The sequence below is a fragment of the Oryx dammah genome, unplaced genomic scaffold, assembly GCF_014754425.2.
Source record: "Oryx dammah isolate SB20612 unplaced genomic scaffold, SCBI_Odam_1.1 HiC_scaffold_11232, whole genome shotgun sequence".
In the NCBI taxonomy this organism is placed as follows: domain Eukaryota; kingdom Metazoa; phylum Chordata; class Mammalia; order Artiodactyla; family Bovidae; genus Oryx; species Oryx dammah.
The window spans coordinates 778390-850478 of record NW_024080625.1 but is presented as its reverse complement, the minus strand read 5'-3'; the positions used below and the strand labels follow the sequence as shown (position 1 = coordinate 850478).

At 38.8% G+C, this 72089-nt stretch overlaps 2 protein-coding genes and 3 non-coding genes across 6 annotated transcripts; all 5 read right to left on the bottom strand.

Annotated features, from left to right (window-relative positions):
• Positions 1 to 8259: 8259 nt before the first annotated feature.
• Positions 8260 to 26708, bottom strand: LOC120861295 (KAT8 regulatory NSL complex subunit 2). Of its 2 annotated transcripts, none has more exons than XM_040236929.1 (10): positions 26619 to 26708; positions 25774 to 26040; positions 24615 to 24793; positions 24001 to 24115; positions 20727 to 20890; positions 20384 to 20550; positions 19361 to 19457; positions 15696 to 15847; positions 9665 to 9784; positions 8260 to 8989 (listed from the first exon to the last, which is right to left on the bottom strand). In XM_040236929.1, exons 1-10 carry the CDS (start codon positions 26672 to 26674, stop codon positions 8858 to 8860), a joined length of 1449 nt encoding a protein of 482 aa, XP_040092863.1. In that variant the 5' UTR covers positions 26675 to 26708; the 3' UTR covers positions 8260 to 8857. The 2 variants fall into 2 exon arrangements, with proteins under 2 accessions (XP_040092863.1, XP_040092862.1); XM_040236928.1 differs by having other exon boundaries at positions 15594 to 15847; positions 26619 to 26707.
• Positions 9200 to 9338, bottom strand: LOC120861357. Its single transcript, XR_005720529.1, has one exon. It is a non-coding gene; the product is annotated as a small nucleolar RNA SNORA2/SNORA34 family (small nucleolar RNA).
• Positions 10750 to 10881, bottom strand: LOC120861362. Its single transcript, XR_005720533.1, has one exon. It is a non-coding gene; the product is annotated as a small nucleolar RNA SNORA2/SNORA34 family (small nucleolar RNA).
• Positions 19134 to 19269, bottom strand: LOC120861360. The gene has a single exon (XR_005720532.1). It is a non-coding gene; the product is annotated as a small nucleolar RNA SNORA2/SNORA34 family (small nucleolar RNA).
• Positions 26709 to 30738: 4030 nt separating the features above from the next.
• LOC120861294 (cyclin-T1) lies at positions 30739 to 71608 on the bottom strand. The gene is made up of 9 exons (XM_040236927.1): positions 71361 to 71608; positions 67421 to 67502; positions 53055 to 53183; positions 50908 to 50968; positions 49373 to 49435; positions 47884 to 47929; positions 46550 to 46713; positions 46315 to 46385; positions 30739 to 36711 (listed from the first exon to the last, which is right to left on the bottom strand). The coding sequence occupies exons 1-9, from the start codon at positions 71519 to 71521 to the stop codon at positions 35308 to 35310; spliced, it is 2181 nt and encodes a 726-aa protein (XP_040092861.1). The 5' UTR covers positions 71522 to 71608; the 3' UTR covers positions 30739 to 35307.
• Between the last annotated feature and the right edge of the window lie 481 nt (positions 71609 to 72089).

Here is a 72089-nt window from a genome sequence, read left to right as displayed (position 1 = left end):
GATAGTCTCCAGTGCCTGGACTCCACCGTCTAGAAATTGGGGCTTTGGAATAAGAACACTGGGGTTCAAAGCTGCTCCACCACTTGGATGGCTGTTAAAAGCAAAACGAGCCTGTTTTCTCACGTGTAAAATGGGAACACATTGGAAAAGACTCTGATGCTGGGAGGGATTGGGGGCAGGAGGAGAAGGGGATGACCCAGGATGAGATGGCTGGATGGCATCACGGACTCAATGGACATGAGTCTGAGTGAACTCCGGGAGTTGGTGATGGACAGGGAGGCCTGGCGTGCTGCGATTTATGGGGTCGCAAAGAGTCGGACACGACTGAGCGACTGAACTGAACTGAACTGAACTGAGACTTCTCTCAGGGTGTGTGTGCTAAGTCACTTCAGTCATGTCTCTTTGCGACCCCATGGACCGTCTCTTAGGTCTCCTGCATTGGCCGGTGGGTTCTTTACCACTGGCCTCACCTGGGACGCCCCCTCTGAGGGTGGGGAAGAGAATTAAAAGTGAAAGTCGCTCAGTCATATCCAACTCTTTGAAATTGCCTGCCAATCTCCTCTGTCCATGGAATTCTCCAGGCAAGAATACTGGAGTGTGTAGCCATTCCCTTCTCCAGGGGATCTTCCTGACCCAGGGATCAAACCCAGCAACCTTCAAACACACAACACTGGGTTGTTAGCTACAGTCACCCTGATGTACATTACATCCCCAGGATTTACCATAGAGCTGGAAGTTTGCACCTTTTGACCATCTTCACACATTCCACCCATTCACCTCAACACCCTGCCTCTGACAACCACCAACTTGTTCTTTGTTTCTATGAGTTCAGTTTATTTTGTAGATTCCACACATAATTAAGGTCATAAATATTTGTCTTTCTCTGACTTATTTCATTTATCGTAATGCCCTTGAGGTCCATCTATGTTGTTGCAAATAACAAGATTTGCTTCCTTTCTTTATGACTCAATGCGATTCCATTGTATCTATCTATTGCATTTTCTTTATTCATTCATCTGTCGATGGACACTTAGGCTGTTTACATATCTTGGTTATTATAAATAATGCTGCAGTGAATATGGTACAGGTATTTCTTTGACGTTGTTTTTGTTGTCGCTAAGTCATGCCCAACTTTTTTCGACCCTGGGAACTGCAGGATACCAGGCTTCCCTGTCCTTCACTTCAACAAGGGAAGTCTCTGCTTTTTAATATGCTGTCCTTCCAAGTAGCAAGCATCTTTTAATTTCATGGCTGCAGTCACCATCCACAGTAATTTTGGAGCCCAAGAAAACAAAATCTGTCAGTTTCCGCTTTTTCCCCTTCTATTTGTCACAAAGTGATGGGACCAGATGCTATCATCTTAGTTTTTTGAAAGTTGAGTTTTTTGTTCTCCTCTTTCACCTTCATCAAGAGGCTCTTTAGTTCCTCTTCACTTTCTGCCATTAGAGTGGTATCATCTGCATATCTGAGGTTGTTGATATTTCTCCTGGCTATCTTGAGTCCAGTTTGTGATTCATCTAGCCTAGCATTTCATATATGGTACCCCACTCCAGTGTTCTTGCCTGGAAAATCCCATGGACGGAGGAGCCTGGTAGGCTGCAGTCATGGGGTCGCTAAGAGTCTGACACGACTGAGCGACTTCCTTTTCACTTTTCACTTTCATGCATTGCAGAAGGCAATGGCAACCCACTCCAGTGTTCTTGCCTGGAGAATCCCAGGGACAGGGGAGCCTGGTGGGCTGCCATCTATGGGGTCGCACAGAGTCAGACACGACTGAAGTGACTTAGCAGCAGCAGCATTTCATATGATGTACTTTGCATATAAGTTAAATAAACAAGGTGACAACATACAGCCTTGACATACTCCTTTCCCAATTTGGAACCAGTCTATTGTTCCATGTCCAGTTCTAACTGTTGCTTCTTGACCCACATACAGATTTCTCAGGAAGCAGGTCAGATGGTCTGGTATTCCCATCTCTGTAAGAGTTTTCCACAGTTTGTTGTGATCCACACACTCAAAGGTTTTAGTCAATAAAGCAGATGTTTTGTTTTGTAATCCCCTTGCTTTTTCTATGATCCAACAGATGTTGGCAGTTTGATCACTTGTTACTCTGCCTTTTCTAAATCCAGTTTGTACATCTGAAAGTTCTCAGTTCATATACTGTTGAAGCCTACCTTGAAAGATTTTGAGCATTACCTTGCTAGCATGTGAAATGAGGGCAATTGTATGATAGTTTGAACAATCTTTGAGATTACCTTTCTTTGGTATTGGAATGACGACTGAACTTTTCCAGTCCTGTGGCCACTACTGAATTTTCCAAATTTGCTGACATATTGAGTGCAGCACTTTGACAGCATCATCTTTTGACATAGTGATTTCACTTCCTTTGGATATATTCCCAGGAGTGGAAATGCTGGATCACATTGTCATTCTAATTTTTTGAAGAAGTTTCATACTATTTTCCACAGCTACTGCACAAATTTGCATTCCCACCAACAATGAGTTTCCCTTTTCCCCACATCCTCACCAACACTTTCTCTTGTATTTTTGATGACAGTCATCCTGACAGGGGTGAGGCAATACCTCGCTGTGGTTTGGATTTGCAGTTCCTTGATGATGAGTGATGTTGAGCATCTTTTCATGTGTCTGTTGCCCCTCTGTATGTTTTCTTTGGAAAAAACGTCTATTCAGTTCCTCTGTGCAATTTTGAAACAAATTTTTTTTTTTTTTTTTTTGCTGTTAAGTTGTAGTTCTTGATGCTGTGCTGCTGCTATGCTTTCATATCCGACTTTTTGCGACCCCATGGACTGCAGCCCGCCAGGCTCCTCTGTCCATGGAGTTTTCCAGGCAAGAATGCTGGAGTGGGCTGCCATTTCCTTCTCCAGGGGATCCTCCCAACACAAGAATCTGATCAGTGTCTCTAGTATCTCCTGCGTTAGCAGGCAGACTCTTTACCATTAGTGCCACCACAGATGAGTGATGAATGGGCCACATTTAACATACGATTCTACTTTTTAATTATTAAAATATTACATACACATTATTGAAACATGAAATTTCACCTAAAGGAGAAGAGATTGGTAAGTCCCATCCCCAGAAGTGACCACTATGACTGTTTTTGTGCATATCTCTCAGGCTCTGCTTCTCTCCTCTGTCTCTCTCTCCCTCACACACAAACAGATTCATTTACATCTATGTTGATGTCACATAAATGTGGTCTTATAGATAGGATCCTGGGTGCAGACAATTGATCCATGTACATACACAAAGAGAACCCTGAGGTCTCCTTGTCATCAGACAGAGACCTTTCACCCACTTTCTTAGCTGCACAGGATTCGTCCATCCATGTGGACTAAAACTGATGGATCGCATCCCCATCTCCATGAACATCAGTGTTGTTGCCAATTTCCTACTATTTCAACCAGTACTGTAATGGATCTTTGAAAAATTGAGCAAGAATTTTAGTGGGGCCAGCTCTAAGGGTCAGCACTGCTATACAGAAATGCATGGTGGGACTTCAATGGGTCCTGCACACTGTTCTTTCACAGGAGTGTGTATTCACTCTTCCATCGAGGGGATCTACCATGGCCTCTGAGTCTTCACTTTGTCACCAGGGCTGGTTGTCACCAGACTAAAACTGATCCAGTTTTCTTTTCCTGGAGCCATTACTGACACTTTACCCCATTTTTACAGTCTGGATGGATTTAAGTCCACTAAACTCCAGTACTTTGGCCACCTCATGCGAAGAGTTGACTCACTGGAAAAGACTCTGATGCTGGGAGGGATTGGGGGCAGGAGGAGAAGGGGACGACAGAGGATGAGATGGCTGGATGGCATCACTGACTCGATGGACATGAATCTGAGTGAACTCTGGGAGTTGGTGATGGACAGGGAGGCATGGCATGCTGTGATTCATGGTGTCGCAAAGAGTCGGACACAACTGAGCGACTGAAATGAACTGAACTGATCTGAACTGAGATGAGTATGATCAAGCTACTCTTTATCTGTGTGGCTTCTTTCACTTGGGATGTTCATCCACGTGGTAACATGTATCAGTACTTCATTTTTTTCACTGTGCTTAAACATACATAACATTTACCATTCAAACCATTTTAACTATGCTTTAAATTCAATGGCATTAACAACATTCACATTGTTAGACAAATATCCTTACCATCCATGTTCAGAACTTTTCAATTTTCACTAGTGAAACTCTGTAGCCATTAAGCTCTACTTATCCTCAGCTCCTGGCAACCAACCACATTCTATGTTCTGAATTTGAATTTGCCTTTTCTGGATACCACATGCATGTGAAATCACATTTTTGTCTTTTTGTGAGAGTTATTTCACTCATCATCATGACTCCAAGGCTCATATACATTGCAGCATGTGCTGGTATTTCCTCAGTTTTGAAGATTGAACTACATTACTTTGTATATGTGCCACATTTAGTTTACCCGTTCATCCATCAGTGGACACTTGGGTTGCTTCTAGCGTTTGCTCTTGTGATTAATGCTGCTATGAATATGACTGTACCCATATCTGTTCCAGTCTTTGCTTTCAGCCTTGTTGGTATATATCGTCATGTGAAATTGATCATACATTAATTCTGTGTTTAAGTTTTTAAAGAACTACCATACTGTTTTCCACAGAGGCTGAACCATTTTACTCTATTCCTCCTATGACAGATAATAATGCTGTGTATGGAATCTATCCCATTTTTGTTATCTTTTGGCCACACTGTGCAGCACGTGGCATCTTCGTTCCCCACCAAGGAGTAAACCTGCACGCCTGCACTGGAAGTGTGGAGTCTTAACCACTGGACCATCAGGATTCACTCAACCTCTGGATCTGCTCCTCTTTGCTGACCTATTTACCCACTGATGGCATCTGCACTGTTTCTGCCTCTGGGCTCTTGTGAACGAACAGTGGTGCCATCAACATACATGCGCCCAGCTGTTTTCAGTTCTTTGGGGTATGTATCTGAGGGCAGAGTTGCTGAACCCATGCTAATTGTACATTTATGTTGTAAACATAGGTTGTGCCTTTTCCCATTTCCCCAATTTTTAAAGTTTCCAATTTCTCTACATTGTTGCTAACATTTTAGTTTTCTTGATTATAACCATTTTAGAATATGTGGAGTTGTTGAATACTGATTTTAATTTGCACTTTCATCATGACTAATGATATTTGACATCTTTTTTTCTGCTTGATGACCATTTGTATCTCTTGTGTGGAGAATGGTCTATTGAGGTCATTTATCCATTTTAAAACTGGGGGTTTTGTCTTTATGTTGGCATACTCTGGATAACGTTTCATCATATATTTAATGGGCAAATATTTTCTTTCATTCTATGGGCTATATTTTCACTTTCTGAATTGTATCTTTTGATGCAAACAGATTTTTAATTTTGAGGAAATCCAATTTATTTTTTCATTGCTTGTGCTTTGCTGTCAGATCTACAAAACTGTGGCTAAATCCAAAATTATGAAGATTTATCCTCACGTTTTATTGGAGCGTTTAACAGTTATCCTCTCGTATCTGTGTAGTTGATTCAAGGACACTTGGGCATACCAAAATCTGCATGGTATTTGCATATAACCTAGGGATACCTTCCTATATGCTTTAATCCAGCCTTCAGTGAAAAGAGAAAAACATCTCAGTAGATGAAGATGTGAGCAGTGCACTTGGCCATCTACTTTTTGTGGAAGGAGACACGGCCGGAGGTAAGAATATACAGATTCTTAAGCAGCGACCAAGGATCTGGCTGACTGGTCAGGAAATTGGAAGAAAAGGGACTAGAAGACACAAAGAGGGTCAGGTAAAGATACATGACAAGACATGACAATATGAATCAAACATGAAAATGTTTCTCTGTCACTTGTTAACACCCACCAGAAAGCATTCTCCACTTAAAAATGGCACTGGAAAACCAAGTAGACAAAGTGACTTGATCAGCTGTTAACCATCCTTCATCATCACCCTAGAACCAGGACAGATACATAAACGAAGTAGACATAGATGGAGGTTATACTGAAATGGACTCCTAGTTATCACCTGGCTACTGTCCCCTCCAAACGTCTAACCCGCCACCAAGAGAGGCAATACTGAGATGCACTATCCCTCAACCACACCACCTTCTCGGCAGGAAGCAGGATACACCAGGCCCTTTCAGTCCTTCAAGAGCAAGTGATACAACCTCACAGGGATGCCTATTTCAGGTACGGGTTTTGCCTTTCCTGTTCACAGGGCTTCAGGCAGCACTGCAGGCATGAAATTCCACATGACGTATCACCTAAGGAATCCACTGCACAGCGAAGGAGAATCAACTGATCATATCACACACTGCACCATCCAGAAGCAGCTGACCTTAGACAGCCCTGAACAGCCTACTGAAGGTACAGTTGAAAAACACCAGCATGGAGGAAATACTTTTCAAGGATGGGTGCTATCCTTCAGGACATTTGTTCATTATTTTAGTCGCTAAGTTGTGTCCCATTCTTATTGTGACCCCTTGCACTGTAGCCCACCAGGCTCCTCTGTCCATGGGATTTCTCAGGCAAGATTACTGGAGTGGGTTGCCATTTCCATCTCCAGGGGATCTTTGCAACCCAGAAATCTAACCCGGGTCTCCTGCATTGCAGGTGCTGAGCCTCTGTGGAGGCCCTCTTCTTCAGCATGCACAACATGCACTAAATAAGAAATCTCTATACTGTTATGTTCCCCTGGGAATTAAAAAAAATGGGCTTGGGACCAGGAGACAGAAGCAGAGTAGCCCTGCTTATTACAACCAGGACCTGCTGGGGTATTTCCACCTGACTTTAGGCTCTGCAAGATTACAGGTCCTGATCCCTAAGGCACTCTTGCCAGGAAAGATAGGATCTATTCGTTGTTCAGTCACTCAGTTGTGTCCAACTCTGTGACCCCATGCTAGGCTTCCCTGTCTTTCACTATTTCCTGGAGTTGGCTCAAACTCCTCTTCATTGAGTCAATCACGCCCCCAACCATCTCCTCCTCTGAAGTACCACCAGGAAACTTCAAACTCTGTCCAGGATAAGGAGCTCCATATCAGGATAACTGACTGATCAGCTGAAAATAGTAGGGCTCCAGCTCCATCTTTAGATCTACACTGAGGCCACAGCTCCCTCAGGATGCTGCCACTAAAGGCAGGCCATGTCTTCTAACAGGTAACCTTTGCTTAGGGACTACCATGCAACAGCATTTCCTGAGCTATAAATGCAGCCCAAATAAAGTCTCTTCCTACCAAATCTTTACAGAGGATAAAACCTTGGAGGAGAGTAGTAGCTATGTGTAGCCTTTTCCGAACGCTTCACTTTGCATTTGCAGACAAGTGGCCATCAGAATCTCTGGGTTCCAGGACAGGTTCCATGGCCTCTACTCCACCCTCCGGCCCCCACCAAAGGTACCTGAACCTGTTAATTTATAAAACCACCAGACTGAGTGAGGTGGATGCTAGCAGTTTGCCAATTAAAAACAATGGGAAGACGGGACTTCCCTGGCAGTTTATTGGTTAGTACTGTGCACTAGCACCCCAGGAGAGCAGGGGTCTCATTGGGAAACTAAGATCTTACATGCTGTGTGGTGGAGTGAAAAAAAAAAATGGAAAGAAGATATTTTAATCCCTAATCTTGTTGCAGAAGTTTTTCAATCTGCATAAGGGATGTTCGTGAATAGTGTAAAAAGTACTAGACAAGAAAGCAGTGGGAACAAATAAACTGGAGTATACAGCAAGCCCTATTAAAGGTGATCTCAGGATTCATCTGACAGGTCTTCTGAGTCACTTCCTGACCATTCCCAGGAAATAAACCAAAGCCAAGGTGATAATGTAACTATGTAACTTTTCTCCATTCCAGTTTTTACAAAGGGTAACGTTTTGGCCTCCTTGTCATATTACACTATGGTGAGATCACACAATCCTAGCTTTACACACACAGCCACCCACACACCCACACCCACTCCTAGCCTTAGAGGATTTTGAGACAACAATCAGCCATTAATTGTGAGAAAAAAATGTGAGTGGGAGGAAGGAGCACAGAGGATGAAAAATTCCTCCCATTTGGGAGGAATATGCAGAAATATAACTAGACAAGTAGGTTTTAATAAGGGAGCCCTTTCCATTTACTTATTACAGGTTTTTAAATCTTTGATATCTGTCTTCTTTTCCCTTTCCCATCAGACAGCTCCCAACCCACCCCGCCCAACATATAGACACCACACTCTCAAATACAAACAAAACATGCATTCAATTCCTTGTTTTATATTTTCATAACACTTTAACATTTAATAGAAACTATGTACAATAATTTTTTATTGTATCTTACATAAGATAGCCACTACAGAAATTTACATAGGTTAGAAGCAAGATGGATGGTTTAAGAAGGCCCAGTTCTGTGGGCTATTTTCTCAAAGACTATGGGTCAGAGTTCACTGAGGAGAGGAGCTTCAGAGTACCCAATAAGGATGAGAGGTGAGGAAAGGCTAAAATACAGGCTGCTAGACAGAGATAACCAATCACTGGGTCCCTCAACATCCCAAGACTTGGGAAACAGCATTACAAAAACCTCTCTTCCCTTAGGCACAGTCTCCAGGACTCTCAATCCCAGCAGCTCTGATGGGAACCACCTACCTCTCCCCCTTGCATGGAGTGGGAAGACATCCACAGCTTGTAGACACTATTGGTCCCTGCCCCCAACATCTGACTAGAGCACTCGATAACCCAAAAGAAAAACAAGGTAGTCTGGACTGTCCTTTATAGTGAGAGACGGGTCAGAAATACTTGTTTAAAGAATGGGAAATACAAATCCTCCAAAGTCAACTGGTTCCCAGAACAAGCTATCAACTAACAGAAGTGGGTTCCGGCTTCCCATTTGCAGTAGCTATTCCACTCTGAGACAATGGTGCAGGGGCTTTCTCAGAATTTCGAGGTCCCTGTGATCTGCACCCATCTCCAGCCATCTGCATCTGGCCCTGTTAAAACAAAGTCAGTTTGGTTACAAACTCATTCGTTGTGGCCTGCAGCATGAATCTGACTTATATAAAGCCCATGTACAGTAAGCAACCAGAACAAGACAGCAGATATAACTATGTAGTTGCTCTTCCCCATACTTGACTATTCCTGACCCCTGGAGTCACAAATCATTACTGGCAGCATTCCCGAGGCTCAAAAGGAAAGCTGTGGGTTGTTTCTTCCAAATGAAATAGCCATTCCCTGCTGAGGTTCCAGAACAACCGACAGATCACACAGGAAGACAGTGCTCTGGGCCTCTGTTTGAAACCAACAGCTATAGTGTAACTGCAGGTCTTCAGTCAGGGCCATGAGTGTCCCAGCCAAAGCTCAAAGAAACCAAATCACACTGCTTGTGCTTAACTTTATGATGAAAACAATTCTAATACTGAACTCTCCCTTAAATCAACAATTTACCTACATTCCTTGCCTCAACCTTTCCTAGTTAACCAAATAAATTTATGTCCTTCTCTCCCAGATAAGGGGACCAGGGGCTAGTAAACGTTCTAAGGCCCATCTGGAAAACTGCAACCAGGGGCACCTTCACAGCTAGTGATGACAACCTCAACCCCCGGGAGTACATGCCAGGCAGGGCCAGCATGGAGCTCTCTGCCTGGCTGAAGTTATTCTTCACTTGCCAAAATATCCATTGGGCCTTCGGCAATTTCTTTGACTGGATGATCTTCAAGGGTTAGTGAAGGATCAAAAAGCAAGGGTGAAGGAGGGCACTGCATACCGTCACCCACAACATCCAAATCCTAAGAAAAGAAAAAGAAAAAAACCTATCAGCAACACCGAGTGAATCAACAAGCTAAAGTGTGCCTACTTTTAGCAACTCTCACAGCAGTTCTCCCACCCTTCCCTCACCCCTTGTCTACCTTTAAACAGTAACAAATGTTCATGCAACAAATGGGACTAGATCAAAAAGTACTGATTCTTGTTGTCAAATATAAAGTGCAGACCACTATAGTAGCTTTTAAGAGTATTTTTTAAACAAGAAAATTCAGGGACAGAAAGTAGAATAGTAGCTACCAAGGGCTAGAGACAGAGGCGATGTGGGAGTTACAGTTTAATGGATACAGTCTCTATCCGCACTGAGAAAAGTTCTGTGGGAAGTTCAATGGATATTGATCATGGTGATGAATGCAATATAATTTAAATGTACTTAATATTACTGAATAGTATGTTTTAAAATGGCAAATCTTACATTATAAATATCTTACCACAATAAAAAGTATTTTAAAGAAGCATATACTGGGAATTCCCAGGCAGTCCCGTGGTTAGGACTCCATGCTTTCTTTCACTGCCAAGGGTGTAGGTTCAACCTCTGGTTAGGGAACTAGACCTGTGCAGCACCCCGCCCTCCCCAAAACAGGAATTACTTCTAAGACTAGTTGTAGTCAACCTCTTAAGTTCATGAGTGATGCATCTAAAATGGACAGCAGCATAATTATAAATTAAAATGAAATACTGCCTTAACAGATTGGACAATATGAGACGACTTGATAAATATTCTAACAGCCACAAAGCCAGCAAGTGAGTAAAACAGGAAGAGGTATAGGGAAGAAAAAAGAAAGACAATAAAACTCAAAAGTCCTTCTGAATGGCCAGGAAATATTCTGGTTAAGTCATTATGCCCACAGAGAGTAAGTTCCTGATTTTTAAACCTAACATAATCCAACTGCCTTTTAAAATACACACACATGACATTATATCCTACAGACTATGTTTCTTCCAATTGAACTGGCTATTCCCACTGGAGGGCTGAAGCCAACAGACCATAGGAAGACAATGCTCTCGGCTCCTGTCTGAAACCAACAGCTACAGCAAACTACTGGTCTTGATTCAGGGCCTAAAGCGCTATAAAAGCTCAGACAATGTGTCAAATTCACTTTCATGCCTCTGCTTTCTACTGCTAAACTCTTGCTTCCCAAGAGTGGAAACTATCCAAGGGTTTAAACTGTCCTGTGTTCAAGGCACTTTACAGAGGATCCATGTCTCCAGTAATTCAGCTTCTTGAGAAAAGTGAAGTTCTACGCTTTAAAAATAAGTCTTAAGAATTCAAAATCCTTTCCCTTGGTTTTCATCACCAAAACGAAGAATCATATCCTTCAGGTAAAGGAAGGACTATAACTTTCAAGCCTTTGAATGTGTGGATCACAACAAACTGTGGACAATTCTTCAAGAGATGGAAATACCAGACCACCTTACCTGCCTCCTAAGAAATCTGTATGCAGGTCAGGAAGCAACAGTTAGAACTGGACATGGAACAACAGACTGGTTCCAAATTGGGAAAGGAGTATGTCAAGGCTGTATACTGTCACCCTGCTTATTTAACTTATATGCAAAGTACATCATGCGAAATGCTGGACTGGATGAAGCACAAGCTGGAATCAAGATAGCTGGGAGAAATATCAATAACCTCAGATACGCAGATGACACCACCCTTATGGCAGAAAGCGAAGAACTAAAGACCCTCTCGATGAAACTAAATAGAGTAAAAAAGTTGGCTTAAAACTCAACATTCTGAAAACTTATCATGGCATCTGGTCCCATCACTTCATGGCAAATAGATGGGGAAACAAGGGAAACTGTGTGTGTGGGTGTGTTTTGTTGCTCAGTTGTGTCAGACTCTTTGAGACCCCATGAACTGTGACTTGCCAGGCTCCTCTGTCCACAGGATTCTCCAGGCAAGAATACTGGAGTGGGTTGCCATTTCCTTCTCCAGTGGAAACAGTGAGAAACTTTATTTTTGGTGGCTCCAAAATCACTGCAGATGGTGACTGCAGCCATGAAATTAAGACACTTGCCCCTTGGAAGAAAAGTTATGAACAACCTAGACAGCATATTCAAAAGCAGAGACATTACTTTGCCAACAAAGGTCCATCTAGTCAAAGCTATGGTTTTTCCAGTAGTCATGTATGGATGTGAGTTGGGCTATAAAGAAAGCCGAGCACTGAGGAATTGATGCTTTTGAACTGTGGTGTTGGAGAAGACACTTGAGAGTCCCTTGGACAGCAAGGAGATCCAACCAGTCCATTCTAAAGGAAATCAGTCCTGAATATTCATTGGAAGGACTGATGCTAAAGTTGAAACTCCAATACTTTGGCCACCTGATGTTAAGAACTGACTCATCTGAAAAGACCCTGATGCTGGGAAAGACTGAAGGCGAGAGGAGAAGGGGACGACAGAGGATGAAACGGTTGGATGGCATCACCGACTCAATGGACATGGGTTTGAGTGAGCTCCAGGAGTTGGTGATGGACAGGGAGGCCTGGCGTGCTGCAGTCCATGGTCGCAGTTGGACACGACTGAGCGACTGAACTGAACTGATAAAGGATGTGCTAGACTTAAAGCTGCTCAATCTGAGCAGAAACATAAGGAAAAGGATATAGCTGGCTACCTAACATATATTTCAGATGTGTTAGAAACTTCTATACACAGAAACCAGTGTTCTCACACCATTAAGACTATTAACTACTGGGACTCCCTGGCAGCCCAGTGGTTAAGACTTCATGCTTCCACTGTAGGGGGTGCAGGTTTGATCCCTGTACTTGTTTCAAGGAACTAAGATCCTGCATGCTGCAGACAGAAGGGGGAAAAAAAAAAACTGTCAACTGTTCTATCCAATTCTTTTAGTATGCACAATTATCATGCACTTGATCCTTGCACAATGCAGTGGTCAGGGGCCACAATGTCCAGTCGGAAATCAGAGTCCATGGTTCTGTACCCTCAGATTCAATCAACCACAGATCATGAAGACTGTAAAAAGTATGCACTGGAAAAAAAAAATCTGCATAGTAAGTGAACCCACACAAGCTCAAGCCCATGTTGTTGAAGAGTCAACTGCATAAGTAACTAATGTGAAATTTAAAAGAACCCACATAAGTAATGTGGCAAAACGTTTCAAAGTCTCGAAATGACAATGGCATAGAAAGTTTTCAAAGAAAAATAGATACTAAAAAGGCTTTCTTCACATATTGAGTGTTGTCCATTATGAGAATTAAAATTGGGAACAGGAACCTAAAATAAGAGAGGAAGAAAGGATCAGCAGAAACGCCTAACGTAAGAGGAACATGTGGAGACGTACCATAACATAGGAAAGAATCCACATTTTGTTCTGATGTCAAATATAAAACTCAAGAAAACAAACAAACACAAAAAGAGAGCAAGCTCAAAGTAACAGGATTAAGGTATTAAATTATTATTTGTCAAATATCCTTAGATCAAAGGACAGAAAACAGGCAAGTGTTAATGTCTGATACCTGGTCCTCCCACAAGTTACCAGAAATTATTATTAAGTTACAGAAACGATATCTAAGAAGGAACACAGGAGGATTGCTGGGTAGAATTCACATAATTAAGAAACTATTTTTTCCCAGCAAGACTACAATATTCAGAATTTATGGGAGGACAAAAATTCTTTTATAAAACTGCATTTGAATGTGTTTCAACATTTTCTGGAGAATTTTTACCTCCAAACAATAAAACTACTTTTTAAATGACCAATGTGGTTCATCTAAAGTACATTAATATGGACATAATAGATGATCAAGTACTAATAGCTAATTATCACTTTTAAGCCTCTAACAACAAAGGTCCCTCTTAAAAACCCATTAGATTCTCAAAAATAAAGTTACTTCTCGTACATTCTTTCACATCTCATAATCACTAACATTTTGTGTTATTATTCTCTGAAAAGCAAACAAGAATATAATCTTCAACAAAAAGAGTCATATTTTCTCAGATCTAAATCATCAGAAGTTTGAGAGAGAACACTCTTTAAAATTAATGACAAAAACAAGTGAAAGGGGAAACAAAAGGGTCAAAACAGAAATGGCTCTAGAAATTAACAATCACATGAAACAAAAATTAACAATAAAAAAAAATTAACAATAATCTAGTAGATCTAAATAAAACGTGCTGATTTCTACATATATACATTACTATGTGAAGGGAATCTGGCAACATAGTACTTGATCAGGTTGTTTTCAAAACAGATAAATCTGTTCATGTTACTAAGTTTTTTTTAAAAAAAGGAAAGATAGTACCTCTTTGGGTTTTCTTTACATGTAAAAATGAAGAAAAGTGGACAAAAATTTGCCCATCAATCTAAGGCTATCTATTCATTTACTCTCTTCAACACGATCTCACTGGAAAACTATGGAAAGCACTAGAGTATATAATCTCTAAGATTCTCCTATCCTATGAATTTGTTTGAAAGAAAAAATTTTTTAATTGTTTTTAATTTTCTTAGCTGTGCCATGCACCTTGCCAGATCGTAGTTTCCCCATCAGGGATCAAACCAATGCCCCTGCAGTGGAAGTAGGGAGTGCAAACCACTGAACTACCAGGGAAGTCCAGAAAGAAATGTTTTAAAAAGCAATCATAATCAAGATTATAACCAAAAGTATAATTTTATTGTCATAAAGTGACAAACATTAATATACTGAGCCCACAGACAGTATACAATCAAAAAAGAGGGTAAGGAAATTCATTCAGTTCACTCTTCTTTTTGGGCCACACCACTGGGCTTGTGCGAACTCAGCTCCCCAACCAGGGAATGAACCCAGGCCACAGCAGTGAAAGCACCCAGTCCCAACCACTGGACCTCCAGGGAATTCCTTGGAATCAGCTTACTGATTCACCGAATCAGTTTACTGAATCAGTACCACTTTTTAAGTTATTAGCCTTTCCTGATGTATCTTTTTAGTGAGCAATACTGTAGGCCATCCAAATCCTGCTTCTACTCCTACACAAACAATACTGCAACCTTTACTAAATTTTCTATTTAGATTTGTCACTTCAAATATGCCATGGTTATACACAAGACATCTTATTAAAATCAGAAGATTTATCTTCATAATAAATAATGGAAACCTTACTCAGAAAGCTAAAGATTAAGCCAAGTGCTAAAGAGAGGGAACGTCAAATGATCCCTAAAGTGAATGACATAGTAGGGTAGTGCTAATTAGGGAAGCAAATACAATGAGAGATGCATTTAAGAGCGAGGAGCAGACTAAAAAAGGCAATCAAGTATATACACTTAGAAGGTTGTCACAATAAATATTTAGAGAGTTCAATAATATCCAAGTCTGTTCATGAAAGAATCTTTAATAACTATCAAAAATGAAAAACAGTAGGCAGAGCTAAGTTTAGGGCTGTTTTTTGGGGGGGACACATTAATCTAGAAACGATAACCCTGACTACACACCAAAACACTGCACTGCTGAGTAGATATTGGAATTCATTTGTATTATTAAGATTCTAGTGAATTACCTCGTGAATGGGCACCAAATTTCCCAGCTACATAAATCCAATCACAAAGAGACTTTCCTCCAACTTCTCTTAGTTTATAATTTCCCTTATCATGCCCTCAGAAAAACTTCTGTAAATTTAAACTGTCTCCAAATGAATGTGTTAACATACAAATATGACCATACATATTATTTCAAAAAATTTATCAGTTTTTTTCTTTTTTGAACCACAAATGACTAACCTAGTCTCACCATTAATAAATAAGGCCTTGCCTCTAGGGCCAACCAGAGCAGAGCTTCTCTAACTTACATCACTGAACTCCAGAGGTAAACTCTCAGTGGGCTGAAGCTCGGCAGCACTCAAGTACAGATCCATGGGGCCGGCTTCCAGATCGTCTGGCACAGACAGTACCTGCTCGGGCTTATACATCTGAGGAGGCAACTGGAAATGCAGTGGGCAGCAAGGATCCTCAGAAAGGCTTACAGGAACTGGTTTGTTGCAGGGTACCTCTTCAGACCCCTGGCAGCATTTGAAGAGAACCTGATTCGTGTCCTGACAAATATCTGTAGAAAAATGGTCAAGGGAAATAAAATGGATCTATCCAAGGCACAAAAAAGTTGTCTGCCATGTAAAATTCAAGGTCTGGACTACACAAGATTACTAGTTACATTTGATACAGAATCAAATGCAGGTTACAATTTTTAAAGTTATTTCTCAAATTTTCATTTACTAGAGTAATTCTAGCTCTACTAGTACTGTAAAACTAGCCCCCAACCTCCATTTCAGGATCTACACTTTAGAACAGACACTAATCTCATTCTATGAGGGTCAAATATAAAACATTTAAAAACATAGTGCTAAGTGTCAACAGTAATGATCCTAGAAATCTATGCCTATCTAGAATAAATGTCTCGGCAAAAGCAAATAGCTTGCAGAGGCCCCTACCTCTGCAAGACTCCTTCCAAGAGTTAAAAGATACAATGTTGTTTCTGATGTTAAGCAGATGGGCAGAAGGTTGTTTCTATTTTTAAAAAAAAAACATTTTGAACTGTGTTTCCAAAATGTTTATTACATAAATTTGTTTAAAAGAAGCAGGGTACTGGGGAAAACAGAAGCTCTAGTAATGTAATTAGGTATCATACTCTAACAGGAAATACTTTGCTTTAATAAGGGCCCATGGAAAGAAGTACTCCAAGAACACTCCAGGAGTCCTAACAACTTCTATTATGGGTAGAAGCAGAAAGGGGCTATATTTCCAAGTTGGCAAAGAAGCGCTGTAGGATGAACGAACAATGAAATCATGATTAGATAGCAAAATTTCAGAAGTCAGTCTGCAAAATATATTTTTCTCAAGTTTTAGCATTTCCTGATATCCTAACTACACAGTTGTTTTCCCTAAATTAACAGTCATTTCAAATTTGGGCTCATTTTTTAAACAAGAAAGCACAATTTTCTATAAATTGATTGTATCCAATTTTCTATAAACTGATTATGCAAGTATGGATAATTTTTAATCCTCCAAATTTTAAGGTAATTTTTTACAGGTAAAAAATCTAATGTACATTATAATTTTTAAGCCAAATAAAACCTCCTGAAGAAAGTTGCTTTTTTTAATCCATTCTTAGAACTTGCCAAACTCTCTAAAACGGAGTTGACACAGCACTACCACTACCAGCATTATGGCTATCTGAGTGCTGTAGGATGCTTACTAGCAGCATTCCCGGCCTCTGCCCACTAGATGTCAGCAGCACCCCCACCAGAGCTATGACGGACAAAAATGTCTCCACACGTTGCCAATTGGGGGACAATGGCCCCAGCTAAGAACTACTGCTCTCAAGATACAGCATATAGCTCACTGTAAATAAATAACTATTGAAATGAAAACCAATTATCAAGTGAACAACAAACTGCAATCTGTGTGCTTAAGAAGCCCAATCTTGTTTAAATTATCAAAATCTTAAATGTTAATCCATTAAATGTTTTAATTAGAACTTTTCATGTAATTCAAAGGACTTTCACAAGCCTCTTATTTATTATCACAATATCCCTGAAAAACCTTCTACCCCCCTCCTCCCCCCCTTTCCTTTCAGATGGGGACAACAGACAAAGAAGGGAATGGTTGACCTACAACTAGAGACTGGGTCCTTCACTTTCAGTCCAGGGCTCTCTCCATTAGACCAGAGTAAAGAGTTAACAGGTCACCAATGGCAGTCGCATCTTTCTCTGGGATAAGGACTTAAGGAAGGGTAAGTGACTTAGGCAACCATGGAGTGGAAAGGAAAAGAACATAAAAGAGAAAAATAATACTTCCCTTCTCTTTTCAAATACATTTTATGTTCAACTTTGCTTTTTAAAATATTAAAATTCTAATAAACTGAGTATAGTGCAGTAAGAAAAAGTCTAGAATATTCTTTAATATCCATAAGTTGGGTTTTTGCCTTATAAAGTAATTCAAGGCCACTGAAGAAAACCTTCAAGCACAAGGCAGAGGGAAAGGGCACTCACAACCCCCCCATCCAAAAAGTCACATTTCTGTCATACTCCCTCCCAGTATTAGTTCCATGTAGTCAAAACCATACTCTACTGAATCCCATATTCTATTTTTGTCACTATCATTTTCTGGTCATTCATAAACTTTAAATATATTTAATTCCTGAACATATTCCATATTACATTTCATCAAAATTTTCCTATTTTCCATCCCTGAAAATTTTAAGGCTGTCTCCAGTTGGAAGAATTTTATGTAAAAATAGTCATCTGTATTTGATTATCCTCTTAAATTCCCAGAGATGACATCAAAGAACATGAACGTTAAAAAAGAAAAAATATATATATGAATATTGTCAAACTGCTTTCTAAAAAGCCTGTACCACTTTACAGTTTCACTGGCAGTGTTTAGAAGGGCCCATTTCACTATTTCCTCACAAACTTTTGAAACTAATTCTATTTCATACATAGATAAGTATCAAATTTCTAGATTAGGGGATTCCCAGGTGGTCCAGTGGTTAGGACTCAGCACTTTCACTGCCAGGACTTGGGTTCAATCCTTGGTCAGGGAACTAAGAACTCACAGGCTGTGGCAGTGCAGCCAAAAAGAAAAACAAAATGCATAGATTAAAAAAACTTCCTTGTTTTCTTATTTCACTTATTTACAGTGAAGATGAATACTTCTCAACTATCAGCCGCTTCTTTTAATCTGTCCATAGATAGCCTTTGCCCAATTATGTTTTCAGTATTTATCTTTAATTACTCTGTATAAAAATTTTATATACTGATATCAAGGACATAATCCTTTATTAAACATGTTACATTAATAAACTTGTATTTAATAAACAAAATAGAAAAAAAATCAGTTTTCCTTTCAAAAAAGAAAGCTTTCCTTCGCTTACCAAAGAAAATACATTTTACTTTCCAAATATTTGTGTATTTTGCCAGGCAAATGAAATCCAACAAGATTTATGCCTTTCATATAATAAAGATTATATTTTAAAAGTGCATTAACTATGAAAGTTACTTTTCTCAATCAATGTTCATAATGTAGATGCACTTTCATAATCTAATACACAACTCAAAAAATTTTACAACCGAATTATAAATGTAAGTTTCCTATTTGAATGAAAACTAAAATATACAAGCCATGGCCTGACCACACAAAAGGATAATATTCAAAGACGGCTCACAGTTCAGAATCATCCCCCTGTTTTTGGATACACAACAGTTTTCTTTTATAGTAACTGGACTTAACATTATTATAATTTTAATGAAAAAGTTAAACCAGGGATCTCTAAATTTTGGAATACTAGTATTAATCAACTACAAATAAGTATTAGCCCCTATCACCAATGACTGAGATGTTTCTTTCTAATGAATTGACCATTACATTTCCAAGATCTGAAATGGCCAACAGACCATAGAAAGAGACTTCTTTAGGCTCCTGTTTGAAACCAACAGCTTCAGCAAACTGCTGGCCTTGATTCAGGGCCAAAAGAATACAAAGACCTTCAATTAACTAAACTATCACAGATCCCCACTAGCCTTCAGATTAGCTAGCAAACTAAACAGAGCAAAAAAGATACGGGTAAGGCAGTGTCTGGTCATTGGAAGAGACTGATTGGAACAACGAACATCATCCACAAAGGCCAAGCATCTCTGACTGGAACGAGTGGTATGGGCCTAAAATGAGAAAACATGTCAGTCAAAATAAATTATCTATCATTTAACAATTTATTCACCGATGCTATACAAAAGGAAAAAAAAAATTTTAACCTCATGTCCAAATAACAAGCCAAACATAATCTGAAATACAACTCCTCCGTATTACAAAAGTGTAATACACAGGCCTAGCATTTTTCAAACTACCTTTTACTTATCTTAAATTGTAGTCTTATGCTGAGCCTCAAAAAAATGAGAAAAATGGAATTACTGACATTTTGTTTAAAAGTCGTTTTAAACAAATTTAAAAATGATCACTTAACTTGTTTCATCAAACTTACTGACATTCATTGTTCTTATTATTCTACTTATTTCTCTGCTTTCTAAAACAAGAGTCACAAACTGTTAGGTGTTCTGTGCCTATTTCTGAAATGAAGATTTCTGAACCAAGTAACTTAGAAATCTATAGAAATCCTTCAATATGCAGATGAAAATAAAAGAGTCCAGATAGGTTCATTTATCAGAGCAGGCACAGAATTGATCAGAAGGGAACTAAAACCCATGTCTCTGGACTCCCAGGTAAGTGCTCAATATAGCCCATGTCCAATAAGTTAGATTTCAGAACAAAAATTTTGAAAGTGAGAGTTAATCATTCAGTCACATCCAACCCTTTGCGAACCCATAGACTGTAGCGCACCAGGCTCCTCTGTCCATGGATTCTCTAGGCAATAATACTGGAGTGCATAGCTATTTCCTTCTCCAGGAAATCTTCCCAAACCAGGGATTGAACCCACGTCTTCCATGTTGCAAGCAGATTCTTTACTATCTGAGCCATCAGAGAAGCCCTGTAACCCTAGTTAGATTTTAGAACCAAAACTATACAACAGTGTTCACCATAACTCTGTAAAAGCAAACATATACACCTTAGAGGTATATACACAAATTACCTGTTGGGCGGCACCATCTGTGGCCAGCATTCTGCGCTCCTTCAGCTGCCTGTGTAGTAAGGCTTCCACTCCATAGCGCTGACGATACCGACGAAGACATTTCAGACGCTTTAAGTTTTCTCGTTCTTTGGCCAAAAGTCCCTCTGGGCCAGTCAGGAGACTACTACCTGGAAAGTCGAAACAGTCAAAATGTTATCTGCCAAGCAACCAAGGATGCATCTTCAAACAGTTTCAAAAGCAAATCCTTCTCCAGTCCAGGTAACAAAAAAGAAGTAAGTCTAACTACCAAATTCACATGTTGATTAAACCCACAACAGGTTGTTGGAACTGGCATAAAACTTGCCTAGAGCTTCATGTTCCACTTTGCGATTGTGTAAGTAACGTCGCTTCTTCTCTTTGAGCAGATGCTGAAGTCGTTTAAACTGATCAATGTACAAAGACTGCAAACGAATAAGCTTCTCACGCATAATCAGGGCCACTTCTTCTGCTGTATAGACACCAGCATGTCTAGAATAAGATGATTCAAAAAGGATAAGAAGGCACAACAATAAGACCCAAGCTTAAAAGGAGCAAAGAGTGAAGGTTAGACTTAGGTTTGCTATTTAACAAGCAGTCAGTGCTAAGACAATCACCTTACTAAATAAAAATGTTTCCACAGCATTTTATTATTGTTATTAAAAAACAAAATACCCAAGAATGAATACTAATGTATGATTTCAAAATGTGGATAAGGAAAAATGTTTCATTATGCTCCCCAGTTATTTGCATTATGTTTAAACAGGAGTAAAGATAACAGAACACTCAAAACTTTTATTAATCTACAGTCTTGTTCCCTTTAATAATTTAATACAGAAAAAATCACTTACCAGTAAATTAAAGTGTTAATTTAGTAGCATGTATCTCAATATATTTTAATTAAAGTACAAAAGATCACAAACAATTACAACTTCTAATTTAAAAGTACACTTTTAATTGATGGTCCAGTGGTTAGGATTCTACGCTCTCACTGGTGAAAGGCCTGGAATCAATCCCTGTTCAGGCAACTAAGACCCCATAAGCCACAAAGCATAGCCAAAAATAAATAAATAAAAATAAGCTACACTTGTATTTTGGAGTTTATACCAGCCCTCAAAACACTGATCCCAATGGCTAGTCAATGTCCTCACCTCATTCTCGACAATATTCTCAAAATATAGTACCCTGGAGAAACCCTTAATTGCCAAAGATATAGATCCACATCAACTTTATTAAGCTTTGCTACCAACTATGAATTAACTTTAAAAAAAAAAAAAAAAACTTATTCTAGAAATAAAAAAAAAAGCTAGATATATACCTCGACTTGATACTCTCGTATTTTGACCTAGTAAAAATTATTTCTATTATTTAAAAGGCAAAATATACATGAACTATATATTAATTTTAAATCCAAAAAGTATGTGCTCTTTAAAATTTAACTCTTAAATCACTGAAACACACAGAATAAAACTATTAACTTTAGGACTGAGAGCAAATAATCTCTGCCAAAAACTTTTCTTAAATATAAACAGGAGATAATACCTGTGTATAAGAAAAATACAACTACAAAGGACTCTGAAATTAGAAAAACGGCAAAATCTAAGATTCAGAAAATGTGAAAATTTCAAAATTATCTAATGTTTAAACAAGGTGATGAGGTTATTCATATTCAGGAAAATGGGGCATGTCTGCATTAATACCTGAATCCCTAAAATACTGAGGCCTTAACCTAACATCATTTGTTAAAATGAAATTAAATTCATTGTACCCAGAAGAGAATTTAACTGGGGACTACAATTTACAACAAATCATTTGGGGAGGCGGATGAGCATCCTAACTAAGGTAAATGCCTAGTTCATGTGACAAATGAGTCATTTATTTAAAGATGGAGCCACAAATATTCACAACTAGTTATAATTTAAAAAATCGTGTTCTAACTCTTCTTGCTCTGATATGCACAAATATAAGTCTAGGTTTATTATTAGACCAATTTCAAAAAAGGGAATCACTTATTGTATCATGTTAAATTGTTTTTTCCCTTTGTTCCTTTCAGGGGAAACTGACATCTAGCCCTTTCAACACTTATATCTCTCATAAAATTAACTGGTATTTTGTTTCATGTAACAATCTCCTGTAAGGGCTTCCCTCCTAGCTCAGTCGGTAAACAATCTGCCTACAATGCAGGAGATCCAGATTCGAATCCTAGGAAGAATTCCTGGGTTGGGAAGATCCCCTGGAGAAGGGAAATGGCAACCCACTCCAGTATTCGTGCCTGGAGAATCCCATGGACAGAGGAACTTGGCAGGCTACCGTCCATGGGGTCGCAAGAGTTGGACACGACTTGGCGACCAAACCACCAATCTCCTGTATGTAAGTCAGGTTAGCATGAATGTGGATCAGTGAAGATTGACCCACTCTAGATTAGCACAGACAAAATAAAGTTTCTGGACCTTACAAACTGAGTGTTTACCACACCCAAAGACAATCACTTTGTGATCCTACAGCACGTACACCTCAAACAATCAAGTACGGCATTTCCAGAAGCACAATGTAACTATACAAATTACATCTATATCTATGTATATCCACATCTATCTATATATATATAATATCTATAATATCTACATCTATCTATGGCTTAGTATAAAGTTTCTACTATGAAAATATCCTGCTAGAAACAAGCCTTTCTTCTCAAACTACTTACATGGACTTTCCAAACAAGTAGTTCATGAATAGCTCTCTAAATTCAGATTACTTAAAATAGATGAAACTGTTCTACTCAGAAAATAGAACCCTAAATGACTTCTTATAAACTTCAGAATCCAAGGAATGAAGAAGACGCTATTCTAAGAATTTGTCAAACACAGTCAAGTCTAGAAATGCATCACCCCTCCCACTATGTAAGAGTTCTTCCACCTAAACTGTCAGTGGGAAGTATCAAGAGATAGAAGTTAGGAAAAAACAAAAACTAAACCCAAACTATCAGACACAGAAACACTGGACTTCTGAGTGGCAATGTTCTGTAACTCCAAAGCAATCGTGGGTTAGGTAAAGAGCAGAACCTCAGTAAGATGTAATTAGGACAATTACTCCTGGGTTTCTGAATCAGTTTCTCTTTCTTAGGCATGAAACCAAAGGAAGCTCTTAAACACCTTTTAATTTTTCCTAAACATATAAAGGTAAATAAAATATAAATTAATCAGAACTTTGGAGGGAGAAAAGTTGTTATTCAAATATAATCAGTTTTTTATTCCTGAGGTTTAAGTCAAGCACAAATTCTCATCACTCTTCTCTGATCTCTACCCACCTCTCAACTCCTATGTCCAAGAAATCTATTTTCCCCCTGCACTTTCTCACGTGTAGAATTTGATGTCCAAAAATTTTCCCAAATTACAAGACTTCTAAAAAAAGAATCAAATCCTACTCTGAGGCAAGATGGTGATGAATAATGACACTTTAATATGCAGAAGCTATTACTGCTCACAAATAGCTAAGCTATCTTCAACCCTCCTAGCTTATTAATCTATTAACAGCATGCAGTACTACATTCCACATACTACCTTCTAAAATATTTCAAAGCCCTATGTGGAGTTACAACTTACTTTAGGGGATCTTCTTGATCACTGTCTATGCTATCAGCTTCACTGTCAGGGTCACCTCTCCATGTCTGATCCACAGTAATGGGTTCCTGCTCCCCATCACTCCAGCTGTCTTCATCTGAGGCAAGGAAGGGAGAGCAGCCATTAAGACTTCCCACCTCTGTAACTCCACCACACAAAACTAGATTACTTAACACACCAATCCAAATCTTAAAATTAAAAATGCTTAATACAGAAGCACTGGCAAATAAAAATGGCTTAAGAAACATACTTCCTGAGTATAAGTACTTATAACACAAATGAGTTAACCATAGCCTCAAAAGGACAGAAAGATCAACTTAAAATTATTGTTTCCTGAAATTATCTTACCTAACAAAGTAAAGTATAAAAACAGCACTGAAAGAGTCATAAACTCAGGATAAAGTAAACCTAAACACACACTAATTAAAACCAAAAAGACTGGTGAACAGCAGCAGTCCTGAATTCTCCCAAACTGGCAGTGAATTAATAATAATATTGTACTTTCAAGTGCCACATATGTTCAAGGCATTGAGATAAACCAAAGTTCTTTGTTAACTTTCTTCCTGTGTTTTCATTATGAGAAAGAAGATCCTTACCCAGAATTCGGCTGGCTTCACTGCGGCTACTTTCTGGAGTCTGAGACCCCAGCTCCGTCTTAGCGTACGAGCTCAGCTGGCACAACAGTGTTTCACCCACAGGCCCTGGATTAGTCTTTTTCATTTGCGCATGAAGTGCCAGGGCATTCCTCCGAGCATGTTCAGCACAGAAGGATACCCTAAGGAGACAAAATATTAACGTTTCATACTCATGCTCCCTCTTACAAGAGTTCAGTGATTTCCACAGACAGTGATCTTTAGATCATTTTCAGGAAATCAAAATGACTATTATCTTCATTTATAGATTAAAAATGCTAGTGAGGCAGAGTAATTTAACAGGCAAGGTCAACTCATTTGGTATTACTGAAGGGAAATGCAGGTTAACATACCCTAGTGATCTATCCATCTAAGGAAATATTCCAACTATAAAAATGCTGGTATCATTTTGCAACAAGTCACACTGATCCACTTTCATCTCTCAAAATTGGTTCTGGAAGGCCATTTTACATTTTATAACACTTCAAAATCAATCCATTGTAGGTAGTAAGATGTGGGACACAATGCAGAATTATCTAGCCAAATTATTTCTGCATGGATACTTTAAATGATGAAATCTTTTCCTAGAAAAATACACATGTATACAATTTTCCATTACCTAAGATTCAAGGACAGCCAAAAGAGCCATGGAACCTAGGCTTAAGAATTTATTTTACAGGGCTTCCCTGGTGGCTCAGCTGGTAAAGAATCTGCCTGCAATGCCGCAGACCTGGGTTCGATCCCTGGGTTGGGAAGATCCCTTCGAGAAGGGAAAGGCTTACCTACTCCAGTATTCTGGCCTGGAAAATTCCATGGACTGTATGGTCCACAGGGTCGCAAAGAGTCGGACACGACTGAGCAACCTTCACAAGGTAAAATAGCCAAAGAGATAATAAAATGGCCCAACTAGGAGATGTCTCCTCATTTTCACCATTTTAAAAATTTTTCCAAGGATATACCCGTAACTTCAATTTTACAAACACGTGGCCTAAAAAACTTGGCGACTTTTTCCAAGGCCACATCCTGCCACATCCTCCTCTCACTTAATAACTAAAAGTACATTCGACAGGTATCTATTTGTCTCTCTCTCTCTCTATATATATATATATATACACACACATACCCATCTTTCTTCTCAGGCTTTGGGGCAGCACTGGGACATCTTTTTCCGTTCTTCGTCGATATGTAACTACACTGCTTGAAAGGCGCATTCTTGTCTTCAAGGATATGCTTAATGCAAAATTCCTGCCCCTCCAGACGAGGTTGCGAACATGGACGATGAGTAAACGAACAAGACAGGGGCTCCTGAGATCTGGGCACTGGGGTGATCCTCCCCCGATTGGTCGGCAAGACGTGAATCCGAATCCTGTTCATACCAAAACCTGCAGGGCTGCACAAAGATCAAAAAGCCCTTACCCTTCCCGAAAAGCCCAGCTCCACAATACCCGGGCAGACTGCGCGCGGCTTCTAAAACGCCAGGCGGAAGTCACGCTCCTTAACTCCCTTCCGCCCAAGTCTACCAAGATGTTACTGAATTTGCCTCATCTCAACTTCTCTGTCCAAGCCCTCCCCCAACTCCGACCACAGCCACGTTCAAAGTATCTCAAGGGCTCGCACGGTCGCCACACGAGGGAGAAGCAGCAAGAGGCGGAAGCGCCAGCTCCTGCCGCACGCCGCGGCGCAACGCCGCAGACCCACCCGCCCCACCCTGACCTCCGCCTCCCCGCATGCCGCCTTTGTCCCGGCCCGCCTCAAAGCTGAAGGCTGGGCCCTGCCCATCCTCGGAGGCCCGTGCAAGCGCCATTTTGTCCTAAGACTCCAAGCACAGGCGAATCTGGGTCCTGGAAGCCAAGAGGAGTAAAGCGCCCCTGACGCTGATTGAGACAGAGTAGCAGCTCGGAACAAACAGAAGGGGCGAAGCAGCAGCCTAACTCCAAAAGCGAAGAGCAAGCACAGCCGCCATCTTACCTCTGCCGCTGCGCCGCGCCACTCGCTTTCTGGCAGCGCCAGCCACTTCTAACCATGCCTTTCCGGGCTCCCAGCCACTGATTGGATACTGAGCCTACGACTCTGTGTCACCATTGGCTATCTATCGAGCTCAGGGGGCGGGGCGCTGCGAAAAGGCGAGGCTGGGTGGCTAGAAGAGGTGTCTGTCAGCAACTCAGCTCCGGAGAGAGTGAGGCGGAGGGAGCGTGGGTTGTGGGACCTGCTCGGTGGGGACAGCTCTTTACGTTTCTCATCGTGGCTGATGTCCAGGCGGATTTGGGGCGCTCTGTGTGTGATCTTAGGCCGCAGCTATTTCACCACCCCTACATAGTCGGTACAACAAAATCGACATGTAGAGGCCAAAGAATCACTGTACATTTGACTCTCATTGTCTATACAGGAAAAGGCTTTAGTTTTCCTTTGTGAACACTTCATTTATGGAAACATTTTTTCAAGTATTTACTGAGCCTGGGAAATTACACATATAAACTTTTAATTTTCGGAACCCTAAGAAGTTAGAAACTATGAACAGAACGGGCCCATATCTAGTAAATAGGGCGAGGAGGTGAATTTGAACCCAGCCCTTATTCTGAGTTTCCCCAGTGGCTCAGACGGTAGAGAATCCACTTTAAGTGTAGGATACCCGGATTCTATCCCTGGGTCCGGAAGATCCTCTGGAGAAAGGAAAGCCAAGCCACTTAAGTATTCTTGCCTGGAGAATCCCATGGACAAGAGGAGCCTGGCGGAGAGGGGTAGCAAAGAGTGGCACACGACTGAGTGACTCATTCTTTATCCCTTTCTTCTCTCTTCTATAGTGAAGTGCATTGGACTGAGAGGGCTTCCCAGATGGCTCAGACGGTAAAAGTGTCTGCCAGCAATGCAGGAGGCCCAGACTCGATCCCTGGGTCGGGAAGATCCCAGTATTCTTGCCTGGAAAATTCCATGGACAGAGGAGCCTGGTAGGCTGTAGTCCATGGGGGTCTCAAAGAGTCTACACGACTGAGGGAGTTCACTTTCACTTTTTTTCTTTTTGGACTGAGAAAATTGAGTTCTAAGAAAATTGAGTAAATGAGTTCTAGTTGCGGCCTTGCTTCTCTACAATTCCATGCTAAATAACGCAGGTATATAGAATGGCAGATAAATCCCAATCTTGTAATCCTTTAAGGATTTTTCAGTTAAAAGCATTTCATCTCACCAGGACTGTGTTACATACATAAGCAAACACTCCAACCCTCAGAAGTACAGAGATTTGTTATAAACATCCTATAACTTAAAACTAGGGGAGGCAGTCACATTACAGAAAATATGGGAATCTTCAACCAAATGCAGTGATATCGAAAAGGAAAATTAAAACCACTATAGGGGACAATGTAAAGAGGCATTAGGGACTAGGGAGAGATGCAACAAGGCTTTAATTAGGGAGTCTAGAGAAGGCCTTAGTTGTGGGGGCGGGGGGATGCTGTGAAATCCTACTAAACTTGAGAAGACAAAATATGCTATTTAGAACCACTTCTAAGTTGAGGGATAGAGATTATTAAATGGCCAAGATATTGGCAAATTCTTTCTGCTTTTTATCAAAGTAGATGGCTGTTTTTAATCCGAGGAGCACTTTGTTAGCTACTGAACAGGTTAAAGTAGACCTGAGGCTGTTCATAAATAGAGGTTAGGAAAGATGAATTGAAGGATATTTTTAATTTGGAGTTTTGGGGGCTAATCCTAGAGGAAGTGAGTGTTGGAGGGGGAGGAGGATAAATGAATGCTAAAATCCTGTACTTTCTATAGTCACTCTCATCTATTTTCCTCCAGCTTATCAGGCCAAACACTGGGAGTCATCCTTGATTTCTCTTCAAACCTTACAGCAGATCCTGATAAGTCACTTCAGTCGTGTTCAACTCTATGGGACCCCATAGACGGCAGCCTACCAGGCTCCCCCATCCCTGGGATTCTCCAGGCAAGAACACTGGAGTGGGTTGCCATGTCCTTCTCCATACAGCAGATCCTACCGGCTCCCATTTCAAGATATGTACTTCTTACCTTCAGCACTTCCAACCTGGTCCAAGCCACTTTCATCCGGTACCTTAATTACTGTGTGTCCCCTTACCTTTGACTTCCTGTAGTCCACTTTCAACACAGCAGCCAAATGAATATTTTGGGGGTGGGGTGGGGTGGGGGTCCACACCTCACAGCTTCCAGCAGCTCACGATCTTAGTCCCCTGACCTGAGATTGAACCTGGATCCTTGGCAGTGAAAGTCCTAACTGTTGTACCACCAGGGAATTCCCCACCAAATGAGTATTTTAAAACCCAAGCTAGATCATGTCACTTCTCAACACTTGTCAACAGCGCTCCATTTCACTGTCTTTATAATGGCTTACAAAGCCCTACTTTATCTAGTCTGCTGCTGCTTCTATGACCACATTATCCTACTACTTACCATCTTCCTCAGTCAGTTCTGTAACTAGCCCCACTGGCCTCTGCTCTTTCTCAAACATGCCACTATCTTCTCACCTCACAAACTTTGCAAGCTAGAATCATCTTCCTGCGGCTTGCTCTCTCACCTCTTCAGGTCTTTGATGAACTGAAATTTCGTAAGGCCTTCCTCCCTAGCCATCTTATTTCCAATTTCAATCTTACCCACACACATGAAATCCCTCTCCTTCCCTGCTTTACATTCTCCAAAGTACTTATCATCTAGCGTGTTTTGTCTCTTCTACAACTAGAATGTAAGTTGTATGAGGGCAAGATGCTTGCTTTGTTTACTGCCATCAGTAAATGGTATATAGTACTTAGTAAATACTATATTCTAACTAAGGAATAAATTAAAGGCAAGGGAGTGCCTAAAACTACTTTCCAGAAAAGATGTAATCTAGCTTTCAGTTTTAACTTGTTTTCATCACTGCGGTTCTTTGGTTTTGAGTGTTATGTGAATCAAGAAAAGGTTAAAATTCCACAGTGCCAAAAAGGTAGCACAAGACAAGTGACAATCCCCGAAATGAATGAATTCAACAGAAGTAGCCCCAGAGCTAGAGATTACAATAAATACAAGCCTCTAAGGAATCCACACAAGTCATAGAGAGGGCTTCAAACTTTCTACAGAATGTTGAATGATAGAGATCAAGCCAATCTTACTGGTTTTCAAAAGTGTCAGAGACCGGGATGATTTAGGCACTGAACCCTAACCCTATACCAGTTAGTTTAACAAACCTCTGTAACTAGGGATCTAGCTGTTTGGAAGTTTATGTTGATTTATACCTCATATATTCCCAAGGATGATACAGTTGATATCTCTTTTAACAAAAGCAAATCACTAAATGTATGACTTTATAATATCATCCATTCTCACACTATTCATTTACTACTTCTCTGTTCTTCCATTTAAGTCAGACCAATATTCCTAAAATATCAGCAACTTTATCACTAAAGTTTCAGGAGGGGCACCGCCAACAAAAATGTTCTTGTAGTATTTCAGAAAATGGAAGAAGAAATGCACAGAACTCGATTTTTTTTTAAAGAAGTGTTTAACACTGTTAAATTTATCTTTCCTTTTAGAGCTTTTAAACTATAGCTACTAACTTTTTAAAAAATAATTTTAAGCATTATAGCATAAAAATTCTTTCCATTTAAATGTATAATTTACAAGAATTACCTTGTGTATGTGATTTTATTATTTCCCAGGAAAAGGGTGAGTATTCACTGTCACAGGCTATTAATTTTTTTTCTTATAAAAGCACTGCTGTCTATACCAACATTTCAGATTTTTTCAAAGAACCAAATATACAAGTATGAATCACTGAGAGCGCTCACTAGATAAGCAGTACATGTTGCTATCTTCTGTTAGAGCTGTCTGTTTCTCTGTGTGCCAGGCATCCTTCCAGGTATCCATGTGACAAGTGTAGAATGAGGGCTTTCTCCCCTCAGCTACACCATACTTACACTGTCAGCTTCACTGTGATGATCAAATCTTAGGTATTCCCACTGAACTCAATTCCCACAGGATCCTGTGCAGTAAGAAAGTACATACTATACTACTAAAACTAAGACAACTATTACCGTATCAATGAAATGACAGATAAAGACTATCTTGAAGACTCAGCACACATAAATGATCATCAGATGAGTGTTTAACATTTATTGATGGGATGGATAAATACAGATTGAGAAACATACTTGACAGCAAAATATCAAATTGATAGCCAGACTATAAAATGTATACAATGTACTTTTTTAATTTTTAAAAACATTTTTTAAAATTTTTTACAAAGAGCCCTTACTGTAATGGTCACTTACGTCTTATCATTCACATAACAGCAGTAGAGATCCCAGGAGTAGCATCCAGAACTGAGGTGCCCCAAGGAAGACAGAGGCAAGAGCAGAATAATATGCTGAGAAAGGACTCTTAGGAGCAATACAAAAAAAAAAAAAAAGACAAAAATATCACCACAAAATTGTACCTGAGTGACATAGATTGGTAAAGTGTTTCATTTTTTTTTTTCCTTCTTTGCTCTTTGGTCTGATAAGAAAACAGTTTTAGGTGTGGGGAGTAGGGTGAGGAGGTGGTCAGTTTCAAATCCAGAAACCTAGGTTAACACTAAGTCAAGTCAGCTGCATTCTTTTGTGTGCTTAACCCAGCCAGCACTCCATCTTGTAACCAAATCCAATGTGATCAACCACTAATCAGTTGAGGCCTCAGCTTTCAACTGAAGAGTTCCTGATAACTTGATGGAGACATACTTGCTCTGGCTTCAATTAGCATGCTGTCAAGCATCCCTCTCCATGCTTAATATGGCAACAGAAAACCCAAGTCTTTCTCTTCTTTTCATTCACCATGAATACACACTTAAAAACAGGAAGAGTAGACACCACTTTTCAGTAAACATTCCTGTAGAGACATTAAAATGGAAGGGTCTCCCACTTAAAAATAATTCTCACTCAAGACCACTCTATCAGGCAGGATTATAGTACCAGGCTTTTTATCCCACATAGGGATAAAGAGATAAAACTTGACAGTGTGATACAACATGAACATTCTTTAAACCACCAGGAACAGATACTCAGTTAAAAGCTGGGTGTTGACAAGCAGCAACACAAGAAATCTGGGGAGACATCAGTCACTGAAAGTTTAATGGGACTGCAGAGGGCTTACTTCTCACCATGTGAAGGGTTGCATAGGCTGCTTAAATTCTCCCAACCCCAAGACAGTAACATTTGTATTCCAACTTCAAGATGTTTGAGAATCCCTTTTCCCTGGCATTAAGATCAAAACAGATCATCAACAAAGGAATAATCTCTTAAAAGTTAATCAGTTCCCAAGTTCCCACAGTCCCGTTTCTGTGGGAAATACAGGTATGTTTAGAATCCAACCATACTGGGATAAGACCCCTCTAATTGGCCTTTGTCCAGGAACAAAGAGGGGAATGGATTTTCAATGTGGGGAATTAGGTAGCAGAGGTGAAAGTAAACCCAGCACTGATGTTACCATGATTTTATTTCTATATTCTAATCCATTGCTGTTCCACCTGGAGATTTAATTTTTCTATCAATACTGGTGAAGCCAATAATACAGAACTATGTAAAAGGATACATTAAATGAAAACACTAAAATCATTAAAAAAGGTGGAGGGGTGCTGAGGGTCTCAGATATGGAAACACATTGATTCAAGTAAAAAGACTAGACTAATTCCCAGTATTTTCTAAACCCAAAAAGCATAACTGATTCTTCAGAAGACCAACGCAGCTTTAGATTAATGCTTCACTAAAGGTAAGTGAACAGCAATACAGGTATCTGGTTAAAAGTCCTAAGGATAATTCACAGATAATCGTTTTTGCCAACATGAGATTCAAGCAAAGTTTCAGGAATGAGATTTATAGAACTTGAGGCTCCAGGCCTGCTTATCACCACTTATCCTTGATAGTCTAGGTTAAAAGAGGGGGGAAAAGCCATGTTTACGAGACTAACTTTGGATGTATAAATCCTGTTTCTCACTCTTTGAAGTGGTGAGGGCAAAAGACGACACAGTGTTTAGAAACCACACAACCTCGTGAAGCCTAAGTTTATGGAATTTGGACAACATGCATGCTAGTTGACAGGGACATCTGCTAACCCAAAGACAATGCAGCGAACACTTCATGCAGAGCCCATAAGGAGGCATATAACATATGCACAGATATAAAAGCAGACACTACAGGAATCTTAAAACAGTATCAGGAGGGACTAATACAGAAAAGTCTCTAACAGCAATGATCTACTAGTGCAAAGGCCAGACTATGCAGCAGAAAGCAGCTTTTAGGCTCTAGTAAGCACTTTTTTCAAGGTCACTCCTGACAAAGTTTTAAGGAACTAACTACAGACTGCCATGGAGAACTGCTGAGGCCAAGTGAACATGTATCTCTGTGGTGAGGAAGAGACTGTGATTAGAAAATATGCGACATTTCACGAGAAAAACATAAAGCTGTAAGAGACATTTTCATAATCAAATCAGTGATCATCACTTCCACAAAGGTACGAAAGCAAACTTAATAACCTTTAAAGGTCAAGGAAGAAAGCTGACTCCACCAAACAAAATCTAAACGAACAGCCTAAATTTAGTAAACACATCACACATCTACCCATTACCAAACATAACACAGAAAATATCAAGGAAAAAGAGGAAAATGTCATCTGTAAAAGTAAAGTGACATTCCAAGTCAAAAGTATTACTGGTGTATCAATCAGCAGAGAGCTCACTTTGCACAGCAATGGCAGGCACTCTAGACAGTTAAAATATGCAGAAACGTAGGACACTAATCACCTTCGGTTAAGGTTTATTGTACAAATTCCCTCCTGTATTAGGCCAGTGCATCGGCAATTCCAACTGCCTCAGTTTTCTCCCCAACCTGTCCCCGGCAAGCAGCAGCACACATAAAACTCCTATCTCCCTATGACTTCCAATGAGAAAATTCAATTTATCCATAAAGAATATCTGGTGTGAAAAAAGCTGCATTAAAATCAAGAAGACAAATTCAAATTGCATCACCTTTTCCATAGCAAAAAACACCATGAAGACTGAAGAATATCACAGTAAATGATCTGTGACTTGGTGTCATTTTCAGCTGGACAACTGGGCTTAGAATTCTTTCTAGCCCCCTGAAAGATTTCTTTCCTCAACAAAAACATTCACTCCTAAAATATGGGGCAATTAAGTACCCATAAGAACAGGACTCCTGATCCATTTTTCTAAAGGACTTTTAGAAATCTCCAGAAGAACTTCTGCCTAGAATTAAAGCCACCTAAGATGGACAATCTAAACATAAGTTATCTGTAGGCTAGGCTTGCTCACCCTCATGGCATCAGCACTGTTAAATTCGTAAGTTCCGATCTCTGAAGTCATACAGGCTGCAAAAATTGAGGATGCAGCTGCTTCCCTTCAGACATACAGAAAGTCTTACATTCATAATATAATTTAAAATATAATGTCCTAAAAATTCCCAATCACAATTTTCATTGTTTTCAGTATCCTCTAGCTCCATGGCTTCTCCCAAAACTATTCTCACATATGGTCTGGGCTTCACAGAAAGGACAGCACACCCCACTTCCATTCAGGGACCCTGAGACTGCTCTCACTTGAACACTTTCCTAAAGCCCAACGTGGGGGGCAAAAAAAAAAAAATACAATTCTGTAGGGCCAAAGCCAGCCTAGCTCTCCAGCCTTCTTCCTCAATCCCATCTTTGTTCTCTATCAAAAGGAAAAAGAGGGTAAAAAAGGAAGTTCGTGTAAGAGTTCAAAATCAGACTATTGGCTGCACCTGCCCAAACTAGAATTTAAAAGGCTACCTTCAATTACAACATAAAGAATAGGGGAAAATATCATGCCAAATATATGCCTCTTCCTCCCTTTATGCTCAAAAAGGCCACACCGTGTTCTCTCTAGTAGACTGTCGAGAAGTAGAAATGGTGAAGGACAGGGAGGGAAAGATAAAACATGATTTTTAAACACACACATACTTAATATCACACATATCCACACTTATATACACACTTACAGGTCGAAACACTTCAAGTGGCCAGAGCCTGTCTCAGAACTCATGGCCAAAATCCTATCTTCCCATCCCACCTACACACACCATCAACCCTCCAATCCCACCCGGAAGGACTCATTACTGTGGATCTCATACACACAGCAAAATCCCTCCCCCTCCCCCAATTATAAAAAAAAAAAAAACTAAACAGATAACTTACTTTCTTTAAATTATTTTTTTAAAGTCTCTTAAAAGATTTTGACGTTTAAATACTTCCTCTCTTCTGATATATTAAACACCAAAAGGATCCACAACTGTTTGATAAAACAAACCCTCCATATTTCAGTCCTGGCAAGAAGAGGGAAGATATCAACTCTAATCAACCTAATCAGGAGGTGGAGAGGCCAAGAAGAGAGAAAGTATTCTGAATCATTCACAGCTTTAACACATTCTCACCTCTCCAATACCAGTAAAAACTATAATAAAATAGTTAAATTTCTGAGGCAGGAGATATTAACAACCAAGGCCCTCAACCATCCTCCCACCTATGTCTCAATATTAATTTATTTCCTAGTCCAAGAAGGGTGACATATTTCATATGAGAAGTAATTTTCTTAGTCCAGAATCAGTAGTTTAAAAACAAATGTGTTTTTAAAGAAGCTTTTTTCTCTTCTTTTTTACTTGGGAAGGGGTGGAAGTGGTGGAGGAGGTTCTGATGGTAGAGGTGGTGGCCGGGGTTTGTCTGTGTTGCCAGATCTGGAGGACATTCCACCAGCCCGTGGATTCATATATTCTCCGTAAGAATGAACATATTCAAACGCCGGGGGCTGAGTGGGCTGAACACCCTGGGCATTGAGAAGGGAGTTAAGCATATTCACAGTATCTTGATAGTCTGTGGTCTGGGGTGTATTGTGACTATTGGCCCCAGTGGAGCTTTTATCCAATTTCATGTGAGGAACTCGGGTTTTACAGCTGGGCTGTGAAAAATGAAGGCCACTTGTGTCTGAGCTATGCCCAGGCAACTGGGCCATTGTAGGAAGAGGTGGGAAGGAGAAATTTATGGAAGAGGATTTAGCACTCTTGGCAGTCTTGGTTGAATGATCATATGCCGCCCCTCCAGTCTCTTCAGGGAGGGGCCTTTTACGAGAAGAACTGGAAGAGGAGAAAGAGCTAGACAAGCTATAGGGTTTGTGTGCTAAGGTGCTTGTCTGGCTACTATGTTTTGGATCACCCAGACGTTTGTTCCCAGTACCAGCTGGAAGCTGTGAGTGAGAGTGTTTGTGTGAGTGGTGATTATGATGATGATGATGATTAGATGGGTGAGTTTTGTGCTTTTCTTTGTGCTCTCGGTTCTTTGTGACACTGTCATCTACAGAATTGTGCTTGTCAGCTGCAGTGTGAACTTTAATGCGCATTTTTATCTCCTCTGGTTTTGTAGAGGCAGCTTTATCTCCACCTGTCATTGGGATTCTCATTTTGAGAGCTGTTTTGTCAGTTTTTTCCAGAAAAGGCCGCTCAGAGTTTTCTGAGCCCTCTATGGGCATTTTCAGAATGACCGAAGAATGGCTGTCATGATGAGACAGGAGATTCTGGGCAGCATACGCATACTGTGACTTCACATTGGCCTCCATGTTCTCCAGTTGCCTCTTCTGGGCAGCCAACTCTTCTGCATGCTTTGCACGGTATTCTTTCAGTGATACTTTAGCTGACGGCACACTTTTACTATTCTGTTTCTGGGAAACAAACGCATTTGAACCATCCTGTTGTAAGGAATGATCAGCTCCAAGTGCTAAATTCTCGCTCTTCCGATAACCCTGAGCAGGTTCTACCTTGAAAGGAGGGTGGGAGGACAGCCAGCGCTCACTTGACAACATCTCCACATTGCTTAAGTTGCTCTTTGAGTCTTCAGTGGCTGGAAGGGAAGGCACTGCACTTGTGGTAGAAGAAGCTGACATGCTCATTAAACCTGCGATAGTTGTATCTGAGGAGCTCTGGGAAATCATATTAAGGATTGTCTGCTCCGAAGAGTTTTCATCTGCTCCTCGGTCATCTGCTTTTGTTTTCCTGTCAGCCTGCCATGCCTAGAATGAAGCAAATAGCATTTTTTCACTTCAAGTAATTCATCATATGGGAAAAAAGACAGTGAAATGAGTAGACTGTGTCTGCTGTGGCACTGGGAGTTGGGATAGCCCATAACCAGAAGGCTACTCTAACATGAGACTGATAATTATTACCATCAGGAGATTTAAGATTTTTTAAAACTTCAATCAAGAATCACAAGATCGCAAAGAGGCACAATACCTAAGGTATGAAAGCAAACCAAGTGTTCAACAAAAAAAAAGAACGGATTTTAAAAATGTGGCCTATACATACAATGAAATATCATTTAGCCTTAAAAAAGGAGGGCAGTTCTGTGAAGACAGCAGAGTAGGAAGCCCTAAGAATCTGTCTCCCACCTAAACAACAACTGTACAGGCAGAATCTTTTTGCTATAACTATTTTGGAACACTGTAGTCTGCTGAAGGCTTGTAATTTCCAGGATAAGTAAGCCATGGCAAATAATTGGGTTTAATTTCCCTCAATTTCAGCTCTCAGCCCCAGGTAGCTGTGCATCCCGTTCCTACAGTAGCTTTCTCACAGCTTGGGGAAACCTGACTGGCAAATGCTGGAGATGTTGCTCTGATCGCTGACTGCTGCTTTCAATCACAGAGGCACACAGAGGCAGGAGACCACTGCTGTACCTCCCTCCATTGTTGGGATCCCCTCCTCCTCTGGTTGAAGTGAATTCCCCAGATACAAAGGGCCAATACCCTTCCTCCCCCACTTCATTTTTTCCTTTTCCCTCTTTGGGAGCCAGACATTATGGTAGAACATTTAAAAACTACAAATACAGAAATGTCTAGGAGAAGGCTCAGAAAAGAGAAGTCCACAATTTTACACATCAGGCTAATCTTCAGCACAGAGATATCCCTTAAAATCAAGCCACCAGCCCAAATATACAAAAACAAAAAATAACAAAACCCAGGAAAGCGAGAGAATCTGATTTCCAGAGTTACCGTGTTATTAAGATTTAAACATTCGATCTTCAACAACAAAAAATCACAAGGCATATAAAGAAGCCCATTCGAAAGGAAAAAAAAAAAAATCAACAGAAACTGTCCTGGAAAAAACCCAATGGCACATCTACTACTAGGCAAAAACATTAAAATAACTGCCTTAAAGACACTTAAGGAAACGAAGTTGAAACTTAAGAAAACCACATGTTAACAAAACAAGATAAAGAGATTTAAAAAGAAAATAATAAAATTCTTTAAAGAAACCAGAAAAAAAATCCTGGAGCTGAAAAGTACAATAACTGAAATGAAAAATGCACTGGAGGATTTCAAAGGCAGATCTGAAGAGGCAGAAAAATCAGCAAATTTGAAGACAGCACAATGGAAATTCTATCAAGTCTGAGGAACCAAATAGAAAAAAAAAATCAGAGTACTGTAACTTTAGGATGTTCAAGATAATCCCATGATAAATACAAAGAAAGCAGCCTAGAATACAAAAAACAAGCAAGAAAGTTTAAGAAAAATCAACTAAGTACAAAAAACAGTAATGCAGGAAATGGACAAAAAGCTCTAAGGCATATAAGCATACTTGTGGAGATGCTGTGGGTTCAGTTTCAGGCCATCTCAGTGAAGCTAATATCACAATATTAAGTCAGGGAATTCCCTGGTAGCTCAGTCGGTAAAGAATCTGCCTAGAGTGCAGGAGATCTAGGTTCAGTCCCCTGCTTGGGAAGATACCCTGGAGAAGGAAATGGCAACCCACTCCAGCATTCTAGCCTGGAAATCCCATAGACAGAGGAGCCTGGTGGGCTACAGTCCACAGGGTCACAAGAGTCAGACTGAGCAACTAAACCATCACCATCACAATAAAGCAAGCCACAAAAAATTTCTCATTACCCAGTGCATATAAAAATTATCCTTATATTGTCTATTAAATATACAATAGTATTATTTCTTAAAAAAACAAGCACATACCTTAATTTAAAATACCTTATTGCTAAAAAATGCTAACCATCATTTGAGTTGTAGTAGTATTAAGGATTACCGATCACATATCACCATAATAGGAATTTCCAAAATTTAACAGACACAAAGTGAGCAAATACTATTGGGAAAATCGCACAAACACACCTTTTCATTACAAGGCTGCCACAAACCTTCATTATAAAAAATGCAGTATCTGCAAAGTGCAATACAACTAGGTATGCCTATATAAAAAATACCATAAGTGACAGAAGTAAATCTCTCCGTACCTGTAATTACTTTAAGTGTAAGTAGACTAAACTCTTAAGGAAAAGATAGATTTGTAGAATGGATAAAAACATATGCTCGAACTCCAACTTACAGTTATCTATATGCCACTGAGATCCAAAGACCCAAACAAGCAAAGTGAAAGGATGGAAAAAGAAATACAATACAAACAGTAACCATGAGAACATGCATGCTATTCTAAGAGCAGACAAGATAGACTTTAAATCAAAAAAGGTTTTAAGAGACAAAGAAGGACATTATATATGTTAAAAGGCTAGGTATAGAAATAAGACACACCAGTTATAAACATTTACATACCTAGTGACAGGCCATCAAAATTATGAGGCCAAAACCTAAAAGAATTCAAGAAAAATAGACAGCTTTACAGTAATAGTTGAAGACTTCAACAGCCCCTCACAATGGTAGATAGATCAGACAGAAGATGACGAAATAGGACTTAAATAATAAACTAACTAGATCCAACAAACATATACAGAACACCCTCCCCCAAATCAGCAACATACATTCTCTAAGTGAATATGAGACATTTTCCAGGACAGACCATATGTTAGGCCGCAAACTTAGTCAACAGATTTTAAAAGACACATATCATACTAAAAATCAAAACGAGATAAAAGTTAGTGAAAACTGGGCGGGGGGGGTGGATCACAATGGATCAAAGAAATCAAAGGGAAATACTTAAGAGAAAAAGGAAAACAAAAGTACAACATTTCAAAACTTAAGGGATGTAGCAAAAGGCAAAAGTGGTGCTACGGGAGAAATTTACAGCTATAAACACACTAAAATCAGGAAGCTAAAATCCCACAAGCTGTGAAGCACAAAAACAAATCAACAAACATCTCAAAATAACTAACTTTTACAATTTAAGGAACTAGAAAAAGAGGAACAAAGGTAGCAGAGAAAGATACAATAAAGATTAGAGCAAAGAATAAAATGGAAAAAAGAAAAACAGAGAAAAATCAAAACAAAATTTGGGGACTTCCCTGGTGGTCACGTAGTTAAGAATCTGCCTGTCAATGCAGGGGACACAGGTTCAAACCCTAGTCCAGAAAGATCCCACATGACGTGGGACAATTCAGCCCGTGCACAACTACTACTGAGCACGAGCTCTAGAGCCCTTGACCTGTAACTACTCAGCCTGTGTGTTCCAATCCCTGAAGCCTGCACACGTAGAGCCCGTGCTCCAGAACAAGAAAAGCCACCACAAGAAGTAACACCAATCCTTTTCAAACTCTCCAAAAAATAAGAGGAGGAATACTTCCCAACTCATTCTATGAGGTGAGCATCACCCTGATACCAAAATCAGACAAAAACACTGTAAGAAAGGAAAACTACAGGCGAATATCCCTTAAAAACATAGATAAAAAATCTTCAACGAAATACCAGCAAAATGAATTTGAAAGCCTATTTTAAAACCTACATATCATGACCAAGTGGGATTTATTCCTGGAATATAAAGACAGTTCAACATACAGAAATCAACTGCTATACTGTCACAAAAAGTGAGACACGACTGAGCATGTACACAAGCACATCACATAAGCAGAATGAAGGGGAAAAAACCAACACACGATTATCTCATTTTATGAAGAACAAGCATTTGACAAAATTCAACACGCTTTCAACATAAAAATACTCAACAAACTAGGGATATAAGTAAACTATCTAAACATAATAAAAGCCATATATAAAAAACCCACAGTGAATATCATATTCAACGGTGAAAGACTGAAAGCTTTCCTTAATATCGAATAAGGAAAGGATGCTCACTTTCAACACCTGCATTCAACACACTTCTGGAAGTCCTAGCCACAGCAATCAGGCAAGAAAAAGAAATAAAAGGCATCAAATTGGAAAAGAAGAAGTAATATTATTGGTCTGCAGATGACATGAACTTATATGTAGAAAACTACAAAGACGCCATCAAAAAATTGTTTTTTCTAATTCTATTAGAATTAATGAATTAGGCAAAGTAGCAAGATAAAATTCAGTCACAATTCCCTGAATGAACAGTAAACAATCTGCAAAGGATATTATATGAAAACAATCCCATTTACAACAGCATCAGAAAGAAGAAAGTACTTAGAAATTACCAAGTAAAAGACTTGCACGGGCTTCCCTAGTAGCTCAGAAGGTAAAACATCTGACTGCAATGCAGGAGATCCGGGTTCAATCCCTGGGTTGGGAAGATCCCCTGGAGAAGGAAATGGCAACCCATTCCAGTAACCTTGCCTGGAAAATCCCATGGACAGAAGAGCCTGGTGGGCTATACAATCCATGGGATCACAAAGAGTCGGACACAACTCAGCGACTAACACACAAAGACTTGCACAGTGAAAACTGCAAAACACTGGTGAAAGATATTATGGAAAACATAACCGGAAACTCATCCCATGTACTGGATCCAAACATTAATTCAAACATTAGTATTGTTAAATGTGCATACTCAAAGCAATACTTCCTGCAATCCCTATCAAAATTCCAACGCCATTTTTTGCAGAAATAAAAAATCCATCCTACAATTTATATGGAATCTCAAAGGACCCTGAATAGACAAAACAATCTCGAAAATGAAAAACCAAGCAAGAAGACTCATACTTCCTGATTCCCAAACTTACTACAAAGCCACAGTAATCAAAACAGTGGGGTAATGGCATATAGATGAATGGAACAGAAGTCCAGAAAAAACCTTGTCATACATGGTCAAATGATTTTTGACAGGGATGCCAAGACCATTCAATGGGGAAAGGACAGTTTTTTCAACAAATGGTACTAGGAAAACTACATATCCACGTGCAAAAGAATGAGACTGGACCCTTACCTAATACCATATACAAAAATTAACACAGATAAAAGATCCAAATCTGAGATCCAAAACAATAAAACTCATATACCCTGAGAAAACCATAATTCTAAAAGACTATACTCCAAAAAAAAAAAAAATAAATAAATAAAAGACTATACTCCAATGTTCAATGCAGCACTACTTATTTACAATATCCAAGACATGGAAGCAACCTAGGTGTCCATTGACAGATGAATGGATAAAAGAAACTGTGATACCTATATACAATGGAATGTTACTTAGCCACAAAAAGGAATGAATTGGAGGCAGTTAAACTGTGGTGGATGAATGTAGAACCTGTTATACAGAATAAAGTAAGTCAGAAAGAGAAAAACAAATATCATATATGAATGCATATATATGGAATCTATAAAAATAGTATTGATGACCCTATTTCCAGGGCAGGAACAGGCACCAAGTACAGACTTGTGAACACAGAGAACTTCCCCTTGTGGGGGAAGGAGAAGGTAGGATGAATTGAGAGTAGCACTGACATATATACATTACCACATGGAAACAGTGACAGACTTTATTTTCTTGGGCTCCAGTATCACTGCAGATGGTGACTGCAGCCATGAAATTAAAAGATGCTTGCTCCTTGGAAGAAAAGCTATAACAAACCTAGACAGTGTATTAAAAAGAAGAGACATCACTTTGTCAACAAAGGTCTGTATAGTCAAAGCTATGGTTTTCCCAGTAGTCATGTACAGATCTGAGAGTTGTACCATAAAGAAGGCTGAGTACCAAAGAATTGATGCTTTTGAATTGTGGTGCTACAGAAGATTCTTCAGAGTCCCTTGGATGGCAAGGAGATCAAAGCTGTCAATCCTAAAGAAAATCAACCGTGAATATACATTGGAAGGACTGATGCTGATGCTGAAGCTCCAATACTTTGGCCACCTGATGCAAAGAGCCGACTCAAAGGAAAAGACCAATGCTGGGAAAGATTGAAGGCAGGAGGAGAAGGGGACGACAGAGGATGAGATGCCTGGATGGCATGAATGGACACAAGTTTGAGCAAACTCCAGGAGATAGTGAAGGACAAGGAAGCCTGGCATGCTGCAGTCCATGGGGTTCAAAGAGTCGGACATGACTGTGCAACTGAACAACAACAATGGCTGGTTCACTTGTTGTAAGGCAGAAACCAATACAACAATGTAAAGCAATTATCCTCCAATTAAAAAATATATATATACAACTCTTAGAAGAAAGCAAAGAACAAAAGGTTCACAACACTGCATTTAGCAATAACTTCTTAGATATGACAGCAAAGGCCAGGTGACCACACCCCTCCCCAAAGAAGGACTCCATGGAAATATTTAAATTTTGTGCATCAAAAGACACTATCTGGAGTAAAAGGCAACACACACAGGAGAAAATATTTGTAAAGTATATATCTGATGAGGGATTAGTATCCAGAATGTGCAGAGAACTCCTAAAATTCAACAACAAAACCAAACAACCCAATCTGAAAATGGACAAAGGACTAGAATAGACATTTCTCGAAAGAAGATACACAAATGGCCAATAACAATATGAAAAATGCTTAACATCATTCATTATTAGGCAATTACAAATCAAAGACCACTTCACATCCTTTAGACAGCTACTGCCAAAAAAACACGCATTAACAGCGAAATTAGAACTCTGTGGAACTAAAAAGCCTCTTGATGAAAGTAAAAGAGGAGAGTGAAAAAGCTGGCTTAAAGCTCAACATTCAGATAACTAAGATCATAGCAACTGGTCCCATCACTTCATGGGAAATAGATGGGGAAACAGTGCAAACAGTGTCAGACTTTATTTCTCTGGGCTCCAAAATCACTGCAGATGGTGATAGCAGCCATGAAATTAAAAGACGCTTACTCCCTGGAAGGAAAGTTATGACCAACCTAGATAGCATATTCAAAAGCAGAGACATTACTTTGCCAACAAAGGTCCATCTAGTCAAGGCTATGGTTTTTCCAGTGGTCATGTATGGATGTGAGAGTTAACTGTGAAGAAAGCTGAGTGCCGAAGTATTGATGCTTTTGAACTGTGGTGCTGGAGAAGACTCTTGAAGAGTCCCTTGGACTGCAAGGAGATCCAACCAGTCCATTCTAAAGGAGAGATCAGTCCTGGGTGTTCTTTGGAAGGAACAATGCTAAAGCTGACACCTCAGTACTTTGGCCACCTCATGCGAAGAGTTGACTCCTTGGAAAGGACTCTGATGCTGGGAGGGATTGGGGGCAGGAGGAAAAGGGGACGACAGAGGATGAGATGGCTGGATGGCATCACCGACTCGATGGACGTGAGTTTGAGTGAACTCTGGGAGTTGGTGATGGACAGGGAGGCCTGGCGTGCTGCAATTCATGGTGTCGCAAAGAGTCAGACACAACTGAGCAACTGAACTGAACTGTTTGGTAGGAATGTAAAATGGTACACCAGTATGGAAAAGTGTAGTGGTTCCTCAACAAAATAAAAATAGTACTAGCCTATGACCCAGCAATTCTACTTCTGGGTATATACCCAGAAGAATAGAAAGCAGGGTCTCAAAAGAGATACTGTACACCAATATTCATTGCAGCATTATACACAAAAGCTAAAATGCAGACACAAACCAAATGTCTATCAATGGAAGAATGGATAAATAAAATGTGGTACAAACACACAAAAGATCATTCAGCCTTTTAAGAAAACAATTAGAATTCTACAATATGCTACAACATGGATAAACCTTGAGGACGTGCTAACTGAAATACATCAGTCACAAAAAAACAAATAATGAATGATTCCACTTACATGAGGTTTACAGGTACTAGCAATAGTCTAAATAATAAAATATAATCGTGGCTGCCAGAGTTGGGGAATAGACAGTCATTGTTTAATGGTTATAGAGTTTTAGTTTTAGAAAATGAAAAGTTATGGGGATAGATGGTAATAATGACTGTAGAACAGTATGCTGCTGCTGCTAAGTCGCGTCAGTCGTGTCCGACTCTGTGAGACCCCACAGACAGCAGCCCACCAGGCTCCCCTGTCCCTGGGATTCTCCAGGCAAGAACACTGGAGTACAGTATAAATGCATGTAATACCTGTATACTTAAAAATGGCTAAGACAGTAAATTTTATGTTATTTGTATTTTACCACAATTTAAATTTTTTAAAAACATTTTTAAAAGAGGGAAATTCTGCCATTTGCAACAACATAAATGAACCTGGAGGACCTTTTGCTAAGTAAATAAGCCAGACAGAGAAAGACAAGTATTATGTGATCTTACTTATGTGAGGCATCTAAAACAGTCAAACTTGTAGAGAGTAGAATAGTGGTTTCCAGAGACTGAGGGAAGGAGGAAACAAGGACATATTAGTCAAAGGGCAAAATGTTTTAGTTATACAAGATGAATATATCTGAGAGATCCTCTATACAGCATAGTACCTATAGTGAAACATATAATATTGTGGGAATTCTCTGGTAGTCCAGTGATTAGGACTCGGTGCTATCACTGCCAGGGTCCCAGGTTCTAACCCTGGTCATGAAACTAGGGGCTTCCCAAGTGGCACAGTGGTGAAGTATCCACCTTCTACTGCAGGAGACGCAAGAGACATGGGTTCAGTCCCAGGGTCGGGAAGATCCCCTGGAGGAGAAAATGGCAACCCATACCAGTACTGCCTGGAAAATTCCATGGACAGAGGAGTCCGGTGGTCTATAGTCCATGGGGTCGCAAAGAGTCAGAAAACAACTGATCACACACACACACATATAGACACACACATACACACACACACGAAACTAAGATCCCGCTACAAGGCAATAAAAATAATGAAGTTGTATTCATTCATGAACATCCTTGTCTTATGATTACAGTTAGTCTAAAACTCTAGAAATTTTGGTAAAGTTTTACAAAGAAGTAAAAGATAAGACTTGTGTACTCTCAAATCTCCTTTGAACCCTAGGCAAACTCATTTTCTATAACTCAACTTAGGAGAAAGAAATTAAGCATCCTCAGTCTAGAATTCTCAGAAATGCAAGGAATACTTTTAAGCTTTCTGACACTGAAAAAAAAAAAAAAAAGAATAATTTTGTTAATCATAAATAAGACTTTCAAGAATACCTGAAATATAACTTTGAACTGTGATCTATATAAAAACAAAATTCTAAAATCCATTTAAAAGCAAGTAATTTCAAAGATAAAATTACAATACCAGCTCTAACCTCCTAACTCTGTATCTTTCCTATATAAGAAGCCAACATTCTGTCTCAGAAAAGCCAAAATTTCCCCCTTTGTAACACTCTCTACACACAAAAAAATACTCAACCAATGTTGCTGACCAAATAAAAACCATGAAGAGTTGCAAAACACAAAATAAATCCTGCTGTTACCTACATCAATGGATTTCTGAGCCAGTATCCCAGCTATGAAGTTGAAATTGTAACCACTGCATAACTATAAAAAGTAGAAATTCCAAACCTAGGGTACATATCCGTATCTGGTATCTCACTGATGTAGTCAAAAGAAAGTGACAACAATAATTCTTACCCTCCAATTCCAAATTCGTTTGAGCCTGTTGGGGGTTTTCTCCAGAATCTGTAGAAATTCATGTGTCAGTTCTACAAATGAAATTAGAACATTTAAGAAAAATTCAGAGAGACAGAAGTAATGAAACAAGAATAACCTCAACTAACTGTATTTATTTGAAATCAAGTCACCTTTGGCCAGGTATGTGATAGATCAAGAGCAAGTGCTCTTCAAGGTCCCTTACTCTAAAACTTACCATCTAAAAGTTCCAAGGTCACAGTGGCGTCAACATACTCCCACCAGTGCTTCCCATCAGTTGAGACTGGGATCTCCCAGTTGGACCACTTGCAAGCCAGATGAATGCAGACACAGGCCACCACAGGAGGTGTGTACTGCAGGCTAAATGTGGTCAAATGCAGGCTGACATCAGAGGGAAGGAAACAAGAGAGTGTCATGAGCTCTAAATTCTGAACCCAAAGTTAAAAAACTCTCCATTATTTAAAAAAAAAAAAAAGAAAGAAAGAAAAAGAAAAAAAAACACTTGAGAGCAAGAAAGGCAAGAAATAGCCAGTGCTCTGATCCAACACCCAACCTAATCTTTCCATTAACCCATGTGCTCAGGTTACAACTTGTCTAATTTTTTTGCCTACACATCATTTAATCCACACACTGATGAAGGACCAGAAAAAATAAAAACAAAAATAAAAGACTGAGTACTCAGTTTTTTTAAATAAGGATTAATCAGCCTAAGAATAAGGTCAGAACAAAAGAAAAACTTTAACATTTTTAATATGTACAATCCCTAAATCAAATACTTAAGAAACTATCCTAAAAATTATCTTATTTCTTGCCAGTCATAGGTCTGGTCTCTTTTAAACAATGAATAGATAATCACTCACTCAAGTGTGAATATGCTTGATAGTTTATTTTTAAAATCTCTCCCATCAGGCTATAAAAATGAACTTCTTAGCCTCGACAGTCATTAGGAGTATCTTTGGTTTCCAAGAACTACAGAGTAGATTGGAGATGAGAATGAGCAAATAATTTGGTAATACATGTTATGTGTTAACTTTTTCTTTAAAAAGGGAATGAGAAAGAAAAAGTATCACAACTCTTCACACATATATGTGCCCATTTATCTGGGAGTGAGTGAAGACAAAGAGTACCTTTTAAAATACCACAATTACAGCAGAATCCTCCAAACTAGATTTTAGTCACCAACTGGCAATGAAATCCAAGTTTAAATAAACTTTCAAAACTATGCTCTTGGATATTTAAATGTAAAGTAACAAATGCAGAATCAAGTTGGCTATCAATCAGCAACAAAAATATTTTATCACCTTAACAAATTTAAAAAGCAGCATGGAAATTTTAAGGCACGCATAACAACTGTGCAGAAAAATCAACATTTACCATGGACTTGTCTATAACACATTCTATTAATATCAGAGATCCTTGACTAGATCCTTGGCTCCTAGCTTACTAAGTGCCAGACCTATCATCTTTCCATATACCCAACAAAAAGTGACAATGCCAACCCAAGTAAAGTACTATCCCAAAAAGAGAAGAGAAAAATATTAAAATATAAACCTGTTGGTTGCCATGAAGTAAGAAGTTTGTGCTAAGTCCTTGCTTGCTAAAAAAAAAAGAGGGGGGATTATTAGTTCCATTCATTCTCAATAATTACTTAGTAAGCATTTAATATTTGCAAGGCAGAGAATACAGTGGCAAATGAGACAGACATGGTCTCTGACCACCTGATGCTTACATTCCATTGTCAAATGAAACAGTTTAAGTGATTTTTTAAAATTATATTAACAATTATGCTGCTTCTAGACTTAGGGACTTAAGCTTTATTCTGCACACCACATATAAGGGTTACATATTTAAAATGCAATTCCTGGGCATCCTCCCTAGAGTCTAACTCAACACTTTTGGAGAAGGATGTAGTAACAATGAGCATTTTTAACAAGTAACTCAGAGATCCTGATACAAGAGTCCACTAAGAAGTTCTAAGCTAGGGGATGAACTAATCTGGAGGCAAGATCAGAAGACCTTTATATATTTGGAAAAAATTAGCAAATGACATAAATTATTTAAACATATTACAATAAAAAAATTTCCTCCTTCAAAAAAAATTTGTCTGGGTGACAAAGTAAATTTTAATCTTCCTTAGATGAAATATTAACATATTTAACCCATCTCTGTTTAACACTATGCTTGCTCAATGTAAACCTTTTAATGTTCTCAAAATATAAAGAACTCAAAAAACTTGATTTTTCAGATGAAACACATGATAAGGCCAATTATCAGTGAAAATCTACAAAACAAGAAATTGTGTTTAAATGCACAATGCTATTAGATATTCTTTCTTGATATTACTATTTGAATAAAAAGAAGAACTAGGTTTAATGCAATCATGGCTACTAAAGTTAAATTAGAATAAAAAGCAAGTCTGCCAAGGAATTAACAATGATGAAAGTTAAGTTCAAATCAATTCTACATGGCCTTCTGGGTGGCCTTTAACAGTGTCCAGGACAATCAACCCTAGAATCAAATTAAGATCATTTCCCTGGTGGCTCAGACCATAAAGCATATGCCTACAATGCGGGAGACCTGGGTTTGATCCCTAGGTCAGGAAGATCCCCTGGAAAAGGAAATGGCAACCCACTGCAGTACTCTTGCCTGGAAAATCCCATGGACAGAGGAGCCTGGTAGCCTACAGTCCACGGGGTCGCAAAGAGTCGGACACGACTGAGAGACTTCACTTTCATTCTCACTCCCAAGATATCCTTAAAATTGTAATTGGATACTTTGATTTTAGTGACTTTTCAAAATCTGCCTCCAGCTTTGATAAACAAGAAACTCACTCACTTTATCTGGAAGTCACCTAAAAACACTACAAGAACTTAACAGAAAAGCTCCAACCACTCATTTTGAAATTTAAAAACCAGGTAGGTTTTTTAATTTAAATTTTGGCCAAAGCAGCTGTATTATGTATTAGCCCACAGTAAATCTTAGCCTCTAAATGGTAAAACAGTTTAAGATAGCATCTCAGGGTGGGATTGGGATTCCTTACCTCGAACAAGCTGAGTGCACTTTACCACATGTGTATGTGGGTGATCAATTGTTAGTTCAAAGCCTAAAAAAAAGTAACTGGTTAAAAACCTAAAGATACTCAAAATATTTTATACTGCTTTTATCTGAGTCATCATTGAAGGCTTCTCTCATTTTCTGGTCCCAAAACTGCCTATTGAGAAGCTGAGAGTCACATAAAGTATGGAGCACACTCTTATGATTATCTTCAAAGGCCACTCAGATTAATGAAGTTAACAGAATCTCAAGATCCCTGAACTATCAGTAACATCTGAATACAAAACGTGTTCTTAGGGACAACAGAATATATGACTGGAAAAGATGCAGTTACATAATGATGATCTGTGAAAGCTTAACCTTTAGAAAACATTTTTAAAACCTATTCCTCTCTTCCTTCAGTCTTCTTCCTTTTCATCATCTCAATCATCATTAAGTACTGATCATTTTATCTAACTTTAAATGATCTTAACCAAAATGTAGTATGTCTATAAAAATTTTCCAAGAAATTGCTTTTTGTGTACGTAAATAAAATTATCTAGTACAAGTAAAGAAATTCTAGGGAATTCCCCGGCAGTCCAGTGGTTAGGACTCTGCACTTGCACTGCCAAGAGCCTGGGTTCAATCCCTGTCAGGGAACTAATATCCCACAAGCTATGTGCAGCAAGCCCAAGAAATAAAAAGTAAAGTCTGAGGCAAACTGATTAAAAAAAAGAAAATTCTATGGCAAAATTTACTTGATGCAAATTATTCTAAAAGCACAACTGATTCTTACAAGTTAGATTTTACAGGTTTCCACATTAAAATACTAAAATGTATCCCACCAGAAAAATATCATTGCCCCCTAAAGTATGGTTACCTTGAAGATAACTAATTTAAAGTAAAAATTAGCAGAAACTAATTTGAAGAATTCATTGTGTATAGGTGTATATGCAAAAAATACAGGCCGATCAGCAACTTTCCAACATGACTCATGAAATACTCTATCTAAAGAGAAAAATGAGAGCCAAAAGAACAAGAAAATCTTTATTTTCCATATTTGCTAAGCTTTTAAAGGCAGTCTTATGAAAATAATTATAGATAATAACAGAACATCATCAGTTCTTTAGCCCATCAATTTAATTTAGCTTGAATTCCTCCATCTCCACTCTACTGTTTTGAACGCTGATTACCAATTTTAAAAACAAATACTGTTATTTAAATATAAGGACAGACTATGAAAACTCCTGGAAGGAAAAAAGTTATTTAGATAGTTTCTGCTATTATTTATCAGAAAGTTAAACACTGCCAAATTTATCAAGCAAATCATGAATCCTAGAATAAAAACAAGCAGAAAAAGCCTGCTATTGGCTATCTCAAAGGTCGGTGGTGCCTTCATTCTCTCTGTGGCAGGGTTAAGCAATCTCTACAATGTACAAAAACCTTCCCAAGAAATTCTCTTCCTGTTTCCTATTTTGCAAATTAGAAAAACATTCTATTGCATACATATTTCTTTAATGTTTTAAAGGAAAATAAACTTACCTAAAGTCTGCAGAATTATGCTTTCTAGTATCACCAGATCTTGAACTTGCTGCAGGTAAGCCTGCAGATGTGAGAAGACACATAAATTATTCCCCAAAAAGACACAGTATGTAACATAAAATGTAGACAATTCTATCATAACAACCTCCAAAGGAAACCAAAGCCACAAAAGGCAAGGGTGCAGTTATGAGGGAAAGTAGGAACTGAAATTAATCCTTATCCGTAACGGATTCTCCTTAAAAAAAAGAAATAGATAAATAAGTGGTACAGCAAAAGATGTCACTTTATTTATAAAGGGCTACAGAATAAACACCAGATATCTGGTTCATTTTCAGACTGACATTTTAGGTTATAATGTTCATATGATACAGATTAAAAACTTTTTTTAAATTAAAATATTAACATACCTTTTTTTAACATCATCAAAACACACTGCACAGCCTTCCCACAGTACTGCATGCAATCTCAAACATTTGATTCCTGTTACTTTCCTTTTAGAGTAATGCTAGATTTTTTAAATTCACAGAGGAGTTCACAAGAAAATGGAACAAACACAAATCCTTCAAATTTGTACAGCCATTACTATAGCCACTATCCATACATGGCCATCAAGCACCTGAAATGTGCTATGAATGTATAATATACAATGAATTTTAAAGACTTAGTTAAAAAATAATAATGTTAAAAAACACTTCATTAATAATGTTTTAAAACTGACTATATGCTGAAATGACTATATTTGGGGGTTTAACAAAATGCTATATAAAATATGTTAAATTAATTTTAAATTTAAATAAAATTTTAAAATAAAAGCTTAATGAAAAGCTTAATAATTTTAATTACATATGTGACTTCCCTTATATTTTTATTGGACAGCACTAGTATAGAGCTCTAGGAGAATGAAGCTTGAGCCAAGAGCTAAGAGACTTATGTTGCTGCTAACTTTCCACTGAACTTTATGATCTTGAGTGAGTCCAATAAGGACTTAACCTATGTATGGTAGCTCTCCTTTCCACATAATGAAGAAAGCATCTTCTCTGAGTCACCTCATAAGACAGACTCAGGTGAGAAGTCATGTAAATATACGTTAAAGAAAAAAAAGTTGGGATTTTACTTTTTATTTCATTAAAATTTTGTTATTTGGTCAATTCTACGGACCAATGGCAGTTAGTAGTCTTAAACATAAATAAAAGTTCAGACCAACAACTTTTCAACAAAACTACTCTGGTGCAGCCCAGAGAGAAAACGTCAAGACATTGCTATTTTAAACACTTGACTCATATAACTAGGAGCTGTGGTTCCACAATTTCACTTATCTCTTACATGCATCCACTGTAACAGACAAATAACCTGGTACAGAAATCTATAATTTTTCTTCAAACTCATTGCTCCCCAATCACTGAATTCTAAAGCCAGGAGAGTTTCCCTTCTTCATAAGGTCAAGGAAAGATGGAAGGGAGGAGGCAGGGGAAGCTATATGTAGACACAAAGGATAAAGGGATAGAAGAATATATATCTGAATTATAATCAACAGTATTCTCCTAGGAGAAGAAGGGGAGATGAGCTTCGACTTTTACTTTAAATGCTTCTTTAGTGTTTGAGTTCTTTTCTAATGAGCATACTTGAATTTCTTAAGTTAAACATATAAATGACAGGATCCATTTTTTAAAAATTCATTAACAAAAATAATGTTCTCCATAGAGATATTTCCAGTAAAAAGCTGGAAATTACCTTAAGAGATAATGGTTAAAATATATGTATGTACAGGATGAAATTCTATATCAGTGTTTAAAGAAAGTAGAGAACTGATGGGGAAATATTTGACATACAGTAAGTGAAAAAAGTAGGTATAAAATACATACATGTATAGCTACTTATAAAAAAGAAGCTGGAAATACTGGTTCATTTATATATCTGTGGTACAAATTATACCTAGTTAATATATTTTCTTCTTTTTATGCATTTTCCAATTTTACCAGAAAAAATACAACTTTTACCATAAAATTTCTATGTTTTAAGGAAAAAACAAACACTAAAAGTTCCTTTAACAATCCCCATTGAGATTTCAGTAAATCAAAGTTGCAAAATTAAGTTATGATCATAATAAATTAAGAAAAACAGATGTATGTAATTAATCAACCCCCTACCTCACTCCTGGTATCAGGAAGTGATTCCTGTGGATGGAGACAAGTGTGTGCTACCTTGATGACGTGCTCCAATTTTTTTGGCTGCTCCTCTACTTTGGCTGCTAAAAATAAGGCTGCTGGAGCCACAGACTGGATGAAGAGAAAATAAATCATTTTTATTATTTATTTCTAGAGCAAGGTAGTTCTAAAAAAGAACTAAGTTTTAAACCAACTTCTTTGCTTACCTCAATTTTCATCACCTGTTATGCTTTCCCTTCTATTTAAAATATCTTCTCCTCTCCTATCCATTAACCCAAGCCCACTTCCTAAATCAATCCTTCAATGAACTCTCATTAAAAGCTACTTTCAAGTAGCCACTATAGATGTAAGTAGACAGCTTTCTATTTAAAATGAGATTAAGTTTTATCAAAGCACTCTATATACTTTTTTTTTTAAGGATTGTTAGGGAAATTAAAATAGAGGTAACCTTGTTCTCTTGTTCTAGAGAAGGAAATGGCAACCCACTCCAGTATTCATGCCTGGGAAATCCCATGGACAGAGGAGCCTGGTGGGCTCAGTCAGACACGACTTAGCGGCTAAACCACCACCACCAGTCTTGTTCAGACTTCAGAAGTAGGGCAGCAGGCCTCTAACCGACTTCTGACCTTGCCCGGACTCTGCCTGGACTACATGTCTGCCTGGCAAGGACACCAACCATTACCAGCAAGTCAAGAGGCACTTTAGAGAAGAAAGGGAATGTGACTTGAAATCTTGAAGCCCCTAAGGGCCTGGCCAGCCCAGTCCCACCTCCAGGGTCTAAGAAGTCTTATGACTAACAAGATGAAATAAACAGCATTGTAAAGTTAAAGTAAAACCAGAGCTGCTTTTTTGCTAGCCAACTGATGAAGATATCAGTTTGCAGCATCAGACTATAATAAGCAGGAGCCCCCAAAACTGCAATCTGAAGTCTCACCCGTGGGGTAGATGTACCACCCTGATCTTTTCCAACTGGGCCTCCAGATTGCTGTTAACTTCTCACGGCTGTTCAAGTCTGGATGTAGGTTGTCAGCCCAATTTGGTGATGTATACATTGTTACACTTCTATTTCTTTTCTTTTAATGACTGTATATTGAAATTAAGTCAAATACTCTTCTATAAAAAAATGAAATTGTTTATTTGTGTGTAACGAGTGGTTTCTTTTGTTAATGAATCCTTCGAACCTAAAACGAAAGTAAAACTTTTGGCAAAACATAAATTGGCGCTGTAAGCAGGATTCGTGAAGCAAAATGCCACTCTTAAGAAGAAAGACATTAAGGTTAATGAAGTCTTTATTTCCAGATGGGAAGATGGGAAGATGCCTTACTTCTTGTTGGCTACTGAATGGGACATATCCACTGGATTGTGTGAGAATTGGAACCCCAAATTAAAGAGGGCTGAACCTTTAAAAGTTATTTGAATGTTTGCGGCTCTTGCCAAGTGAGAAAGAACAAGAATGTACCATGATGGATCAGAGAGGCTGGATCCTCTCTGCCTACCATAAGGTTCAAGAAGCCAAATTAAAACTGGTTGAAAAGAAGTCAAAACTGGAAAAAGAATTATGTGACCTGCAAGGTTGATTGTCCACGTTACCATGTCAAAACTACACTTTAGCTGACCAAGTATCCATTTCCCAGCTGGTAGCTGAAAAAGCTGCTGTAAAGGCTGCACAAGTTAGATATCAAAAGGAGCACCGCAAGGTTAACAAAAAGAAGTTCATTCTCAGGAAATGACAGGGGGGAAAGGAGAGAGACCAAGAGACATTTTAAATCTCAAACAGAAACTAAAACCACTGCCTGTCTGGATATATGTGTCTGTCTCAGTATGTGTCTTTGTCCTTGGATAACACTGCTAAGGTTAACTTGTAAATGAGCTCTATTTAACTGACTTAAAAGTGTGTGCTTACAAATTAAAGCTAAATATCTAGAAAACTGGCCAAGATAAATTTTAGGACCACATGATCTGGGAAATATTTAGTACGAAGCCGATATCTGCTATTGAAGATGGTTTAAGTCTGTTGAGTTAATCAGTATAGATGTCTTAATATGTCTTATAGATGTCTAATATGTCTTAGAGTCATCATATAATAATCAGTAGAATACGTTCACTGTGCCTAGGCTTAATATAAGCTAAATAAAATCTTGCTGTTTCCTTTACAAATTTGTCAGCAAGGAAAGTAACTCAATGTGAAGAAATTTTTAAGGAAAGAAAATGTAAATGAGGTAAGAGCTTTTTAAAAAATAATTATGCTTTAGGAAAGTCTCCCTAACATAACAGGGCTTTGCTGGTGACTGAGTGGTAAAGAATCCACCTACCAAAGCAGGAGACTTGAATTCCATCTCTGGTCTGGAAGATCCCACATGCCACACAGCAACTAAGCCTGTGCACCACAGCTATTGAGCCTGTGCTCTAGAGTCGGAATGGCAACTACTGAGCGCTAGCACTGCAACTACTGAAGCCAGCAGGCTCTAGAGCCCTTGCTTCACAAGAGAAGCCACAATGAGAAGCCTGTGCACCACAACTACAGAGTAGCCCCCACTCGCCAAAACTAGATAAAGCCCACACAGCAATGAAGACCTAGCACAGCCAAAAAATAAATAAACAAAAGTATTAAATAAAGTCTTTTGTCATTTTAGTTATGGCTTTATTCTGATGCCTTTGTAAAAACAAAAGACGCTTTCTCCTTGGAAGAATAGCTATGATAAACCTAGACAGTGTATTAAAAAGCAGAGACATCATTTTGCCAACAAAGGTCTGTACGGTCAAAGCTATGGTTCTTCCATAGTAGGTCTGGTGGTGCTAATGGTAAAGAATCTGCCCGCAATGCAGGAGACCTGGGTTCGATCCCTGGGTTGGGAAGATCCCCTGGAAAAGGGAATGGCAACGCACTCCAGTATTCTTGCCTGGAGAATGCCATGGACAGAGGAACCTGGTGGGCTACAGTCCATGGGGTTGCAGAGCTGGACACAATCGAGTGACTAACACATACACCATGGTTTTTCCAGTGCTTATGTATGGATGTGAGAGCTGGACCACAGAGAAGGCTGAGCACCAAACAATTGATGCTTTCGAACTAGTGCTGGAGAAAACTCTTCAGAGTCCTTTGGACAACAAAATCAAACCAGTCAATCCTAAAGGAAATCAACCCTCAATATTCCACTGGAAGGACTGATGCTGAAGCTGAAACTCCAATACCTTGGCCACTTGATGCAAAGAGCCAACTCACTATAAAAGACCCTGATGCTAGGAAAGACTGACGGCAAGAGGAGAAGAGTGAGACAGAGGATGAGGTGGTTGGATGGCATCAATGGACGTGAGTTTGAGCAAACTCAAGGAGATAGTGAAGGACAGTAAAGTCTGGCATGCTGCAGTCCATGGGGTGGCAAAGAGTCAGACATGACTTAACAACTGAATAACAACTTTGTAAAAATATCACCTCTTCAAAATTTACAGAAATCTTGAAGATTAAATTAAAATTAACTATTAATAGATAAACAAATTTTGTTATTAACAGTAAGCTGGTATCAGACTGGAACTTGGTTTTCTCTGTTAAGAGAACAGCTTTCTGGGATGTGGCTTTTGATAACAAGACTATGAGAATTTCATTGCCTTTAAGTGATTTATATTTGTTTTTAAAATCTTTTGCAACTTTGGTAAAGTAAATAAATATTTCACAATGATCTATGAAGAATGTGGCACACCCAGATAAGCTCATTTTGCTTCTAAAAAAATTAATCTTTCATTGTCAGACTTTTGCTATCCTGATGTTCTTAGAACATGGCAACTGTCTGCTTCTAAATCAAGGAATTTAAAACAGGTAAACAAAGGCTATAAATCAGTCAGTCAGGGGACTGGGAAATCCAAGATGGCTGCTTGACTTTTCCCGGCTCCCTGATAAACCTCATTTCTTGTTTGATGGGACTAACCATTAACCCTGGCTAGAAGGTTAATGCCTTCACAAAAAATTGTTTCACTTAATAGTAAATTCTAGTTTTGTTAACTGAGATCTATGTTGACCGAGACTTATTCCCCAGATAGCTCCTTGCTGTTATATTTTATTGCTAAGACATTTAACTTAATTTTTCTAAAGCTTATCTCAGTAATCTATCTTTGGATGGAGAGCAGATACCCTGTGACATAAAATAACCTGTATCAATCAATGAACTATATGCCAATTGGAGCTTATGGAAAAAAACAAAATAGAGCCTTTGGGTTTCGAGAACAGGAAATTTCCAGAGGCCGGAAAAAGTCATACTAAGAATAGTCAATTTGCTCAATTATACACAGTATGTCAGGCTCTAAAACAAGAAAATTTAACAGAATGTCATATTTATACAGATTCTTGGTCAGTAGCCAACGACCAAGATTGGCCAGTTGGCTTCCCCTAAGCATAAATAACTGGCAAATTCACTCCAAAGAGCTATGGGGAAAGGAATTATGGTCTGACATATGGGCAACTGTTCAAACTACTACTGTTTCAGTCTCTCATGTAGATGCTCACAGTGTTCTAAATTCTAGGAAATAATGGTATAACTCTATTAGAAATGAACAAACCTGAATTCAAGCAGCAGAACTTGATCCAGACTCCAGCAACTTAAATGTTCGACTTTAGCAGACACCAAAAATGGGGCCATTTGAGAGAAACAACATACAGGTGGGCTCAGGATTGAGGTATTTCTTTAACTATAGATCTCATTAAATGTGTTATTTTACGATGTCCAATTTGTCAACAATTAAGCATAGAAGCTTGCCACAACCAGTAAAGGACAAGTGGCACATGGCAAGCTGCCTGGGCAAATACAGCAAACTGATTATATTGGTCCATTAATTTGGGAAGAAGGATGCCAATGTGTGTGTACTGCTGTGAACACCTATTCTGGATATTTAGTGGCCATTCCCTTGGGGAAAGCCAATCAGAGTAATACTATTAAAACACTGGAGATAATTAATCTATATTATGGTGTTCCATTTCAAATTCAGAATGACAATGGATCACATTTTAAAGTAAGTTAATACAAGTGTGTCCAGGAACATAATGTACAACGGATTTTTCATATTTTATTATCCTCAAGATGCTGGCTTGACTGAAAGAATGAATGATCTGCTTAAATAGCAATTAATTAAACTTGGAGAGAGTTCTTATAAAAACTGAAGGACTAATTTAAACACTGCCCTCAATATTTTAAATAATAGACCTATAGAAGAATTAGAAACTCCTTTGATGAGGATGACTATTCTAAATGTACAGATTCATAAAACAGAGTTCCATCCTGAGACAGCTAGAATTAGAAAGTCAGCCCAGGAGCACCAGTTTCTTTCTGAGCTAATCCTGAGGCCTCAAGACTGGATTTGTCACCTACATGTGAACAGACACTTTCTAAAGGAGTGATATGTGCTATTTCAAACGGTGTTGCAATTAAAATGTCTCCCAGACACTTTGAATTAATCCAAGAATGCTTCAGTTTAGCATTAACATGGATTTGTGTCCATGGAGAGTTACACACCTAGACTACCAAGGAGAAATTTGAGTAATTTGACTAAATGAGGAAAAGGATGATCTACTTATTAATAAACATAATCAAGTTGTCAATTGCTGATTCTTCCATTTGTAACTGACAAAGTACAAAACGGAGAACCTCCCACCTTACTAACGGTCAGAGGTGATAGAAGGTTTAGATCCACAAATGAAATACATACTATTGAAGCTAAAGTCTGGGTGAGGCAGCCTAACCATCCTCCCATACCTGCGGCTGATATGACTGCACAGGGGAAGGATATCATCATATAATCTCCAGACAGGAAAAATGGAAATGTGCCATTAACATACTGTTATTCTCAAGAAAAGACTCTTGGAGACTTACTGTAATGTGGATTGTTATTCATACCTCAACTCCTGATTATCTGCTACTGTTAAGAAAAGAACATGATGAAAAATGTTGGGGAATCTTCAGATGGAGAAATAGGAGCCAGACCCAAACTCAGGATAACTTTACCTGCCTTGCAAACAAGGCCTGTTCTTTCTTAACTTTGACTTTCTATGGACAAAATTTATCTGTCTGCTATATTACATCAATTTCATGTGTTACTCATTTTATCTGGGGGAGAGTATTAGTTGTGGCATTTTACTGGGAATTGTTTGGACTTTAATAATCACACCACTACTTATCATAGTGATAAGCCTACCAATAGACTGCTAAGTGGACCAACATCTCACATTTGGGAACCCTACTTATCACAGAACTTCATCAAATATTGTGAATGGACTATCTTCCCTAAATCCTATGTTTTTTTAAATAGCCCCTCAACTTGTATGTATTGTAACCAGTTATTTAGAAACTAACTTCTATGTATCAGTTAGGAACCCCTTTTTCCAGATGACTAACACATATTGATCATTTATATTGGAAGGGGACCACCTATTACTTTTCCTCCATGAGAACTTAAGTATGTATTGTGGACTCAAATCCTATTCCTTACTCTATTCCCAGTATTAGGTCCCCTTTAAAGCCTTTATGAAAGATTTTGCAAGGAATCAGAGTTACAAAATTTCATAGATAAACATAATCATACCTTAATAGAACATTTTGTTGTTACTACTGTAACTGTCAATAACAATGGATGTAGGAGTTGATGCACAAAAACGTACTTCTCATTCATGGTGGGTCTTTTTCTTTACTAAATCCCCTACTGCTCAAAGATTCTTTTCTGTACTGCTTAACCCATTACATATTTCTTTGATCACTTTATTTCTGTTGACTATCTGGAACTGTTATTTGACTTACAGAATTAAAGAGACTGTTCATGTTACTCTGCCTTATTCCTATGGCTCTTCAGTCTAAATAATTCTGAGGTCAACTGGTAAGGATGAGTCTTGTTCAGGCTTCAGAAATAGGGGAGCAGGCCTCTGACCCACTTCTGACCTTGCCCAGACACTGCCTGGACTACATGCCTGCCTACAAGCACATCAACTGTTACCATCAGGTCAATCGGCACATTAGAGAAGAAAGGCAGTAGGACTTGAAATCCCTAAGCCCCTGAGGGCCTGGCCAGCCTCTCTTCCCCATCTAAAAATTCTTAAGACTCAGGAAGATAAAACAAACAGCATTGTAAAATTAAAGTAAAACTAGAGCTGAATCTTTTTGAAGTTATCTTTTAAAATTATTTTTATTATCAGTCACCAAAAACTATGCAGAGATGATATTTACAATGTTACATTCTCACAAAAGCTGATTTTTTGCACACAAACTGATGCTATCGGCTTGAGGCCTGAGATTACAAACACGAGCCCGCAAAACTGCAATTTGAAGTCTTACCTGTGGGGTGGACGTACCACCCAGGATCATTCCAACTGGGAATCCAGATTGCTGTTAACAAGGGACTGGCCAGTGCTGTTCAAGTCTGGACATAGGCTGTTGGCCCAATTCTGTTACTTGTCTCTACTGTTTTTTATTTTTTTTAATGATTGTATATTTAAATTAAGTCAAATAACCTTCTATAAAAAAAGTGAATTTGTTTATTTGTGGTAATGAGTGGTTTCTTTTGTTAACGAATTCTTCAAACCTAAAGCGATAAAGTAAAACTCTCGGCAAAACAAGGAGTAAATTGAAATGTCCAGAATCAGCAAGTTCTTAGAGACAAAAGTAGACTACTGGCTGCCAGGGACTGGGAAAAGAAAAATGGAAGTGACTGCTGAAGTATGAGGGGTTTCTTTCTGGGGTGATGTAAATGTTCAGAAATTAGATCATGGTGATGGTTGCTGACCTCTGAATATATCAAGAACCAGTGAACTGTACATCAAAAGAAGGAATTCTATCGTATGCAAATTATCCCATTATACTTACATATGGAGAAGAGCACAAAACTTTAATTAGTGCTCTCACTGCTGGGACCCCAGGTTCAATCCTTGTTTGGGGAACTAAGATCCCACAAGCCATGCTGTGAGGCCAAAAAAAAAGTCAAGCCAATACACAAGAAGACAGAAAACTCAGAAGCTAGAAAAGAAATCAGAATAGGACATAAACATACCCTGGTGATTTGGGAAATCTCAGGAAGCAGAACTTCTCTAGAATCTTAACAAGAATGTCAGTGAATCAAACACGGCAATTGCATGAACTAGACAGAATTCACCAGAAGTTAAAGAAAACAATAAAAAATTTTATAGAAGTGAAATATTTATTTACTGAGTATAACTGATAAGAATTCTAATATTTATTTGTATTACTTTGTGAAAAGATTTTTCTCCACAAATTCAATACAGAATAATATTCCTCTTCCTTTATATCTGCTGCAGTTGTATATGGAGCTTGCTACAAATATTCTACTAGACCTCAAAACAAAAAAAATCCAGAGGAAAATGGGTGTGAACAAAGACATGAGAAATCAGGGCATCAAGCACATTTTGAACAGTACACTGAGTAAAGGATATAAATAAAAGGATATAGGTCACAAAAAATTTTTAAGAAGAGACTGACATTAAACATTTTGGGGGAAAAAATGTAGAGTTTAAGAAATAATTAGAAAGATTAATCCAGTGGTAGATGGAACTAAAAGGAAGAAAGGATAGATACATTGTTACTTTTTCTTAGAGAAAATTTTACTAATACAAGCACGAGGAAACAAAGTTTAGAATAGGCACTAGCAGTAGAAATAAAGTAAAAAAGAGATACAGTTTTCACCTTGGAAAAATGAATAGGTTTTCAGTAAATATATATATATACACACACACACATATGTAATTGCATGAAGAGAAAAAAATTCTAGTGGAAATATACACCAAAAGGTTAATAGGATTATCTCTGAAGACCATAGTTACAGAGAAATAATTACCTCCTTCAATTTGTCCTCTTTAATTTTATGATAAAAAAATATATTTATAGGGTGAGAAAAACAGAATAGTACCATTACAGAAATTAATAGGACTTTATAACTGATTGGACAAAGGGGAAAAGGAAAAAGATAACTCAAAGGCAATACTAAGATATTAAGCCGACAACTTTGCCTTCAAGGATCTAAAAATACACTTGAAAGAATCTAACATATATATATACGTATATATATAATAAAAACAATGTCTAACAAGGCACTATCTCAGTTCAGTGAAAGACTGCAACAGATAGATAAATTTCAATCTAATTTTTGTGCAATCAACCATATACTCATTGCTCCTCACACAATCATACACCAAGCTAGTTTATCGAAGTATTTTCCTATCAAAGGTAGTTTCAAAAGGAATTCTTATGCCAAGTAAGAGTGTAAGATTTTTTCCATATTATAAACAATAATAATGCCAGCTAATACTTGCTATGTGCAGGCATTCTGCAAATTAATTCACCTATATCCTATGAGGTAGGCACCATTTTTTACTCCAAAGAGATGAGAAAACTGAGGCCCAAGGTAACTTGCCCAAGGCCAAAGAGCTGTAGGCAGTGCAGCTAGGATACAAACTGAGATGTGTCTGACTCAAGAGATCATCCTCTTAACCACTCAGTTCAGTTCAGTCACTCAGTCCTATCCGACTCCTTGCAACCCCATGAACCACAGCATGCCAGGCCTCCCTGTCCATCACCAATTCCCGGAGTTTACCCAAACTCATGTCCATTGAGTCGGTGATGCCATACAACCATCTCATCCCGTTGTCCCCCTCTCCTCCTGCCTTCAATCGTTCCCAACATCAGGGCATCAAGTGGCCAAAATATTGGAGTTTCAGCTTCAATATCAGTCCTTCCAATGAATACCCAGGACTGATTTCCTTTACGATGGACTGATTAGATCTCCTTGCAGTCCAAGGGACTCTCGAGTCTTCTCCAACACCACAGTTCAAAAGCATCAAGGTGCTCAGCTTTCTTTATAGTCCAACTCTCACACCCATACGTGACTACTGGAAAAAGCATAGCCTTGACTTGATAGACCTTTGTTGACAAAGTAATGTCTCTGCTTTTTAATATGCTGTCTAGATTGGTCATAACTTTCCTTCCAAGGAGTAAGCATCTTTTAATTTCATGGCTGCAATCACCATCTGCAGTGATTTTGGAGCCCCAAAATATAAAGTCAGCCACTGTTTCCACTGTTTCCCCATCTCTTTGCCATGAAATGATGGGACCAGATGTCCTAAAAAATAAAAGTCAACTACTGTTTCTCCATCTATTTGCCATGAAGTGATGGGACTGGATGCCATGATCTTAGTTTTCTGAATGTTGAGCTTTAAGCCAACTTTTTCACTCTCCTCTTTCACTTTCATCAAGAGGCTCTTTAGTTCTTCTTCACCTTCTGCCATAAGGGTGGTGTCATCTGCATATCTGAGGTTATTGATATTTCTCCTGGCAATCTTGATTCCAGCTTGTGCTTCCTCCAGCCCAGCGTTTCTCATGATGTACTCCACATATAAGTTAAATAAGCAGGGTGACAATATACAGCCTTGACGTACTCCTTTTCTTATTTGGAACCAGTCTGTTGTTCCATGTCCAGTTCTAAGTGCCGCTTCCTGATCTGAATATAGGTTTCTCAAGAAGCAGGTCAGGTGGTCTGGTATTCCATCTCTTTCAGAATTTTCCACAGTTTATTGTGATCCACACAGTCAAAGGCTTTGGCATAGTCAATAAAGCAGAAAGAGATGTTTTTCTGGAACTCTCTTGCTTTTTCCATGATCCAGCGGATGTTGGCAATTTGATCTCTGGTTCCTCTGCCTTTTCTAAAACCAGCTTGAACATCTGGAAGTTCATGATTCACATATTGCTGAAGCCTGGCTTGGAGAAGTTTAAGCATTACTTTACTAGCATGTGAGATGATTGCAATTGTGCAGGAGTTTGAGCATTCTTTGGCATTGCCTTTCTTTGGGATTGGAATGAAAACTGACCTTTTCCAGTCCTGTGGCCACTGCTGAGTGTTCCAAATTTGCTGACATATTGAGTGCAGCACTTTCACAGCATCAGGATTTGAAATACTAAACTTGACCTTTTAAGAGTCAGTTAATGAGAGTAATATACACCCATATTTGTCAGCTATTACAACACCTGTGTAACAAATATTAGAAAATGCAACATAAATACACACATATCAAGTTGCTCACCTTTACTTTTACATTCCCCCACTTGAAAACATTTAAGATAGTATATATAGAAATTCAATTCAGTTCAGTTGCTCAGTTGTGTCCAACTCTTTGCAACCCCATGGACTATAGTGAGGCTTAATTTCGTCTCAAAAAATGAATGCAATGCCAGGATTTAAGTAAAAATAAACCAGTCATTTTATCATGTCCACTAAAGGAATACAATTTATGCAATCATAAGTAAGTTCTCTCCAAAGGTATTGGAAATACACTATATCTTGTTCTGAGTGGAGGTTATGTATAAATAAAATGCAAAAAAGAATTGTGCTGCACCTCAGACTTGAGTGCTTTATGTTGCTGCTATTGTTGGTTTAGTCACTAAGTCCTGTCTGACTCTTCTATGACCCCATGGACTGTAGCCTGCCAAGCTCCTCTGTCCATGAGATTTTCCAGGCAAGAGTACTGGAGTGGGTTGCCATTTCCTTCTCCAGGGGATCTTCCCAATCAGGGATTGAACCCACATCTCCTGCACTGGCAGGTGGATACTACTGAGCCACCAGCGAAGCCCATGCTTTATGTTATACCTCTATAAAGATTTAAAAAAAAATTTTTTTAAACGCAAGAGCTTTAGGCTCCGAAACACTATAAAAGAGTTACAACAAAACAAGAAAAGTATTCATGGCACATGGCACACAGCTTTGATAGATGAGAAAACCAAAATAAAATAGGGGCAAAAAGAATCAACAGAGAATTTTTAAGTCAATTCTTCAATTTCACAAGAGCAATGACCAACAGGCAAAAGAAGTTCAATTTCACTAACTGAAGAAATGTAAATTCAGAAAATAGGACTCCCACTATCTTGCTCACCACTCTATCCCTAGAACTTGACAAATATTATTTCCTAAAATAATGAGTATTTGTTATTAGCAAGGATGGAGAGAAAAGAACAGTCTTCCACAGTGCTGGAAACAATGTATACTGATATAATCTTTCAGTAAAGCAAACAGACACATAAAAATCTTTTAAATGCATACTCTTGGACACAATTCCATCTATAGGAACTTATAAAACAGTCATGTGTACCAGACTACTTTATATAAATTATTTTTAATACAATAAACTATAACAACCCAAACATCCACCAATCAAAAGCTGGTAAAATAAATTATAGGAACTACTCAAATACTATGTGCCCATTTAAAATAACAAGAAAATGCCCAATACATAAATACTGTTAAGTGATAAAAGGCAACTGCATAAGAGTCATATAGTAACAAGTGATTTTTATAGAAATACGTAAATGCTGGTACTACAGGCACAAAAAAATGTCTGAGACGCTACTGTCAAAATGTTTATCAAAAGTTACTTTTGGAGGATGGGATTACAGATGAGCTTTTACTTTCTACATTGTACATGCTTGTATTAATTTTTACCACAAGCATTTATTACCTTTGTAATAAAAAATTAACAAGAAACATGTATGAGCACTTCACAGGACATACTATGTATCAATGCCACAATGTACTAAATCCCCTTAAAGTTGAATTCAGACTCAACACAGCTAAACCCTTAGAATTAACATCCTACAGGAGTCATATTTTTCATCCATTAATTCCAGAATGTTCCTAAAATCAGTTCTCTAAAGAGGATCAATAACCCCAAATTAAAAGAATCACTGGATTCTCGAAAAGGTACTGAAATCCAAAAGAATATCTCTATATTGGATAATTACCAGATCATCCATTCATTCATTAAGTTTACTGAAGGTGCTTTAGAGGATACACAGAAAAGTCTCTGTCCTTGCTAAGATAAATACATAGAAAATAAGACAAGATGTAATTTAAAAGGTAAAGCAGGGGAAACACACCCACACATGTTGCTGTTTAGTCAGAGTCGTGTCTGACTCTTTCCTGATCCCGTGGACTGTAGCCAGCCAGGCTCTTCTGTCCATGAGATTTCCCAGGCAAGAATCCTGGAGTGGGTTGCCATTTCCTTCTCAAGGGGATCTTCCCAACCCAGGGACTGAAACCGAATCTCCTGCACTGACAGGTGGATTCCTTAGCACTGAGCCATCAGGGAAGCCCATACATACATACATGCATACATACATACATACACACACACATACACACATACACACACACACACACACATGCATAGAGTGGACAAATTGATGTGAGATGTATTTCACCCTGGATTTCAAATCTTTACCATAATAAAAGAAATGTAGAAAACTTTTAGAATGGGCAAGACAGCAATAGACTTCCTCTTCAAATACCATTTTTTATCTACTACTTTCTCTTCTAGAGCTATCAGACAGCCTCAATAAATGCTTCTCTCTCTTAAGAAGAATGTGTTCCTGGCAATCACAGGAGGTAGAGGGATTAAAGATAGGAGACAGCCAAAATGACTGAATAATCTGCAAAAATTGGGAATATTTAATCCACAAATCTAAAGGGTTTCCTGTACAATTATTCCCAATAATGAGTCCACTAATATCTTGCTTTTTAATTTCTTTTCCTATGGCATAAAAAAGAGATTCAAACCCTATTATCCTAAGGGTAAGTCTGAAACACCTTACCTCAAAACATAACCTTTTCTTTAAAAAAAGTGAAATATTTGACTCATAAATCCATATGAAGTAGTCATCAAGTTCAGCCCTATTATCTTGTGATTTTATTAAACAAATATATTCTTACCTGCAATTGGAATATCACTATTCACTTGCTTCCAAGTCATTTACAATAATGTTAAATAGGACCATTTCAGGTAGCAAAACTGAAAATAGCATTATTTACAATTCTGTCCAGAAAAAAAAAATCCCTTTATTACTATTATTTTATTTTTCTCCTCTTAAAAGTCATCACCCAGTCATCATATAATGTACCTTCCCCTTCCAACCAGACACTGATTGGACTCTTTTCAAAAAGATTTTTAGAAAATGTAAATGACTAACATTCACTTGTTTTCCTGTGCCCATATTATTAACCAGTTCAAAAGTTACACTTAAGTTAGTTTCCCCTTTAACACTACTCTCCCAAACCAAAAATGTTAACTCTAAGTGTTCAATGATCTATTAGAGAATCCACCTACACTAAGAATTCACTAAAGCTAAACAAGTAGCTAGACATTAAACAGAAAAACTAGAAGGCTGGATTCAGAATAGCAGTGTCATACATAATGAAAGTGATCAATACTAAATTCTAAACTTCAAACCCCAGTTCAGCAGCAAAGATCAACCACAAAAGAAATATGAAGTTGAAATTAATCACAAGAGAATTATACCATATAGAAAAATTATACTTACATTTCGATGGAACTGTGTAAAGGACTGAATCATGTAGAATCGATGCATGTACACTATAGCAGTGTTGATCGTCAATTGTGAGCTAAAATGTCCAAGTTAAGGTCCCAAAACAGACAGTACAATCCCCCAAAATACAATCTCTATATGCCCCCAAAAGGACCATGCAGCCAAGCACAGTAGATGCTCTTAAATGAAAATCATGCTTACCTCTTGGCGGTGTGGAGAAAGGGAATTCTCTACCCTATTGGTGGGACTGTAAACTGATGCTGCCACTATGAAAACCAGCATGGAGGGTCCTCAAAAAACTAAAACCAGAGTTGCCATATGATCAAGCAATCCCACTCCTAAGCATATATTCAAAGAAAATTCTTCTAATTCAAAACGATACATGCACTCTAACGTTCACAGCAGCACTATTTACAAAAGCCAAGGCATGGAAACAACCTAAAGGTCCATGGACAGATGAATGGATAAAGATGTGGTGCCTATGTGCAATGGAGTATTACTCAGCCATAAAAAAGAATGCAACAAGGCCCTTTGTAGCCACATGGATGGACCTAGAGATTATCATACTTAGTGAAGTCAGAAAGAGAAAGACAAAATACCATGATACCACTTTTATGTGGAACCTAAAATGACACAAATGAACTTATTTATGAAACAGAAACAGACTCACAGACATAGAAAACAAACTATGGTTACCACAGAAGAGGGCAGGAGAGAATAAATTAGGAGCCTGGCATTAGTATACAAACAACTATATATAATATATACATATAAGCAAACAGATAACAGCATAGGGAACTATATTCAATATCCTGTAAAAAACCATAATGGAAAAAGACATTTATATATACGTGTAACTAAATCACTTTGCTGTACACCAGAAACACAATGTTGGAAATCAATAATTATAATTCTTCAATTTTAAACCAAGATATCATACTTGCCTCTCAGAATTAAAAAGCAAATCTGTTTTTATCAAACTATTGACACTTAACACAATGCCTTCTATGAAACAGGTATCACTATAAACTTGCTGAATAAACAAGGTCTCAATATGTGTGGACCAAGAAGGACCACAAACAAAACTAAGACCTAAACCTGTCACCTGTCTACTGAAAATCCTGCCAAGGTGATCCATTAGCACAGAATCTCTCTTCACACTGATTCACAACACCCTTCCCTGATCTGTCCTCTAGGTATGCTTCTGCTTATCTCATCTTCTCAAGCCCTCCCTGATCTGCCCCCTAGGCTGCTGCTCAGTTGTGTCACCAGGCTTCCCTGTCTTTTACCTTCTCCCAGAGCTTGCTCACACTCATGTCCACTGAGTCAATGATGCCATCCACCCATCTCATCTTCTGTCGTCCCCTTCTCCTCCTGCCTTCAATCTTTCCCAGCATCAGGGTCTTTTCAAATGAGTCTGTTCTTCACATCAGGTGGCCAAAGTATTGGAGTTTCAGCTTCAGCACCAGTCCTTTTAATGAGCATTCAGGATTGATTTCCTCCTAGGAATCTTTCCACTAATCTCCTCATCTTCTAAGCTCCAGCAATTAACTTTTCAGTTCTACTTCCCTCTGGCAACCAAACTTTCTCATAAGGTGATCCCTGGGACCAGAAACACTTTGGTATTTAATGAATTATTTGATATTCACTGAAAAGAAAAATTTCGATTTTAATTTTTAACACAATTTTTAAAGATTATGCTCCATTTCCAATTTCTACAGAATATTGGTTATATTCCTCTTGTTGTAAAATATAAAATACATCCTTGTAGTTTACCTCATACCCAGTAGTTTGTACCTCCCACTCCCACCCTTACATTGCCCCCTCACCTCTCCACACTGCTAAGCATTAGTTTGTTCTCTAGATCTGAGTCTACCTTTTTGTTTCCACCAGTTGTATTCCTTAGGTTCCACATGTAAATAATATACATTTGTCTTTTTCTTTCTGACTGTTTCACTGAGTATGATAACCTCTAGGTCCATCCACATTGCTGTAAACGGCATTATTTCATACTTTTTTATAGCTAAATAGTATTCCATTGTCTATATATACCACCTATTCTTTACTCATTCATCCGTCCATGAACATTCAGTTTGCTACCATATCGTGGCAACTATAAGCAATGCTGCTATGAACAACTGACTGACTGAACTGACTGAAGTCGCTCAGTCGTGTCCGACTCTTTGCGACCCCATAGACTGTAGCCTACCAGGCTCCTCTGTCCATGGGATTCTCCAGGCAATAGTACTAGAGTGGATTGCCATTTCCTTCTCCAGGCTATGAACAATTGGGTGCTCATATCTTTCCAAATGAGTGTCTTTGTTTTTTCAGATATATACCTAGGCATGGAATTGCTGGGTCATATAGTAATTCAATTTTTAGCTTTTTGAGGAACCTCTATTTGGTTTTCCACAACAACTGCACCAATATACACTACCACCAACACTGTCCAAGGGTTCTCTTGAAAAGGGAAATTTCTGAATGCCTTACTTAAAAAGACCTCAGAAAACAATGTGGGATATACACAGATGGGGGCTTCCCAGGTGGCCCTAGTGGTAAAGAAACCACCTGTTTACTATTGCAGGAGACGCAATAGACACAGGAACAACCCCTGGGTCAGGAAGATTCTCCCCCTCCACCCTCCCCGTAGGAAATAGCACCCCTCTCCAGTATTGGCAACCCACTCCAGTACTCTTGCCTGGAAAATCCCATGGACGGAGGAGCCTCGTAGGCTGCAGTCCACGGGGTCGCACAGAGTCAGACACGACTGAAGCGACTTAGCAGCCAGTATTCTAGCCTGGAAATTTTTATGGGCAGAGGAGCCTGGCAGGCTACAGTCTATGGGGCCGCAAAGAGTGGAACACGACTGAGCACACAGAGATGAGACAGTACCACAGTAATACACACACAAGGAAAATACTAGGATGCACTAAAACAGAATTTTAAAAAATTTAACTCAGTACGGACTGGATTGCTTAGGAAACACACTGAATATGGGCACCAAAGACACCTTTTTTCAAGTGAGGACAACCTTAAGAAAGAAACATACAGCCAGCAACACATTTAAATGGAAGTTGCGCCCAAAAACAAATTTTTTACTTCCTAAGTGGAAAGAACTTCAAAACTCTACAGTTTTCTCTGCTACAAAATGACGTTTTCTGACCAAACACTTAAAGTGGAAAAAAAAACCCCAATAAATCTTTTAAATATGAGAAAAACGAATATACATTAGCATTTTGAGTAACTTAAAACCCCAGTATTTTATAAAAGATTTTTCAGAACATTAGATCTGTAAGTCTACTTGCCTAAAAACTAAACTGACATCGTTCCTTCCTCTGAAATACTGTAAAACTCTTAACAGTAACTACTTTTTGAACATATAAGTGCCAAATATTGTGCTGGGCATAGAAATCAAATTCAAGAGGTATCATCCCATTTTATAAACCAGTCTTAAGCAACCAGTAAGTGGAAGGAACGGATTTTAAGCCAAAGCTGGGGTATTAATTCTAGGCCACCCTTTTAATAACCCTCAGGTACTGAAATTTCTCAAAACTCTCTTTACACAGTAAGTTTAAGGCAGCCATCAACAGTGAAACCTCCACTAGACACTTTGGGCATAACAGAAAATCAGAATCTCAAAGTCACCAGAACAGGAGATCACAACACACCGAAATGGGACTACTACTACTTTAAAATACAAAGTGGGAAGGAAACGCATTCCCACCAAGGCTGGTGGCACGGGTGAGCGAGCGGGAAATTAACTCCGCCTCGCTTCCCTCTCGCGAACACTTAACTTTTGCCCATCGTAGGCTCTCCTAACTAGACACCCAGTCCTTGCCCACCCTCTTCCCTTCCTGTCTAGCAGACCTTGAAGACTGGAAGCAGAGCAGGGCGAGACCGACTCCAAGGCCGAAGGCCTAGGCCGCAAGGATACACGTTAAGACGTTGGCCCATGTCCTGAAGCAGATTGGCCGCCTGCTGGCGATTAGAAAGTTCTTTATCTGGATCTAAGCCAAAACGACGAGACGGGCTATTTTCCAGTTGTTCTCGAGTAAAATACCACCGTTTATTGTTGTTCTTCCTCTCTCCCTCCATAGTGCTTCAACCAGAAGGCAGCGGCGGCGGCTGCAAGCACTTCTCGGCGTCACCTAAGCGGCGACACACATCCGCTATGCGGGGGCAACTGCGACGTGACGAACTTCCGCAAAGGCCGGACGGCTAGGTTGTGACACGCTTCCGGGGAGGAAGTGCTAGTTAAAGGATCTACTTCCGGAATGGACCCCTGGTCAGGCTGCAGCCGAGTTAACAGCCAGTAGGTGATCAGAAAAACCTTGGTTCTAAGACACAGGCGCCAGTCATGTGACCCTGGAAAGGCAAGGTGGGGTTAGGAGTTCTCGTTAAAAAAAAAAATGTCTCCTCTCGCGAGAACTATTTTGAGCCTTCGCGCCCTGAGCGAGGGGGCGAGGCAAAGGCTGTGGGTGGATGAGGCTCCCGCCCTCGCGCCGCGTGGCGGATTCTCGGAGAATTTCGCTTGTGACGGAGGTGGCTGTACAAAATGAGGCAGATAGAGAACTTGACAGAGAAAATGGGTAAGAGTGTCAAAAACTGAAAAAAGTAATCAAAGCGAGTAGCCCTATCGTATATCGTAACATAAAGCCACCGG

Coding starts and splice junctions, on each gene's coding strand:
- LOC120861295 (XM_040236928.1), bottom strand. CDS start 26,674: ATGGTTAGAAGTGGCTGGCGCTGCCAGAAAGCGAGTGGCGCGGCGCAG. Junction 20,891..24,000: donor GATCAAGAAGATCCCCTAAA/GTAAGTTGTAAC, acceptor ATCTTATTCTAG/ACATGCTGGTGTCTATACAG. Junction 9,785..15,593: donor TACCTCTGGAGTTCAGTGAT/GTAAGTTAGAGA, acceptor TTCTTTTCTTAG/GATTTGGATGTTGTGGGTGA.
- LOC120861294 (XM_040236927.1), bottom strand. CDS start 71,521: ATGGAGGGAGAGAGGAAGAACAACAATAAACGGTGGTATTTTACTCGA. Junction 49,436..50,907: donor CATAATTCTGCAGACTTTAG/GTAAGTTTATTT, acceptor ACTTTTTTTTAG/GCTTTGAACTAACAATTGAT. Junction 36,712..46,314: donor AACGAATTTGGAATTGGAGG/GTAAGAATTATT, acceptor GCTTCATTCTAG/GCATGGCAGGCTGACAGGAA.